The 71,725-nt window shown below is 44.5% G+C and overlaps 2 protein-coding genes across 7 annotated transcripts; one reads left to right on the top strand and one right to left on the bottom strand.

Annotated features, from left to right (window-relative positions):
* Positions 1-26,911: 26,911 nt before the first annotated feature.
* Positions 26,912-45,237, bottom strand: FBXO45 (F-box protein 45). The gene is made up of 3 exons (XM_016940210.3): positions 44,920-45,237; positions 36,432-36,788; positions 26,912-30,071 (listed from the first exon to the last, which is right to left on the bottom strand). The coding sequence occupies exons 1-3, from the start codon at positions 45,235-45,237 to the stop codon at positions 29,886-29,888; spliced, it is 861 nt and encodes a 286-aa protein (XP_016795699.1). The 3' UTR covers positions 26,912-29,885.
* Positions 45,238-45,549: 312 nt separating this feature from the next.
* Positions 45,550-60,078, top strand: WDR53 (WD repeat domain 53). 6 transcript variants are annotated; one of them, XM_009447082.4, is made up of 4 exons: positions 45,635-45,703; positions 46,904-47,318; positions 52,740-53,235; positions 59,458-60,078. In XM_009447082.4, the coding sequence occupies exons 3-4, from the start codon at positions 52,756-52,758 to the stop codon at positions 60,052-60,054; spliced, it is 1,077 nt and encodes a 358-aa protein (XP_009445357.1). In that variant the 5' UTR covers positions 45,635-45,703; positions 46,904-47,318; positions 52,740-52,755; the 3' UTR covers positions 60,055-60,078. The 6 variants fall into 6 exon arrangements, with proteins under 6 accessions (XP_024211017.1, XP_009445354.1, XP_009445357.1 ...); XM_063806486.1 differs by having other exon boundaries at positions 45,693-46,070; XM_063806485.1 differs by having other exon boundaries at positions 45,693-46,142.
* Positions 60,079-71,725: the final 11,647 nt, after the last annotated feature.

Genomic DNA, 71,725 nt, shown 5'->3' with positions numbered 1-71,725 from the left:
AGCCACTGCGCCCGTCCTCTGTGAGATATTTATGAAAGGCATTATTAATACCCATTTATAGATAACAAAACTGAGGGCCGGGCGTGGTGGCTCACGCCTGTAATCCCAGCACTTTGGGAGGCCGAGGCGGGCAGATCACAAGGTCAGGAGATCGAGACCATCCTGGCTAACACGGTGAAACCCCGTCTCTACTAGAAATACAAAAAAATTAGCCGGGCATGTTGGTGGGCACCTGTAGTCCCAGCTACTCGGGAAGCTGAGGCAGGAGAATGGTGGGAACCCAGGAGGCGGAGCTTGCAGTAAGCTGAGATCACGCCACTGCACTCCAGCCTGGGCAACAGAGTGAGACTCTGTCTCAGAAAAAAAAAAGAAAAGAAAACTGAGGCCCAGAGAAGGCAAGTGACTTGCCCAAAATTAACTATGTGACCTCTAACCTAGTTCAACCACGCCCAAGATGATAAACTCCCATGTACATGTTTGTCACCTTGGCCATGGTGGGACTAGGTTAGAGGTCACACAGTTACCACGCTGCCTCTACTGTGGTACACCTGGATACCGAGATAGTATAAGGGCATTGTAACAGTGGATTTCAGGGAGAAGCAGTGAGAAGGTCCTAGGATCACATTTTTGGGGATTTCTGCAAAACTACCCCTCATTACAGTGTTTTGATCCCCAGCCCCCCAGGTCCTACCCCCAGGCATTCCTTCTCCACATGCCATGCGGGTGTGGACAAAGCTATAGACCAGATTGCAGGTGGGTGTCTATGTTCTCATCCAGTCTAGCAAGTGAGTGGGGAACATAGAGATTGTAAGAAATTGTGAGAGGCCTTTGCCTTCCGGGTGATGATAGTCTTGGAGATCAGTGTGATGCCTCTGGGGTAGGTGAGGAACTGGGGGAGCCAACCAGCTTTTCCCTTCCCTTATGCTGTGTTTCTTATTTCCAGAAATATTCTTATTACTAGAAGGTGATTATTTGGCCAGACCTATACTCCTGACCATTGGGGAAAAAATGGGAAAATGTTGGACATGAAGGAAGGGAAAGAGAAGAGTGAGAGAAACTAGAACATTTATGGCCGAAGCAGAGGATAAGAAATTAGGAAAAAGCAAAGAAAAAAAAGCCAGGTCCTCAATAGTATTGAGTGCATCTTCCTCCTTCCAAAATAAACGGCTGCCAGCTTTAGAGAAAACATATTTGTGGCTCAACTCACCACAGGTGTGGGTTTGACTCTGCAGTGGGACTGAGGAACTAGTTTACTTTTTCCATTCGATGTGTTTCCTCATGCAAGCTCCTCCCCACAGGGCACCCCTTAGCACCCCACCCTACCCTGGGCACCTGACATGTGCCGCTGCTGCCCCCTGCTGGGAGAACACTGTTGGATCCCGGGGAGAGGGACTCCTTTCAGAGTGGCCACATCAGGGGCAGGAGAGGAGGGGACTTTGAGGGGTAAGTGATAAAACAGAGCATTTAAATATAGCCAGACACTAAAATCTTTGCACAAAATGTCTGAAATGTCTGGCTTATAATCAGCATACAGGCCTGTGAAAAGGGGTCAAGGAAGTATAAGGTGGTTGGGTACCCACCTGAGATGGAAGCCTTTTAACGAGGCCTAGACTACCCATCTCCTCCCTTTGGTATATCTGAAGCATTTTAGCCTTCTTAAAGCACAATGTTTATTAAGTGGTAAAAAAAATTATTCAAAGACTACATGGCTAAGATAATAAGCTTCATACTCTTCAACAACCGTTTTCTTCCCTTTTATTCCAAAGTCCACAAACTGACCCCAACCTACCTCTTTAGCTCTGTCTCCCACTATTCTTCCTTGCACAGGCTGTGACCTATGTTGTCTTCTACCAACTCCCCCTGCACACACACTTATAGCTCTATAAATAACACACATTATAAACAAAGTTATGAAACAAGAACTAACAAAAATGAAACAAGAACAGGTAAATATTTTTAAAGCCAATAACCTCATCATTGTATTTTTTATTCTTTGAATTCTGTACTGTGTGCCTATGTTTCATATTCAAAAATAATAAATTCATTAGTTTATTTTTAAATGAGAAAAAAATGGGTTAGAAATCTTAGGAACATGACATATGTTTAATGACTTTTAAAATCTAATAGAATAAACTCCAGACTGAGCACAAAGAGAAAATTTGTGAATTAAGACAAGACAGAGGAGTAAACACAATAAAGACATTTTTTCAAGTAAAAAATATGTGACATCAGCTAGGCAATCGAGACAATACATTGGGTCTCTAATATATCCCCTTTTAAAAGCCTCAGAAGAAAATAACAGTAAAGGAGAAATGATTGAACAGATTATAGTTCATGTGAGTATCCACATGTAAGAGAATGAAGTTGAATTCCTACCTCACACCGTAAACAAAAAAATAATTCTAAATTCTCATAGACCTAAATGTGAGAGATCAAACTGTAAAACCCTTTGAAGAAAACAAAGGAGTAAATCTTTGTGACTTTGGATTAGACAATGGTTTCTTAGATATGAAACCAAAAGCCCAAGTGACAAAAGAAGTAAATAAATTGGACTTCAACTCAACAATAAAAAGACAAATTACACATTTTTTATTTTATTTTATTTTATTTTTTATTTTTGAGACAGAGTCTCAATCTGTCACCCAGGCTGGAGTGCAGTGGTGCAATCTCAGTTCACTGCAACCTCTGCCTCCCAGGTTCAAGCAATTCTTGTGCCTCAGCCTCCCAAGTAACTGGGATTACAAGTGTGTACCACCATGCCCAGCTAATTTTTTAAATATTTTTAGTAGAGACGGGGTTTCATCATGTTCCTCAGGCTGGTCTTGAACTCCTGAGCTCAGGCAATCTGCTCACCTCGACTTCCCAAATTGCTAGGATTACAGGCATGAGCCACTCCACGCGGCCAAATTACTCATTTTTTAAATGGGCAAAGGTTCTGTACACAAACAACTTAGATGCCTGTGAGGAAAGCATGCTTAATTCCTACTCCTAAGATTTCCATTCATTTCAAGGACCTCTATTGGTGTGATAGTCTCAGTCTCTCTGCCTCTTTACTCATTCTGCTCCTTGGAGGACAGAGTGATGTTAAATAGTAAATTTAGGAAGAATAATCTGGATATGTTAGTTCTGCTTTTCTTTTTGGGGAGCAAACTGCTGGCGGTGTTTTATATATATATATATATATATATATATATATATATGTTTATCAAATTGTTTGTATATTTGTTGCCTTGATCTACTAAACACTCAGCTAACAGACCTAAAGCTACATCCTCTAACCTGGTCGCTATCAGCAATAAAGATAATATTTTGGCCTCTACAGGGGCCAAACCCAAGCAGAGAACCCTATCTTTTTATTGGATCTTCAAAGACAATATTGAACGACATAAAAGATGATGAAGATATGCTACAGTCATGGATGAGAATGCATTTCATCATAAAGATACCAATTCTTCCCAAGTCTATTGATTCAACATGCATATTGATTTATATTTTCAATTTTCAATAAAAATCCCAACAGAACTTCCAGGTGACTTCACAAGGTACGTTCTAAAATCTATATAGAAGAGTAAAGGGCCAAGAATAACCAAAACAATTTTTTAAAACCAAAAGTTTGAGGGAATTGCTCTTTCAAAATGAAGACTGGGGCTGGGCACCCTGGCTTATGCTTGTAATCCCAGCACTTTGGGAGGCCAAGGCAGGCGGATTGCTTGAGCCCAGGAGTTCAAGACCACCCTGGGCAATGTGGTGAAACCCTGTCTGTACAAAAAAATGCAAAAAAATTAGCCAGCATAGTGGTGTGTGCATGTAGTCCCAGCTACTTGGGAGGCTGAGGTGGGAGGATCACCTGAGCCAAGGAGTTCAAGGTCAGGAGTTGGGCCCAGGAGACAGAGGCTGCGGTGAGCCGTGATCACAGGGCTCATGCCTGTAATCCCAGCCTACGATCCCAGGAAGATCACTTGAGATCTGGAATACGAGCTCAGCCTTGGCAACATAGTGAGACTCCAGCCCTAGAAAAAAGCTTGTTTAAAACATTATAAAAGATCTATAAAAAAGATTGACCAGGTGTCATGGTGCACACCTGAAGTCCCAGCTACTAGGGAGGCTGAGATGGGAGGATTTCTTGAGCCCAAGAGTTCAAGGGTACAGTGAGCTATGACCATGCCACTGTACCACAGCCTGGGTGACAGACCAAGACCGTGACTCTAAAACAAAACAAAAACCCTAAGATTGATTATAAAGTGAGAACAACTAAGAGTGTATAGTACTAGCCTATGTGTAGACAAAGAGGCCAAAAGAATCAGACAGTCCAGGAGCTGGCCCATGTATATATACATATGGAAACTTGATAAGTGACAGAGGAGGCACTGCATGTAAATCAATGGAAGCATAAGCTATTCAATAAATAGGAGCAGGATACAATGTTAACAGTATGTATTTAATAATGAAATTTCTACTTTCTCCATAACAAAAATAAATTCTAGATAGATTAAAAACCTATATTAAAAATGTTTTAAAGACTATTTCTCCTTTCGTTTTACAGATATGGACAGAAGCCTCAAAATACCTTTTATGCCTTTCATGGCCCGTGATGCAAACTTGTCACGATGTTGTCAACTAATACAAGCCCTGGGTCGGAAAGCCTGTTTAATAAATCGCCAGGGCCGGAGGTGTAATGCAGAGGGATAAACAAGTTTGTTAAGTGGATGACCTTTGTGAGTCTTTTTTCAGGTAACCTAGCAATAAGCTGGCTCTTCAGGGAGGGCCACAAACCCCCTCATGTATAAACTGTCTGGATGATTGGGTTGTTTCTAACATTCTTTCTTAGGCCAGAAAGGCTGAAACCTTAATTGCAAAGCCACCTTGGTCAGTTGATCTCTGATTCCTCCATAATTCTTTTTTTTTTTTTTTTTTTTTTTTTTTTTTTTTTTTTTTGGAGACAGAGTCTTGCTCTGTTGCCCAGGCTGGAGTGCATTGGTGTGATCTCGGCTCACTGCGAGCTCTGCCTCCCAGATACAAGCAGTTCTCCTGCCTCAGCCTCCCGAGTGGCTGGGATTACAGGTGCCCACCACCACGCATGAATAATTTTTGTATTTTTAGTAGAGACGGGGTTTCACCATGTTGGCCAGACTGGTCTTGAACTCCTGACTTCAGGTGATCCACCTGCCTCAGCCTCCCAAAGTGTTGGGATTACAGGCGTGAGCCACGGCGCCTGCCCTCCATAATACTTTATAAATGCATGAGACAACAAGGAATTTTATATTCCCTCTCTTGTACAGAACACATGATGTGTCCAGCTATGCCTAGCCTAAGCACTCTTCCCCATGAAATGGTGAGAATCTTGGGCACTATATGCATCCCCTCACACCTGCAGGTTGAAACATACCTGTACCGTGTGTTATTTTGGCTGCTTGCCCTCGTCCCTTGCTTGACAAACAGAAATATTGATGGTGATGAACAATGAGGCAATATCTAACAAAGGCGGAGATGAGCATAAGCCAGAACCTGAGAATGCCGCTTCTCATAATGTATATTCTAGAGACTAGAGCTCATACATACAGAATTCATTCCAGCTTTGTTTGTAATCACAAATTGGAAACAACCTAAATGGTCGTGAACAGAAGAATTGGTAGACGGTAGTATGTTGGTGAAATGGAATACTGTACGGCAGCGGTCCCCAACCTTTCTGGCACCAGGGACCCGTTTCCTGGAAGACCATTTTTTCATGGACTGGGGGTGGGGGGATGGTTTGGGATGATTCAAGTGCATCACATTTATTGTGCACTTTATTTCTATTATTATTACGTTGTAAGATATAATGAAATAATTATACAACTCACCATAATGTAGAATCAGTGGAGCCCTGCACTTGTTTTCCTGCAACTAGACGGTTCCATCTGGGGATGATAGGAAACACTGATGGATCATCAGGCCTTAGATTCTCATAAGGAGCATGCAGCCTAGATCCCTCACATGCTCAGTTCCCAACAGGGTTCACATAGCTATGAGTATCTAGTGCCGCCGCTGATCGGACAGGAGGCGGAGCTCAAGCAGTAATGCGAGTGATGGGGAGCGGCTGTCAATACAGATGAAGCTTCACTTGCTCACCCGCCTGCGGCTCCCCTCCTGCCGTATGACGCAGTTTCCTAACAGGCTGTGCACCTGTGCTGGGGTTTGGGGACCTCTGCTGTACAGCAATTAAAAAAGAAGTAACAGTTCTATGTTTAGGAATGGATAAATCACAAGAACACGAAGTTGCAGGAGGACATAAATGGTTCGTGGCACACGTGCATGTGTATATATCCTGTATATGGTTTAGAAATATGCAAAAAATGCTAAGCCTTCTTTATAGATCAATGGATATGTAGAAACATAACAAAGAAAACCTGGAATTGTATTTAAAAAATACAAACAAACAAAAAACCTTTTCCCAAACTAGGAGGAGGTTGAGAGACCAAAGAATGACTGAGACACGTCCAGCTTGGCAAGTAGATGAGTTTATTTGGACCTACATACAAGGCCTCCTGGGCAGTAGCAGGACAGCTTTAGAGACCTGCATTGCCTCCCATTTTCCCACTCTTTTTTTTTTTTTTTTTTTTTTTTGAGACGGAGTCTTGCTCTGTCTCCAGGCTGGAGTGCAGTGGCGTGATCTTGGCTCACTGCAACCTCCGCCTCCTGGATTCAAGTGATTCTCCTGCCTCAGCCTTCTGAGTTGCTGGGACTACAGGCTCATGCCACCACGCCCAGCTAATTTTTGTATTTTTAGTAGAGATGGGGTTTCACCATGTTGGCCAGGCTGGTCTCGATCTCTTGACCTCGTGATCCACCCAACTTGACCTCCCAGAGTGCTGGGATTACAGGCGTGAGCCGTGCCCGGCCACACTCTTGAGCTGCCTTTAAGCTAATTTTCTGGCTCTTTGCCCACTGTGTGAGTGATGGACTGTCTTTCTTGGTAGTTTCTTAGAAACCCTCCGGGATGCTTGGTTCTGAGGGACACCTGCTCCTCTGCTGGGCACTGTGGCCTTGGCTCATGGCCTGGCCTTCAGGGTTCAGGCAGCAGACACACACTCTTTAGTAACTTGGCTGGGGACCCATCACACTACAGAAAAGCATGAAAACAAACACAGCAATGACACGTGTCAAGTTCTGGAGAGAGAGGGAAAGGAGTCAAATCACAGGCATAGATGTATAAGAGGCTTCAACTGTATCTGTAATATTTCGTTTCTGAGAAAAAAATATCTGAAGCAAATTTGGCAAAAGGTTAAGATTTGCTAAAGCTGAACATTGAGCAGATGGGTGTTTGTTGTTATTCTCTTTACTCTTCTGCATATTTCTTTTTTTTTTTTTTTTTTTTTTTTTTTTGAGACAGAGTCTCGCTCAGTCACCCAGGCTGGAGTTCAGTGGCGCGATCTCGGCTCACTGCAAGCTCCGCCTCCCGGGTTCACACCATTCTCCTGCCTCAGCCTCCCGAGTAGCTGGGACTACAGGCGCCCGCCACCACGCCCGGCTAATTTGTTTGTATTTTTAGTAGAGACGGGGTTTCACAGTGTTGGCCAGGGTGGTCTCCATCTCCTGATCTCGTGACCGCCCGCCTCAGCCTCCCAAAGTGCTGGGATTACAGGCGTGAGCACCGTGCCTGGTCTCTTCTGCATATTTCAAAGATGTCAGAATTGAAAAATAATAGTCACTGACTTAGCATGACAGAGAAACCTTCAAGCATAGATTTGCAAAGGGAGATACCTGTGGGAACCAAGCCACTAGAGTCACAGAATCCCAAGGAGGCAGCAAAACGGATTTAAAATTGGGCAGAATGTTGTGTGACAAAGCACGATCCACTGGGTGTTGTGTCTGTACATACACGGGACCTGGAAGGACACGGCCAACTGCAAACTGCTCGTGATTGTGGACGGCCTTGTTCTCTGCTTCTTGTGTTTTTCAGTTTCTTATAATGCACATATTAACTAAGAGTAATTAAATTATCCTAATTTCTATCACATTAATTTATATTAATTTAATTAATAAATTAATTAAAAATAAAGATTACTTTTAAAACCAGAAAAACATGGTTGGAAGAGAAAAACCAACCTTATAATGTTTTTTGACATTTGGGACATAAACATTGCCTGAAATGAAAACATAAATAAATAAATGGAATATTGGGAAAGCTTGGTAAAAATTAAATTGCTATACATTCTACAAATTGCTAAAAGGAATAAAGTTTTGGCTAGGCGTGGTGGCTCACACCTGTAATCCTAGCACTTTGGGAGGCTGAGGCAGGTGGATCATGAGGTCAGGAGTTCGAGACCAGCCTGACCAACATGGTGAAACCTCGACTCCACTAAAAATAGAAAAATTAGCCAGGAGGCTGAGGCACAAAAATCTTTTGAACCTGGGAGGCGGAGGTTAGAGTGAGCTGAGATCGTGCCACTGCACTCCAGCCTGGGTGACAGAGCGAGACTCTGTCTCAAAAAAAAAGAAAAAAAAAGTAATAAAGTTTTAGCGAGCAACATTGGTAAATTGCTATTAATAAATTTGTGCAGCCAGGCGCAGTGGCTCACACCTGTAATCCCAGCACTTTGGGAGGCCAAGGTGGGTAGATCACCTATGGCTAGATCACCAGCCTGGCTAACATGGTGAAACCAGTCTCTGCTAAAAATACAAAAATTAGCCGGGCGTGATGGTGTGCACCTGTACTCCCAGCTACTTGGGAGGCTGAGGCAAGATAATCGCTTGAAGTTGGGAGGTGGAGGTTCCAGTGAGCCAAGATCACGCCATTGCACTCCAGCCTGGGCGACAGAGCGAGACTCCATCTCCAAATAAATAAATAAATAAATATAAATTTGTGTTAACAATTTTATTTGGCAAATTGATACATGCTTAAATACCATTTATCTTTTAAGGTTCTGCTCAGATGACACCTGCTCCACAAAGTTCCTTGAACCCTCCCTCACCCGCAAATGCCCTCATGTGGCGTTCCTCCAGCACTTCCTTCAGCTGTTCCCATTTTCTATATGTTACAACTATTTAGAAAGGTCTCGGCTTCCTCACTGGGCCTAGATCCTTGAGGGCAGAGTTTTACTTGTCTATGCCTGCCTGTCAGCGTGGTGCTCATGGTGGGTTCTTAGTATCTGAAAAAGGGAAAGGAGGAGGAAGCTGGAACCCTAACTGGGGAAAGGATCAAATAACTAAAAATTCAGCTTCTTCTGGCCTGCAAAGTGTCGGGTATCTATAACTGTGAGTGCTCTGAGATTAGGCCACAGACTTTTGCTGTCTCAACATTTTCTCCTCTTGGGACATTTCCTTTGAGTTGATGTTCTGCCAGTTTCTACATTCAGGCTCAGCCTATGGTGCCAACCTGTCAGTGTGGTGTCAGCGAGGTGCTCTCAGAGGGAGCAAGGCAAGAAGAGGTGACGAGAGCCCCAGACACAGTCTCACACTGAGGCATGGGCAGCAGTAAATGAGGAGAGGCTGGGTGAGGACCAGAGGACCAGAGGACCAGGAGTCCAGGCCAGGATGCGACACAGAAAGGCAAGGGTTAGATGGGCAAGGTGTGACATCAGAGCCCGGCAAGAGGTCTCTGGCTGGGCTTTAGGGTCGCTACATTTGGCAAATACAAATAAAGAATGCCCTCACCTCACACCCTTTAGGATGGCTATTTGGGAAAACGAAAACATCAGATAGACGCGTTGGTGAGGACGTGGAGAAATGGAATCCTCGTGCACGGCTGGTGGGAGTGTAAAATGTGCAGCCAGCCTGGAAAACAGTCTGGCAGTTCCTCGAAAAATAAAACAGAGAATGGCTGTATGATTCAGCATCCCACTGCTGAGAATAGACCCACAAGAACCGAAAGCAGAGCCTCAAAGAGACCTTTGCACACCCGTGTTCACAGCAGCGTTCCTCACAGCAGCTACGGCGTGGAAGCAACCCAGAGTCCATCAACGAATGAATGGATAAGCAAAACGTGGCTCGATGGAACAGTCTTCAGTCTTACAGAGGAAAAAAATTCTGACACATCCTAAAACATATGAATGAACCTTGAGGATATTACACTAAGTGAAATAAGCCAGTCACAAAAGGGCAAATATTGTGTAATTCCACTTATATGCGGTGTTTAGAGGAGTCAAAATCACAGATACACAAAGTAGCATGGTGGTTGCCAGGGACTGGGGAGTTGGGGGAATGTGGAGTTATTGTTTAGTAGACATAAGGTTTCAATTTTACAAGATAAAAGAGCTCGGGAGGCCGGGCATGGTGGCTTGCGCCTGTATTCCCAGCCTTTGGGAGGCCGAGGCGAGAGGATCACTTGAGTCATGGAGCAGGAGACCAGCCTGGGCAACACAGCAAGACCCCATCTCTACTAAACAAGTAAGCAAACAAACAAAGTTCTGGAGATGGATGGTGCTGATGGTTGCACACATCATGAATGTATTTAGTACCACTAACTGTACACTTGAAATTGGTTAAGATGGTAAACATTTTACATTATGTGTATAGTACCACAGTTTGAAAATTGGGAAAAAATGCAGTGCCCACAGTGAAATTTGAATTTTAAACACGAATAATTCTTTAGTATCATTATATTTCATGCAACATTGGGTATGTATGTATACTAAAAAACTATTCATTGATCTGAAATTTCAACAGGCATCCTGTATTATGTCTGGCAACCCGGACACAGGTCAGGGTTCTATAGTGAATGGTGATCATAATTCATAGGCAGGCTGAGGGAAGAGTTCACAGAAGCGAGGAGAGGAGCAGAGAGGAGCTGGCTGTGAAGAGAGAGAATATATGTTCTTCCCATTTTCCTCTCCAGTCCTGGTAAATAAAGCAACAGTCAAAATGTATCTACTGACTCTCCAGGCAAGTCAGCCACCCCAGCACTACTCATGTTTATCTCTTCAAGAGCACTTACTTGTTATTGGATGTTTATCTGCTGACACGTCTGCCTCCCCCTTGAGGGGAAAGTAACCAAGGTTTTGAGTCAGAGATCTAGGCTGAAACAAGACTCTGAAACTTAAGGTGTGTGACTTTAGCAAGTTATTTATCGTCTGTGAGCCTCAGTGTTCCATGAATGTGAATACCATCAAGATATTCTAATAAATAAATCAAGTAATGTAGATAAAACACATAGCAGGTGCCCAGAAATATTAAGCACAACATCTCTGAAGACCTGGAGTGCAGGGACCCAGTCCTAACAGTACCCGCACTGCAGAGTCCTAACAGTACCCGCGCTGCAGAGTCCTAACAGTACCCATGCTGCAGAGTCCTAATGAGAGGTGACAGCGTGCTGGCAGTCCTCAGAGCCCTCGCTTGCTCTCGGCCCGCCTCTGCCTGGGCTCCCACTTTGGCGGCACTTGAGGAGCCCTTCAGCCCACCACTGCACTGTGGGAGCCCCTTTCTGGGCTGGCCAAGACCGGAGCCCACTCCCTCAGCTTGCAGGGAGGTGTGGAGGGAGAGGCACGAGCGGTAGCCGGGGCTGCGTGCGGCGCTTGCGGGCCAGCTGGAATTCCGGGTGGGCGTGGGCTTGGCGGGCCCCGCACTCGGAGCAGCCGGCCAGCCCTGCTGGCCCCGGGCAATGAGGGACTTAGCACCTGGGCCAGCGGCTGCAGAGGGTGTACTGGGTCCCCCAGCAGTGCCAGCCCACCAGCGCTGTGCTCGATTTCTCACCGGGCCTTAGCTGCCTTCCCACGGGGCACGGCTCGGGACCTGCAGCCCGCCATGCCTGAGCTTCCCACCCCCTCCGTGGGCTCCTGTGCGGCCCGGGCCTCCCCGACGAGCGCCACCCCCTGCTCCACCATGCCCAGTCCCATCGACCACCCAAGGGCTGAGGAGTGCGGGCGCACGCGCAGGACTGGCAAGCAGCTCCACCTGCAGCCCCGGTGCGGGATCCACTGGGTGAAGCCAGCTGGGCTCCTGAGTCTGGTGGGGTCTTGGAGAACCTTTATGTCTAGCTCAGGGATTGTAAACACACCAATCCACACTCTGTATCTAGCTCAAGGTTTGTAAACACACCAATCAGCACCCTGTGTTTAGCTCAGGGTTTGTGAGTGCACCAATCGGCACTCTGTATCTAGCTACTCTGGTGGGGCCTTGGAGAACCTTTATGTCTAGCTCAGGGATTGTAAACACACCAATCCACACTCTGTATCTAGCTCAAGGTTTGTAAACACACCAATCAGCACCCTGTGTTTAGCTCAGGGTTTGTGAGTGCACCAATCGGCACTCTGTATCTAGCTGCTCTGGTGGGGCCTTGGAGAACCTTTATGTCTAGCTCAGGGATTGTAAACACACCAATCCACACTCTGTATCTAGCTCAAGGTTTGTAAACACACCAATCAGCACCCTGTGTTTAGCTCAGGGTTTGTGAGTGCACCAATCGGCACTCTGTATCTAGCTGCTCTGGTGGGGCCTTGGAGAACCTTTATGTCTAGCTCAGGGATTGTAAACACACCAATCCACACTCTGTATCTAGCTCAAGGTTTGTAAACACACCAATCAGCACCCTGTGTTTAGCTCAGGGTTTGTGAGTGCACCAATCGACACTCTGTATCTAGCTGCTCTGGTGGGGCCTTGGAGAACCTGTGTGTGGAAACTCCGTATCTAACTAATCTGATGGGGACGTGGAGAACCTTTGTATCTAGCTCAGGGATTGTAAACGCACCAATCAGCACCCTGTCAAAACAGGCCTCTCGGCTCTACCAATCAGCAGGATGTGGGTGGGGCCAGATAAGAGAATAAAAGCAGGCTGCCCGAGCCACCAGCGGCAAGCCATTCCGGTCCCCTTCCATAGTGTGGAAGCTCTGTTCTTTGGCTCTTTGCAATAAATCTTGCTGCTGCTCACTGGGTCCACGCTGCTTTTTATGAGCTGTAACACTCACCGCGAGGGTCCGCGGCTTCATTCTTGAAGTCAGTGAGACCAAGAACCCACCAATTCCAGACACACTAACAGTACCCGCGCTGCATATTCCATGGAGGAGGGGCTGAGTCAAAGGAATGTGAGTGCTATATTGATTGCCTAGACTAGGGCTCTACATGTTCCATTCTTGCTGCTAGTCATGATTATGATGGGAAAAGAGGTAAGAAGACCTCAATCATAAATTGTCCACCAGCCACTTCTGATAAGGCCTTGGAAGACAGATGCACAGAAGACAAGGCTGTACCCCTTTCCTTCACTATAGCATGCGTTTCTTTATGGGCAGGGAAGCTGCAGGCAACGGTGTTTTTTTGTTTTGTTTTGTTTTTGTTTTTGTTTTTTGAGACTGAGTCTCACTGTCGCCCGGGCTGGGGTGCAGTGGTGCGATCTTGGCTCACTGCAACCTCCGCCTCCCAGCTTCAAGCGATTCTCCTTCCTCAGCCTCCCGAGTAGCTGGGATTACAGGTGCCCACCACCATGCCCGGCTAATTTTTGTATTTTTTTTTTTTTCTTTTTTATTGATCATTCTTGGGTGTTTCTCACAGAGAGGGATTTGGCAGGGTCACAGGACAATAGTGGAGGGAAGGTCAGCAGATAAACAAGTGAACAAAGTTCTCTGGTTTTCCTAGGCAGAGGACCCTGCGGCCTTCCGCAGTGTTTGTGTCCCTGGGTACTTGAGATTAAGGAGTGGTGATGACTCTTAACGAACATGCTGCCTTCAAGCATCTGTTTAACAAAGCACATCTTGCACCGCCCTTAATCCATTCAACCCTGAGTGGATACAGCACATGTTTCAGAGAGCACAGGGTTGGGGGTAAGGTCACAGATCAACAGGATCCCAAGGCAGAAGAATTTTTCTTAGTACAGAACAAAATGAAAAGTCTCCCATGTCTACCTCTTTCTACACAGACACAGCAACCATCCGATTTCTCAATCTTTTCCCCACCTTTCCTCCCTTTCTATTCCACAAAACCGCCATTGTCTTCACGGCCCGTTCTCAATGAGCTGTTGAGTACACCTCCCAGATGGGGTGGTGGCCGGGCAGAGGAGCTCCTCACTTCCCAGTAGGGGCGGCCGGGCAGAAGCGCCCCTCACCTCCCGGACGGGGCGGTTGGCCGGGCGGGGGGCTGACCCCCCCCACCTCCCTCCCGGACAGGGCGGCTGGCCGGGCGGGGGGCTGACCCCCCACCTCCCTCCCGGACAGGGCGGCTGGCCGGGCAGAGGGGCTCCTCACTTCCCAGTAGGGGCGGCCGGGCAGAGGCGCCCCTCACTTCCCCGACGGGGCGGCTGGCCCGGCGGGGGGCTGACCCCCCCACCTCCCTCCTGGAGGGGGCGGCTGGCCGGGCAGAGGGGCTCCTCACTTCCCGGTAGGGGCGGCCGGGCAGAGGCGCCCCTCACCTCCCGGACAGGGTGGCTGGCCAGGCGGGGGGCTGATCCCCCCACCTCCCTCCCGGACGGGGCGGCTGGCCGGGCGGGGGGCTGACCCCCCCCACCTCCCTCCCGGACGGGGCGGCTGGCCGGGCAGGGGGCTGACCCCCCCACCTCCCTCCCGGACGGGGCAGCTGGCCGGGCGGGGGGCTGACCCCCCACCTCCCTCCCGGACGGGGCGGCTGACCGGGCGGGGGGCTGACCCCCCCACCTCCCTCCCGGACGGGGCGGCTGGCCGGGCGGGGGGCTGACCCCCCCACCTCCCTCCCGGACGGGGCGGCTGGCCGGGCAGAGGGGCTCCTCACTTCCCAGAAGGGGCGGCCGGGCAGAGGCGCCCCTCACCTCCCGGATGGGGCGGCTGGCCAGGCGGGGGGCTAACCCCCCCACCTCCCTCCCGGACGGGGCGGCTGGCCGGGCTGGGGGCTGACCCCCCCACCTCCCTCCCAGACAGAGCGGCTGGCTGGGCAGAGGGGCTCCTCACTTCCCGGTAGGGGCGGCCGGGCAGAGGCGCCCCTCACCTCCCGGACAGGGTGGCTGGCCGGGCGGGGGGCTGATCCCCCCACCTCCCTCCCGGACGGGGCGGCTGGCCGGGCGGGGGGCTGACCCCCCTACCTCCCTCCCGGACGGGGCGGCTGGCCGGGCGGGGGGCTGACCCCCCACCTCCCTCCCGGACGGGGCGGCTGGCCGGGCCGGGGGCTGACCCCCCCACCTCCCTCCCAGACAGAGCGGCTGGCCGGGCAGAGGGGCTCCTCACTTCCCAGTAGGGGCGGCCGGGCAGAGGCGCCCCCCCCACCTCCTGGACAGGGCGGCTGGCCGGGCAGGGGGCTGATCCCCCCACCTCCCTCCCGGACGGGGCGGCTGGCCAGGCGGGGGGCTGATCCCCCCACCTCCCTCCCGGACGGGGCGGCTGGCCGGGCGGGGGGCTGACCCCCCCACCTCCCTCCCGGATGGGGCGGCTGGCCGGGAGGGGGGCTGACCCCCCCACCTCCCTCCTGGACGGGGCGGCTGGCCGGGCAGAGGGGCTCCTCACTTCCCAGTAGGGGTGGCCGGGCAGAGGCACCCCTCGCCTCCCGGACGGGGTGGCTGGCCAGGTGGGGGGCTGACCCCCCCACCTCCCTCCCGGACAAGGCGGCTGGCCGGGCAGAGGGGCTCCTCACTTCCCGGTAGGGGCGGCCGGGCAGAGGTGCCCCTCACCTCCCGGACGGGGCGGCTGGCCAGGCGGGGGGCTGACCCCCCCACCTCCCTCCCAGACGAGGAGGGAGGACGCTCCTCACTTCTCAGACGGGGTGGCTGCCGGGCGGAGGGGCTCCTCACTTCTCAGACGGGGCGGTTGCCAGGCAGAGGGTCTCCTCACTTCTCAGACAGGGCGGCCGGGCAGAGACACTCCTCACATCCCGGACGGGGCGGCAGGGCAGAGGTGCTCCCCACATCTCAGACGATGGGCGGCCGGGCAGAGACGCTCCTCACTTCCCAGATGTGATGGCGGCCGGGAAGAGGCGCTCCTCACTTCCCAGATGTGATGGCAGCCGGGAAGAGGCGCTCCTCACTTCCTAGATGGGATGGCGGCCGGGCAGAGACGCTCCTCACTTTCCAGACTGGGCAGCCAGGCAGAGGGGCTCCTCACATCCCAGACGATGGGCAGTCAGGCGGAGACGCTCCTCACTTCCCAGACGGGGTGGCTGCCAGGCAGAGGCTGCAATCTCGGCACTTAGGGAGGCCAAGGCAGGCGGCTGGGAGGTGGTTGTAGCGAGCCGAGATCACGCCACTGCACTCCAGCCTGGGCGCCATTGAGCACTGAGTTAACGAGACTCCGTCTGCAATCCCGGCACCTCGGGAGGCCGAGGCTGGCGGATCACTCGCGGTTAGGAGCTGGAGACCAGCCCAGCCGACACATCGAAACCCCGTCTCCACCAAAAAAATACGAAAACCAGTCAGGCATGGCGGCGCACGCCTGCAATCGCAGGCACTCGGCAGGCTGAGGCAGGAGAATCGGGCAGGGAGGTTGCAGTGAGCTGAGATGGCAGCAGTACAGTCCAGCTTTGGCTCGGCATCAGAGGGAGACCGTGGAAAGAGGGGAGAGGGGAGAGAGGGGAGGGGGGAGGGGAGAGGGGAGAGGGGGTAATTTTTGTATTTTTAGTAGAGACGGGGTTTTGCCATCTTGGCCAGGCTGGTTTCGAACTCCTGACCTCAGGTAGTCCACCTGTCTCAGCCTCCCAAAGTGTTGGGATTACAGGCATGAGCCACCATGCCCGGCAAGTGAATAGTTTAACTCCTCATGGGGGTTCCTAAGTGAGGGACTTGGGTGTGATTTCATGACAACTGGTCATGAAATCAGGGGACGCATATGTTTTTGTGCAGGGAGAGGAGGCCTGCGGGTGCGGTAGGTCCTCTTAAGCCCCTCTGGGTTCCATCTTCCTACAAGAGATCCTTTTCAACCAGGCGCAGTGGCTCATGCCTGTAATCCCAGCATTTTGGGAAGCCAAGGCGGGTGGATCACCTGAGGTTGGGAGTTCGAGACCAGCCTGACCAACATGGAGAAAGCCTGTTTCTACTAAAAATACAAAATTAGCTGGGCGTGGTGGCGGGCATCTGTAATCCCAGCTACTTGGGAGGCTGAGGCAGGAGAATCGCTTGAACCTGGGAGGCAGAGGTTGCAGTGAGCCGAGATTGCACCACTGCACTCCAGCCCGGGCAACAACAGCGAAACTCTATCTCAAAAAACAAACAAACAAAAAAACCAAGAGAGATTCTTTTCTATCTGTCTCAAAACCCACAGCTCTAAGTGTCACTCTGTGAGAAGCAGAGCATTTCACTTGGGTGTCACGGCAGAGGATTTGAATTCCGTTGCCATCCTTGCCCTAAAATACTTCTTCATTTCACCTCATCACCAAACTCCCTTCCAGGCTGGGACCCTCAGTTCATTTTAGTATTCCAAAAGTAACCAAAATTAAGCTCTGGGTGTGTAGGAAAGGAGTCCAGTGAAAGATATGAACATAATTCCCACAAGAGAGGGAGAAACTTATTACCCTCATTTTTCATGCTTAAAATAAGCAGGCAGTGAGCTGCTGGGTGTGAATGATTTCGTATCAGCTAAACAAAAAACAGATCACCAAGCTGGTTTTCCTCTGAGTTTCAAACCTCACCATTCTTTAGTCTCTCCTTTAAAACAGAGAAGAGAAGGACGAGGTAAGAAGTACAGTTTCTTCAAGATCCAAAAGACCTGAGCTTTCTCTTCTTGCCCTTGATTTAGCAAACCAGCTCCTGCTCAGACACAGCCCCTGACAGCGCAGGTAGTGTCTGTTGCTTCTCAGGGCAGAGGCTGGGCAAGGCACCATCCTGAGTCTTACACCGAGACGCCGCGCTCCCCCTCTAGGTGGCTGTCTTGCTGTGAGTCTCCAGTACTTGATGGGGTTACCTTGCTCTCCCCTCTGTATCTTTTTTCCTCTTCACTCCTTTCAGCCTCCTTTGTCGTTTTTCTTCTGGGGAGTCCTCAAATGTGCTATTCCTCATATGGCCAAACTTTGGGGGTGGGAGGAAGCACGTTTATTAGTGTCTTCCTGCAGTACCCATTCTCTCTTCTTTATGACTTCCCTCCCCCTCATCCCCCAGCCGCAGAGTCGTAGGGCTGAGACTCTAGTGGCATCCTAGGTACTGTGTGAGCCCGCTCCCCATCCCATGGCCATAGCTGATTGGACCAGTAGTAGGAATTGGAGTCTATCTGAGACCCCGAGGTGATCTCTTGGATGGAGGGGAGAAGTGTGGGTGGCCATTTTTCACAACGTGGACTATGTAGAAGAGGAAGTTTGGGGAAAGAATGAAGAAATGTCTCGGGAATAAGGAAGAGGTGGTATTCCCAGGCTCCTGATGGCTTTCCATTGCTTTGTCCAACTTCCTCATGAAAAACAAGGCATTCCTGCTATTGATCTCTGGGAGCCAGCCCTGTATCTCTAAAATAAACTTATTTTGCTTGTACTACCTCAGGTTCTGTTGCTTTGAATATTTTTAAATGTTTCCTAAATTTTAAAACATTTCCTATTTTAAAATGTTTCCTATTCTTAATTTTAGAACCAGATGAATGGAATGTTTTATATTTCACCACAATTTTTTTTTTTTTTTTTAGTGACTAAAATTGCTTTTCTTCCATGGTTGGCTCCTAATGATACTTACCTATAATAGAACAGTTCAGTAATAATAATGAGAAATACAGTGAATACTTACTACACTCCTGGCACTGTTCTAAGTGGCTCGATGTGCATTTCATGTAATGCTCACATCACCTTTTAAAGTAAGTAGCACGATTCCCCCCGCCCATTTTACAGATAAGGGAACTGAGGCTTGGAGGGATCAAATGTCCCACCCAGGGTCACAGAACTAGTAAGTAGTAGAACGTGGGTTTGAATTCATGACCCCAGAATCCATGCCCCTAACCACTACACTAAGTACTTTACAAACACTGGGTTACGAATGCAACCTGACAAAGACCTTCCAACAAACCTTAACACCTTAAAACTGTTCCTGGCCTTTCCCGTGGTTCCGGCGAACAACCAAACACAAAATCAAAGTTGCCTCCAGAAAGAAATAGAATTGGTAGAGAGAAAAATTAAAAGGTGTGTTTCCTAGGGTTGCCACAGCAAAGTACCACAAAGTTGGTGGCTTCAACAACAAAAATGTATCGTCCCTTGCCGGGCGCAGTGGCTCCCGCCTGTAATCCCAGCACTTTGGGAGGCCGAGGCAGGAGGATCACCTAAGGTCAGGAGTTCAAGACGAGCCTGACCAATATGGTGAAACCGCGTCTCTACTAAAAATACAAAAATTAGCCGGGCGTGGTGGGGGTGCCTGTAATCCCAGCTACTCAGGAGGCTGAGACAGGAGAATTGCTTGAACCTGGGAGGCGGAGCTTGCAGTGAGCCAAGATTGCACCACTGCACTCCAGCCTGGGCGACAGAGCGAGACTCCGTCTCAAAAAAAAAGAAGAAAAAAGTATCGTCCCACAGTCCTGGAGGCTAGAAGTCTGAGATGAAGGTGTCAGCAGGGCTGGTTTCCTCTGAGGGTGGTGCGGAAGAATCTGCTCCGCGCCGCTGCCCGGTTTCTGTTGGTTTGCTGGCAGTTTTTGGCACTTGGCTTCTGCTGGATGGCCCTGATCGCTGCCTTCATCTTCACATGGGATCCTCCCTGTGTGCATGTCTGCGTCTAAATCTCTTTTTCATAAGGATACCAGTTATCTTAAATTAGGGACCCAGTCTTTTCTGGTATGACCTCATCTTAACTAGTTACATCTGTGATGACCCCATTTACAAATAAGGTCACATTCTGCGGTACTGGAGGATTTCAACATATAAATTTTCAAGGGGATGCAACTCAGCCCATGACATTAGGTTTTATTGTTTCTTTCCTGTAGCAATTTTCAATCATTATATCTCCTTTTATGAGAGGTAAGAAGTTTGATTTTAAGATGTGACAAACCACAGGTGCAGCTGCTCAGCTTTGGTTAGGCACCCAAATGTCATTGCCACTCCGATATAGGAAGGACCAAATCACTAATTCCTGAAAGAATCCTGATAAGGACACCTCTTTTTTTTTTTTTTTTTCTGAGATGGAGTCTCGCTGTGTGGCCCAGGCTGGAGTGCAGTGGCACCATCTTGACTCACAGCAACCTCTGCCTCCTGGGTTCAAGCGATTCTCCTGCCTCAGCCTCCCGAGTAGCTGGGATTACAGGCACCCACCACCACACCCGGCTAATTTTTGTATTATTAGTAGAGCTGGGGTTTCACCATGTTCGCCAGGCTGATCTTGAACTCCTGATCTCATAATCTGTCCGCCTTGGCCTCCCAAAGTGCTGGGATGGCAGGCGTGAGCCACCGCACCCAGGCTAGAACCGCTTTTAAATGACAGCCTCACTTCAGCTCACTAAGGGCCATAGAAAGACCCACAGAAGAGACAGTCTTGCCTTAGGTGCTCACTCTGGCACTGCCATCACCTTGCTCTTGGTCTCTAGAGCTAGAGCTCTTTTTTCTCATACAATTTTCCTGGTTATAAACCAGAGATTTTTGCCTGGCACGGTGGCTCACGTCTGTAATCCCTGCACTTTGGGAGGCCCAGGCGGGTGGATCACAAGGTCAGGAGTTCGAGACCAGCCTGACCAACATGGTGAAACCCCGTCTCTACTAAAAATACAAAATTTAGCTGGGCATGGTGGCACTTGCCTGTAATCCCAGCTACTCAAGAGGCTGCGGCAGGAGAGTCGCTTGCAGCCAGGAGGCAAAGGTTCCAGTGAGCCAAGATCGCGCCACTGTATTCCAGCCTAGGCAACAGAGTGAGACTCCGTCTCAAAAAATAAAATAAATAAAATAAAATAAAATGAAATAAAATAATCAAATCATAACATAAAATAAACCAGAGATTTTTGCCTCCACTTGAGGCTGCTCAAATGTCACTCCTGAATGGTGGTCTCCTAGTTCAGGGGAGAAGTACCTGGAGACTTAAAAACAAACAAAAGGCTGGGTGCGTTGGCTCACACCTGTAATCCCAGCACTTTGGGAGGCCGAGGGGGGTGGATCACGAGATCAGGAGATTGAGACCATCCTGGTTAACATGGTGAAACCCCGTCTCTATTAAAAATGCAAAAAATTAGCTGGGCGTGGTGGCGGGCGCCTGTAGTCCCAGCTACTTGGGAGGCTGAGGCAGGAGAATGGCGTGAACTCGGGAGGCAGAGCTTACAGCGAGCCGAGATCGGGCCACTGCACTCCAGCCTGGGAGAGAGTGAGACTCTGTCTCAAAAAAAAACAACAACAAAAACAAACAAACAAAACTCCACTCTACTACTCCATGGAATTTAATTTGCTAGGGCATCTTATTTATTTATTTTGAGAAGGAGTTTTGCTCTTGTTGCCCAGGCTGGAGTGCAATGGCTCGATCTCAGCTCACTGCAACCTTCCCCTCCCGAGTTCAAATGATTCTCCTGCCTCAGTCTCCCGAGTAGCTGGGATAACAGGCACGCGCCACCACACCCGGCTAATTTTTGTATTTTTAGTAGAGACGGGGTTTCTCCATGCTGGTCAGGCTGGTCTCGAACTCCCGACCTCAGGTGATCCGCCTGCCTCGGCCTCCCAAAGTGCTGGGATTACAGGCGTGAGCCACCGCACCCGGCTGCATCTTATCTTTTAAAAGCTTCCCACATATAGGCTATCTTGATTGTGATGGATATATACATACATCAAAGCTTATCAAATTGTGCACTGGTAAATATGTATAGCTTATTTGATGTCAGTTATTATCTCAATAAAGCTAATTTAAAGAAATAAAAAACTCCCCAGGTGATTCTAGTGGGCATCCCAAAATGAGAAGCATTGAGCTAGGTCAGCCTCAGCAACAGCCCCAGGAAGGAAGACATCTGCTCGGGAATTGCGTCGTGACCAGCAGCCCCCCCAGGACTTAGACCGCATGAGTCCTGTGCTGTTGATCCAGTGGTCTTGCCTCAAGACCAAAATGATAGAACATTGCTGAGCTTCTCCAAAAATTAAAAAGAGGCACCTAAAAATTTTGAACTGAGGCTGGGCGCAGTGGCTCACGCCTGCAATCCCAGCACTTTGGGAGGCCGAGGCGGGCAGATTACGAGGTCAAGAGATCAAGACCATCCTGGCTAACACGGTGAAACTCCATCTCTACTAAAAATACAAAAATTAGCTGAGCGTAGTGGCGGGCGCCTGTGGTCCCAGCTACTCGGGAGGCTCAGGCAGGAGAATGGCTGGAACCCGGGAGGCGGAGGTTGCAGTGAGCTGAGATCGCGCCACTCCTATCCAGCCTGGGCAACAGAGCAAGACTCTGTCTCCAAGAAAAAAAAAAAAAAAATTGAACTGCTAGGATTGTTATTCAGAGGTGTGGGGTATGTAAGAAAAAAAAAATCCCGAAACAACAAAACACCCCCGCAGCCTTTAGTTGGCAGAGTCACGGTTGAGAAGGCAGTTGGTTGTCCTTTGAGGGTATTGCAGGCCCGCCTCCCTCGCTCTACCTGCTGGACCGTGGAGCCGGTACAGCCAGTGAGGAACGCGCCACACCAGCAGCTCTCCCATCCAGCTGGCTGCCGATCTCCTTAACTCCAGGCTCACTAGTTCCAGCTGCCTTTTCTGTATTTCCACCTCCGATTTAACATGCTCAAAACCGCACTCGTCACCCTCACCCCCCAATCTTTTTTTTTGAGACAGAGTCTCGCTCTGTCACCCAGGCTGCAATGGCGTGATCTCGGCTCCCTGCAACATCCACCTCCCGGGCTCAAGTGATCCTCCTGCCTCAGCCTCCCAAGTAGCTGGGATTACAGGCACCTGCCACCACAACCGACTAATTTTTGTATTTTTAGTAGAGGCAGGGTTTCACCACGTTGGCCAGGCTGGTCTCGAACTCCTGGCCTCAGGTGATCTGCCCACCTCAGCCTCCCAAAGTGCTGGGATTACAGGTGTGAGCCACTGCGCTCGGCCCCTCACCTCCCAATCTATTCCTCCTTTTCAATACCCTTTCTTAATAAGCAGTACCTTATTCTCTCAAATGTCTGCACCAAAAAGCTTCTCACTCTTGACATACAAATGGTGTGCACATGTGTTCCTGCGTTCTCTTGAATACATCCCTCCTCCATCTTTAGTCACCTTATTTAGGTCCTGATCATTTTATGCCTAGACCTCCTGACTCCCACCTTTCAGATATTACTTTTTGTAGCTAATCATGCCCCTGCTGAAAACCTTTGAATGGCTTCCCCCATGAAGAAATAGACAAAACCCAAACTATTTAGTATGGCAATGATAATCCAGACGCAATTTCCCTGTTCCATGCCCTCCCCCACCACTTGTCCAGCATGGTTCCAGACATGGCGGACCTATCTGTGCCTCCGTATCATAGCACGTCCTATCCCACTTGCCTGGAACAGTGGATTTATCCTCATTAGCTCCCACCTACTATCTTCTAAGCTCAGCTTAAACATCGCCCCAGGTTAACTATCCCCTCTCCTATGCCACCCTGGACCTCACCTGTAATTTCGTTAAAGCAGTTACCTCAGTTTCACAGTAGTCTGTTTCCACATTTGCTTTCACAGAAGCTTGTCAGCAACTTCGCTTTTTCCTTCTCATCTTTCCATCTCTAGTACCTGGTAAAAGCCTGGTATATAACGGATGTTAGAAAATAATTTGATGAATTATCTTTCCTGCCTTTTTCATTCTTTCTACATTACCAAGTGGATGACTAGTAGCTGGGTGGGCAGGGAGATCCTTCAAAATTTCAGAAGCTCAACTATGGCCATGTAAAACCTAGAGTGGTCTACGGAGTCACTGTTAGCTCCGTGACTCCATCGGCACTGAAGTTCCTGTAGGCTGTGCTCAGAAGGGTGGATTGCGCTGGGCTTTGCCACCAGTCTCTGCTCAGAGCAGTGTCTCTGCTACCAACATGTCTTTTAGCAAGTAGCCATCTGTCCGTGCTGTTCTGGGCAATTTGATCATGAACTACATCACTCTTTGGCCTACTGAGGGGTTAGAGATGTCATCAACAACTCTCATTCCAACCTTAAGCCTCCTTTCCTTCCAAGGTGAAGATGACCAACAAGGGGGCACAGATCAATCATATGCTCTTTAAACAAGGGTTGGGAATATGAACAAGTTAGCTGTATTAAAATAAACAAAGATATCTGGTCTGTTCCTACTACAATATGCCTCTAATGAATCTAACTTGAGACGCTAGAATTTTAATACATTATTTCAGGGAGACTTTCTTAAGGGAGCTATGACCTCAAAACCATGACTTGATTTTATCCCCATTTTATTTATACAGGAAAGGGGGCAGAAATATAACATGGTGTACAAGTATCATATCGTATCATAGACAGGACTTGACTTCTCTAATCTTTTCTTAATGTTTTCCTGCCTTAAACAGAAATTAAACACTATCAACAGGGTGACCTAAGGAAACTCCCCAAATGATTCCTACTTCTTGAGCCACTCATCATGAACTCCTACATACAAAAGCTGAATAACAATCTTAAATCTTAAAGGGCTACTTCTTTCAGCAAACTATTATTCTGAGACTAGAGAACACGTTGCTCTCAACAGTATTTTAGTGAACACATTAAATAAGAAGCAAACAGTTCGGGGGAGGATCCAAAAAAGAAATCAGGACAACAGACTGGTAAAGCTGTCTCTGGCGTCTCTTTCCACTAAACAAAGCGGCAAATACAGAACATTTACACCTATTTTTCTTTTACAAAATTTAAATGCTTTGGGCTGGGCACGGTGGCTCATGCCTGTAATCCCAGCACTTTGGGAGGCCGAGGCACACAGATCACCTGAGGCGGGGGTTGCAGTGAGCCGAGAGCACATCAACTGCTCTCCAGCCTGGGTGACAGAGCAAGACTTTGTCTCAAAAAAAAAAAAAAAAATTAAAATGCTTTGAACTTTAACATATCAGGCAACTTCTTTAGCAACATCATCAACTGATTCTCTTTTAAGCTTTTGGATCACAGGAGCCGTGTATTCAGCCAGTTCAGGAATAGCAGGCCCGTCTCTCATAATTCTTGGCAAACAACTGCATTATCAAATGTCAGCAGGAGGGTGGGGTGGGGGGCGGTAGAGGCAATTGGGAAATAAGACCCTAGTGAATTACTGTTCTCTGTCCACTTTCCATTCTAAACATGGGGAATGTGGATTCTATTATTAAAGCCATGGAATTTATAGGTAAATTCCATCACCACCTCTGGCTATTAAGGCACCCCAATTTTTCTAACCAATGTGTAAAAAATGTCTTTAAATGTAAGCAATCACAGGTGGTTAATGTTTAACTTTTTATTAAGAAACTAAGGCAAAACAACAGAATTCCAAAAAATAAAGATACAGAATTCTAATTTAAATTCTAAACAAATATAAAAATCAGTTTACCAGTATTTTTGAGTAGAGGGGAGTGGCTAAATGCATTCACAGTAATTATTTCTTCCTTACCAACCTCAAGTTTGCAACCCTTTCCTTCCTGCTTCACTGGGACTAGAACAGAATTTCTCATTCATCTTTTGCTACTATAATTTTTGCTTCTATAGTCTAAAACTTCAGAGGAGCTTTTGTCTTTCTCCGCAGTTCTTTCTCTGTTCCTTCAGCAAATATGTGAGCACCTGCCTATTGGGCTTACATGTTGTGGCACAAAGATGAGTCCGTTAGAGATCCTGTCCCAGTTTAGGGGCGATATGACACCAATAAATAATCAATAAATAATTTTAAACAAGGTATAAATAAATACAGCATGAGTCAACTATAGATATATAAAACTAGGGAAATTTCAAGGAGAGATTACATTCAGCTAGAGAAACTGAGGAATGTTTTTGAGGACAGCATTTGGGCTGGGTGTGGGCTGTTCCTAATAAAGGCTTCCAAGTGGTCCTGATTATCTACCACAGTCCCAATTGTGGAACTGTGGTGGTCTCGATTTCTGGAAAGTAATCTTTTCAATGCTAACCTTTAAAACTCCTTAAATTTCTGGCCCGGCACGGTGGCTCGCGCCTGTAACCCCAGCACTTTGGGAGGCGAGGTGGGTGGTGGTGGCCAGGAGTTCAAGACCAGCCTGGCCAACATGGCATAAACCCCCTCTACTAAAAATACAAAGATTAGGGCCGGGCACAGTGGCTCACGCCTGTAATCCCAGCACTTTGGGAGGCTGAGGTGGGTGGATCACAAGGTCAGGAGTTCGAGACCAGCCTGGCCAACATGGTGAAACCCCGTCTCTATTAAAAATACAAAAATTAGCCAGGCATGGTGGCAGGTGCCTGTAATCCCAGCTACTCGGGAGACTGAGGCAGGAGAATCACTTGAACCCGGGAGGCAAAGGTTGCAGTGAGCTGAGATCACACCATCGCACTCCAGCCTGGGCAACAGAGCAAGACTCCGTCTAAAAGAAAAAAGAAAAAAATTAGCCAGGTGTGGTGGCACATGCTACTCGGGAGGCTGAGGCACGAGAATCGCTTGAACCTGGGTGGCAAAGGTTGCAGTGAGTCAAGATCGTGCACTCCAGCCTGCGTGACTCTGTCTCCAAAAAAGAAACACACACACCACTCCCTAAGTTTCTATCTCTTCAAATTACTCACGTCTTCAAAATAACAACAAAAAAATTAATATTAATATGACAATCTACATAGTTTGGGGATTTAAAAGTTAAAGCTGGGTATAGTGGCATACACCTGTAATCCCAGCTACTTGGGAGGCTGAGGCAGGAAGACTGCTTGAGCCCAGGAGTTCAAGACCTGCCTAGGCAGTAGAATGAAACCCTGTCTCCAAAAACAAACAAAAGTTCATTATACAGAAGTAGTTTCTTTATGGTTTAGGGCTCTGCTATTTTTGAAACTCTTTCTCCAGTCAAATAATTCTAAAAGGCAGAAAATGCCTAATCACTGAACAATGATTTCAAATATTAACTGGGTAAATCTTACTTTCTTTAGGTGTCTTATTGAATCCATATCTACACTTTATGTGAATGAGGGAGATGAAATAAATGGCTTAACATTCAAGTCAAATAATGAGAAAATAATGGCAACTATGAAATGACATTAACCACAAATTCCTTGTATGAAAAGATTTAATGAATTATGAGCCATTGATCATTACAAACTTTAAGCCTTAATATTTCTTCTTTCCTATGTAAAACCACGTAATTAAAACAGCCTGTCTCAGTATGACAGAAGACCATAGCAGGGATAATAGTAACGTCTGCTTCCACATCTGCATGCTTCGTTAACCAACCAAAGAAAGTGCCCCAGGTTTCCCAAGTCAACAAAGTATAGTCAGTTACACTTTCCCTGATCATACTATGAATTGAAACAGAACACTCCTTTGACTTTTAATAGCACTTTTCATCCACGGCACAAGCACTTTCCCATTATTTTCTCCTTTACCCTCAATATCCTTGTGAGGTAGTGAAGGGAGGGAGCAAGGATTTTTTTTTTTTTTCTATTTTGCAGATGAGAAAACTCAAGGTGAATTTTACAACAGTGGTTCTCAACCTTGGCAGCATATTGAAATGACCAGAAAGTTTTTAAAAATCCTTATGACCAGCTCACATTCCAGACCAACATCAGAATCTTGGCATACGGAACCCAAGCATCGATGTGTCTTCCAACATTCCAAAGTGACTACAAAGTGTATACAGCCAACACTGAGAACCACTGGTTTGAATGATTTACACTCAATCTTCAGGCGCAACTGTCTTCTACCGAAATGCTCTCCTCAGCACCAATGACAAAGATATTCCATCTCCTTGAGCACTGCAGCAGTTTAAGATTTTGTAGAGCTACTACTGGGTTTTAGTGACAAATTTACGTAAATGAAGGCCCTTCATTACCCAGATGCTCATGCTGTTCACTTCAATTGCATATGATTTGCAAATGGGATATTCGGGAATTTAAATCTTTGAGATAAGAATGGCTTGTTGTTAAATATTGAGGCAATTATTTCATTCTAGGTCCAATACGCAATAACCATGTGTTTCGGTTTTCCACTCAGCACCTTCAAAACTGTTGCAAATGAATGTTTACTACCAAGACAAAAGAGACAATTATAAACCAAACTCTCAACAAAATTCGGAATGGCCACATCACAACCTGAAAAAGAAACAAGTACTTAAAGGACTTGATCACTTCCTAACAAGTCCATCTTCAGCCTGAACCACTTCTCTTGTTTAATCAAATTTTAAACTTTGCCGAACTGAGTTGTTCTACACCAAGAAAAATCAATTTCTATACCACCTACATTCTCTAATACATTTAACATATAATTTCACTCAATACAAGGAGGTTTCTTCTTAACCTGGACATCGAAAAGAATCTTTAACAGATTTCATCTTTTCAAGCAATGTATCAAATACACAATAAATACTTGTAAACTTTTCAGGTGGCAACAATAAATCTTTGTTCTATGGCTGAAATCCCTTGCTTCACAGGAGTATTGACAATCTTAACTCCCAAGGAGCAATCCAAGAATCCCGGCCAGCTGCTGGGTGTCCCTAATCAGATTTAAAACAAAACATACATACAGCAAGAACTCAGAAGTACAAAGATTTCGCTCGCCTTTGTCAATTCTTATGTATCTAAAACCATACAATTTATACTTTCATACAGAAAGATGTCTGTTTCTTTTCTAACAAAAGAAAAACTCTCAGCTCATGTGGGTTGGATTATTAATTCAAAAGCATTTTAGTGATGAGAAACAAGATTTGTAAGTCAAAATAGGAGTTAATGTTAAACTCTTCTACAACGAAACCTTCAAATATTGCCAACCTGAAGTTTTCAGCACAAGGTGTTGTATTTCAAGTCCCATGGGGGCAATTATCTATAATGAGATTAAGAATATTCTTAACCTGTTTCAGCTGGGTAAGTAAACGTTTTCTTTATAGCCCCAATAACGAGTTTGAGGCTTAGATTAGTTGCATGATGTAAACAATATGAAATTAAAAATTTTTTGATAATATCTACAGCATTTATAAGGTTACAAAATAAAAGGACCATTAATCAATTCTTTTTTCCTAGGCTCTATGACTAATAGCTTTCATATTTGAGGCCTACAAGAGCAAATGGCAATGTTCTGTGTTATGAGACACTTTCTTAGAAGGCCAAAAATAAAACTGGATACCAAAAGATACACATTACTATTATGTTGAGATCATCCTTACTGATATATGTATAATTAGAAATAGATTTGCCTTCCTTCAATCTTTAGCCAGGAGACTGAGAGATCTTTACTATGATTTTGAGAGTAAAAACAAAAACAAACCAGACTCTAACAGCTATGGGAACTGTAAGCCAAAAATAATACAAAATGAGTCAATACAACACATCTCCTCTTAAAATCCTCTTCTTTGTAGTTAACCCAGTTGTCCCCAAATGTTATTCCAATTTTGTAACCATGTAGTGGTTTTTAAGAAATTAGAACTAGAACAAAGCAACCTGTTTGTCCTTTCTTTTTTACAGTTTTTTTTTACACACATATTATATACAACTTTTAAAATAGCTGCACAATTTTATATCTCACTTTTAGAGAAGTGCAGTCCAGGCAGACCATGCTTCTCAATATATTAAAAATATTAAATAAAACCCAACCAGTTTCATACTTTTCTAATAGTCAAGCTGGCTGGAAAAAAAGGGACTGGAGAAAGAACAGGCAGTTGTAAAATGGGATCAGTCTTCACAAACACACTACTTAAAAAACTTGCTATTTCCTTATCTTATCCCTTTGACAGCATCTCTACAATCTCACCTTTAAAGCTGGAAATAACACATTGCTAACTTAGAGACAACATCGGGTGCAACATGCATATGTCAACTGCCCACTCAACCAACTGCAACCCTGAGGATTTTTCTGGCCCAGTAGAAAGAGGAAACACGAAGATAATCTCTGCTGTAGAGCTGCTTCTCCCGTTTACGACTTCATGTGTTTTCAGGATGTTTCTTAGACATGCACGTGTGACAGTCACTTCATGGTTCTACTTCCCATAAGCAGATCCCTCCTCCATTCTGTCTGTCATCACAAGAAAGCCACTGTCATCCGTCCAAAGGTTTTCCAAGGTAAACCAAAGTCACTTCTGTGTTGCCATATACAGCAGAAACTGCTGGGTATAAGCAGACCTTTGGAAGTCCTCTAAAAGCAACCCCCAGGAACTCATATCCACGTTCAAAAGCTAAAGTCTTATCTTCCATGTCCAAGATGACTCGAATTCTTTCTCCTATCTGCAAACAGATATCAAAAGATTAGAAGAAAATCTGCCAAGCGTGTAGCTAGAAGAAACAAGACACAAATCAAGAAGTTGAAAATATTAAGAATATTATCCTGAAAGCTATCTAGAAAAATCAGAAGGGAAGCTTTCTAGTCAGGAAGAAACATCTATAAAAAAAGGACATACATCTGGCCGGGCATGGTGGCTCATGCCTGTAAATCCCAGCACTTTGGGAGGCTGAGGCGGGCGGATTGCTTGAGCCCAGGAGTTCAAGACCAGCCTGGGCAACATGGTGAAAACCCATCTCTATTAAAAATACAAAAATTAGCTGGGTGTGGTGGCGCAAAGCTGGTATCGCACCACTGCCCACTGCACTCCAGCCTAGGTAACACATCACAAATGCTTACTTTGATAGTTTTGTTTTTAAGACTCACATGGAATCTACACTTAATTACTTACAATTTAAATGTTCCACCTGAACACTACCTAGATTGACTTTATTTACTCTTTGTTTAAAGGTTTTTCTTAAGGTTAACACTAAAATCTATAACTTGGCATATTTTACCAAAAAGAGCAATCTAAATCAGCTTCTCAAATTACTATACATACAATGGAACTTTTTTTTTTTTTTTTTTTTTTTTGAGACGGAGTCTCGCTCTGTCGCCCAGGCTGGAGTGCAGTGGTGCAATCTCAGCTCACTGCAAGCTCCGCCTCCCGGGTTCACGCCATTCTCCTGCCTCAGCCTCCCCAGTAGCTGGGACTACAGGCGCCCGCCACCACGCCCGGCTACTTTTTTGTATTTTTAGTAGAGACGGGTTTCACCGTGTTAGCCAGGATGGTCTCCATCTCCTGACCTCGTGATCCGCCTGCCTCAGACTCCCAAAGTGCTGGGATTACAGGCATGAGCCACCGCGCCCGGCCGTACAATGGAATATTATTCAGCCATAAACAGAAATGAAATTTTGATACATGCTACAACATAGATAGACCCTGAAAATATTATGCTAAGTGAAATGAGCCAGACACAAAAGGCTAAATGGTATGATTCCACCTATATAAAGTATCTAGAATACTCAAATACATATAGTTGTAGAATAGAGTTTACCAGGGGTGGGGAGTGAAGGAAATAGGGAATGAACATAATAGAGATTACGTTGGGGTGAGGAAAAAGTTTTGGGTATAGAGAGAGGTGTGTGAATGTATTTAATGCCACTGAATTGTATACTTACAAATGGTTAAAATAATAAATATGTATGTTTCACCACAATTTTAAAAATCACCATAGTAAGACACACAGCTTTTAAAGTTTACAAAGCAGTTCCACATGTAATGTGGAATCATGAATAATCCAATCTGGCTACAAATTCTAATGTAGAATATAGAATAGGCTTATTAAACAATTTGTGGTTCACAACTCTGAAACACCTGTTTGTTATAAAAAACAGCAGCACTGATTACTAAACGAAACTGGAAGCAGAATATATCCAGTTTTTTCCCATTTGGAAAAGTAAGCAAAAAAAAAAAAAGGATGTTTCATCTTTTTAGTTTGCCTTTATAAAAGGATGTTGCATCTACAAAATTGGAAACAGAAAGTCCTAATGTTTGCAATCAAAATTTAATTCTACCTGATTATAACCCCTACTATTGTCATTTACTTTCCTTCACTGTATTTCCTGTTAACAGGAACTGCCAACATCTGCTTTTTTCCTCCCTTTGCCCACCTCACAGATTAACCCACACCTCATTTTATGGCTCTAAGAACCTCCAAATCATCATCACCACCACTCCTACCAACCAAATATTAACCAAGTAGAAATGAAAAGCTAATTTTGTTGGGTATTTGTGTTGTGTCGTATTTGTATTATCCCATTTAATCCTCACACTAATCCTAGGAACTATCCCTATTTTACAGAAGTTGAAACTAAGTAACGATTACTCCTGGTGAAATCTGCAAATCTGCTTCACCTTTGAGCACACAGCACGCACAAAGCCCAGGGTGGAGAAAGCGAAGTCTTACCATCTTTAGGTGCCAGGGGTAAAACGTGGGGAGATGGCAGAGCAACTGGAAACTCAGAGGAGGAACTCCAGAAGCAACAGAACCACAGGAAGGATGAACCCCAAAATCTGAGAATTAACTGCCCAAATCCCTGAGTGACCACTATATTACAAAGGCACAGGGTAAACCTCCAGGACTAAAAAAGCAGCAAAGCTGAAAAAACTGAGCAGACATTAGCTGCCACACATCACATGAGACAGAGTTTATAGTTTGAGTATAGGCAAGTTAACTGCCTACTAAAACAAGAAAACCTATACTTTTCAGAGAATAAAGCAGTTTCTAGAAACAAAACATTCAGGAGTTACTACTACATATTATCTACACATCTATGTTTCAGTTAAAAAAATTACTAGATATGAAAAGAAACAGGAAAGCGTGATTCATATTTAGGGGAAAAAAGCAATCAATAGAAGCTGAACCCTATTGATTCACTGAACACAAGTGGGCCTAAGTGTTGGATTTGGTAAAGACTTCAAAGCAGCTGTTATAAATATGTCCAAAGATTTTTTTAAAAATATAGTATAAGTAAATAAATAAGGAATCTCGAAAAGGAAATTTACTCTAAAAAAGAACCAGGCCCAGTGTGGTGGCTCACGCCTGTAATCCCAGTACTTTCACTTTGGGAGGCCAAGGCAGGCGGATCATGAGGTCAAGAGATCGAGACCATCCTGGCCAACATGGTGAAACCTCATCTCTACTAAAAATACAAAAATTAGCTGGGCATGGTGGCACACACCTGTAGTCCCAGCTACTCAGGAGGCTGAGGCAGAAGAATCACTTGAACCCGGGAGTCGGTGGCTGCAGTGAGCCCAGATCGTGCCACTGCACTCCAGCCTGGCGACAGAGTAAGACTCTGTTTCAAAAAAAAAAAAAAAAAGGAAAAAGAAAAAAAGAAAATTCTAAAGCTGAAGTGTACAATAAGCAAAATTTACTAGCCCAGTTCAATAGCAGAGGTGAGATGGCAAAAGAAAAAAATTTATAACCTTGAAGACAGAACAGAAATTATCTAATTTAGGTCAAGCCCAGTGGTTCACGCCTATAATCCCAGCACTTTGGGAGACTGAGGCAGGCAGCTGCTTGAGCTCAGGAGTTCGAAACCAGCCTGGGCAAAATGGCAAAACCCTGTCTCTACAAAAAATACAAATATTAGCCAGGCATTGGTGGGGAGCACCTGTAGTCCCAGCTACTCTGGAGGCTGAGGTGGGACGATCACTTTAGCCTGGGAGGCAGAGGTTTCAGTGAGCCAAGATCATCACGCCACTGCACCACTGCACCACTCCAGCCGAGGTGTCAGAGCGAGACCCTATCTCAAAAAAAAAAAAAAAAAAAAAAGGAAAAGAAATTATCTAATGCAAAGATTAGAGAGAAACAAGGTTGGGGGAAAAAACAAGAACATAGTTTTAGAGGCAGAGATAAGGACAACATCAAGCAGTCCAACACTTACATTAAAGGTAAATGAACTAAACACTTAAAAGTCAGAGACCGAAGCTGGGTGCAGTGGCTCACACCTGTAATCCCAGCAATTGGGAGGCCAAGGCAGGTGGATCACTTGAGGTTGGGAGTTCGAGACCAGCCTGACCAACATGGAGAAACCCCGTCTCGCCAGGCATGGTGGCTCATGCCTGTAATCCGAGCACTTTGGGAGGCTGAGGCAGGCGGATCACGAGGTCAGGAGTTCGAGACCAGCCTGGCCAACGTGGTGAAACCCCGTCTCTACTAAAAATACAAAAATTAGCTGGGTGTGGTGGCGCATGCCTGTAATCCCAGCTACCCAAGAGGCTGAGGTAGGAGAACTGCTTGAACCGGGACCCGGGAGGCAGAGGTTGCGGTGAGCTGAGATCATGCCATTGCACTCCAGCATGGGCAACAAGAGTGAAACTCTGTCTCAAAAAGAGAAAAAAAAAAAAAAAGAAACCCCTTCTCTACTAAAAAAATATAAAATTAAATTAGCTGGGCGTGGTTTAGAGGCGCATGCCTCTAATCCCAGCTACTCGGGAGGCTGAGGCAGGAGAATCACTTGAACCTGGGAGGTGGAGGTTGCGGTGAGCCGAGATTGCGCCATTGCACTTCCAGCCTGGGCAACAAGAGTGAAACTCCGTCTCAAAAAAAAAAAAGTCAGAGACAGAGACTGGGTTAGACAAAAATCAAGATCCAACTATGTGCTGTGTAGCAGCTCCACTTTAAACACAAAGACAGATTGACAGAGGATTACTAGAGTCAAAGGAAGTCATTTCATAATAAAAGAATAAATCAGGCAGGGAGATATAACAATTAGAAATGTATATGCACCAGTAGTAACAGAGCTCCAAAATACATGAAGCAAACACTGAGAGAACTAAAAGAAGAAAGACAAATTAGCAAGGATAGATGGAGATTTCAATACTCCTCTCAGTAAATAATAGAAGAGTAGAAAAAAATCAGTAACACTATGTAAGACTTGAACATTATCAATCGACTTCGCCTAATTCTCATTTACAGAATACTCCATTCAGCAAAAGAATATACATTTTTTCAAGCACACATGGGACACTCATCCAGACAGACCACATATTAGAATAAAACAAATCTCAATAAATTTAAAAGGACTAAAACCATAGAGCATGTTCTCTGAAAAACAGACTTAAGGACTTTCACTTACAAAATCATTACAAGGGTGGCGACAGGACTTCGTTTTTAGTGATAAAGTCTACACACCCTTCTCCTTATAGTATCCGCAGAGCCTAAAAGGATAGTGAGGAAACATTCCATGAAAAAAATCCTTCCAGCTTTTATACCTCAGAAAATGGGATGTATTTTTGGTTGTTCTGCTTTAGTATGCCTGACTTGAGGTCATTACTGAGGCTGGAACTTTCACGCCACAGGTGGCTCTGAAATATGCAATCTATAGTTCTTTAAAGACTTCCAATTTCTTATCAGATTATTGTATATTACACCCTGTTAAGTCTGTAGTAATAAATACGGCTTTTACAAATAGGAACTATAATTTTAACTTGAGTCAAATGAGTATGCCTTAAGCCTAAGATGAAAAGAATAAAAAATACAGCAGTTTGCCTGAATTTGCCTGTCTCTGCAGAACTCACTGACGCCTCCAGGGGCTTTGAATCCACAAACATGTGCATGCACAGAGCTGTATTTACTGGGGTAAGGAGCCTAGAAAAAGATTTGGATGTGCCGTGATACAGGAAAGATGACCATCTAGAGCAAGGGTATTCAATCCTTTGGCTTCCCTGGGCCACACTGGAAGAATTGTTTTGGGCCACACATAAAATACACTAACACTAAAGATAGCTAATCAGCTTTAAAAAAAAAAAATTGCAAAAAAATCTCATAATGTTTTAAGAAAGTTTATGAATTTGCATTGGGTCGCAATCAAAGCCATCTTGGGCTGCATGCAGGCTGTGGGTTGGACAAGCTTGATATAGAGCATGAACTGGCAAACTACAGCCCCTGGACCAAATCTGTCCTGCAGCCCATAAATAAGGTCTATGGAATACAGCCATGTTCGTTCATTTACGTATTATCGATGACTGCTTTTGTACTATAAATAGAGTTGAAACTCGTGATAGATCCTTACCTTGAAAATAACATTAAAAAAAAAAAGTTGTGACAGAGACCATATGGACTCCAAAGCCTTAAAGATTTACTATGTGGCCCTTACAAAAAGGTTTGCCAACCCCTGATCTGGAGCAAAAATAGGCTGCTTAAAGTTGTATTAGGAAACAAATATTGAGATAGATCATTTATACATTTATTTAAAAATGGTCAAAAAATCTCCTTGAGGCTGGGCATGGTGGCTCACGCCTGTAATCCCAGCACTTTGGGAGGCCGAGGCAGGTGAATCACGAGGTTAGGAGTCCAAGACCAGCCTGGCCAAGATGGTGAAACCCTGTCTCTACTAAAAATACAAAAATTAGCCAGGCATGGTGGTGGGCGCCTGTAATCCCAACTACTGAGGCTGAGGCAGAGAATTGCTTGAACCTGGGAGGTGCAGGTTGCAGTGAGCCGAGTTGGTGCCACTGCACTCTAGCCTGGGCAACAGAGTGAGATTCTGTCTAAAAAAAAAAAAAAAAAAAAAAGAATATTTTTCTGCATAGCCAAAATCAAAATATAACACCCAACAAAATTAACTATAACCCCCTAACATTAAAAAAAAAAAAACCTCCTTGAAGTCTGGGTATCTGAAAAAATAAAAAAATAATAAAAATAAAAATTACCAAAAAGACAAACAAAACTGCTATATAAAAATTTGTAAATTTAAAACAAATTAAGGCGTGATTTGACAAAGGCCCATACTTGAGAAAAACCCCAGTTTCTCACCTGATATTTTGGTGCGTTGTTGCACTGTGGAAAACTGCCATTGACTTCTCCATTATGTAGTAGATTATTGTCCACCAGATTCCAGCCCCAGCTCTGGTCATCACTGCCCAGCAATGCCACATAACCTTGGCACTGCATGGGGGCCCGTTTCGTGGCAATTCCAATCACTGCCACAGTGCCCAGAGGGCCCTCCCACCACACTTCCCATGCATGGCGGCCCTCACTGAAACCAATCTTGGTCCTTGCACCATCAGTGCTCTGAGCAATGGGGTTTCGATGTAAAGTAAAGCCATTCTTCTTAATGTAGACATTCCTGGAGCAGTCATTAGTGCTGAAGGCATGTTGAAAAGCACGTATCTAAAAAGATGAAAAACAGACCAAATAAATAACAATTTTATTTTTCTTAAATATTAAAAATTACCCAAACTTCACGCTGTATGTTTTTAAATAACGAAGTTATATATTTTAAAATAACACAAGTATTTCCAAATAATGGCTGAAGTTTCAGGATGGAATACTAACAGAATAAATAACATTAAAAATAACTGCCAACCGTTTCATCACTGACCAAAATTTTAAATTGTAGTATTTCCTCAAACAGACTTCTTAAAACATCAAAAGATACAAAAAAAAAAAAAATCCTTATATCTTACAGATAATACTGAAACGTTTATGGATAAAATAATGGTATCTGGGAATTGCTTTGAAATATCCAGAGATGGAGTGGGAGAGTGTGCAATAGAAACATGAAACTAGACTGGCCATAAATTAATCATTGGCAAAGCTTGGTGATGGGTATAAGGAAGTTCACCAAACTATTTTCTCTACTTTTGTTTATATTTGATATTTTTATACCAAAAAGTTGAGATGTACAGTTTTCATATGAGCAATGCTGTCATCAAAAATAATTATATTTTACATAAAACAGAAACTTTAATCCTAGCAGCTCTAAAGTTTATGAAAAATTTTAGTAAACACAAACTACCTTAGATCCTCAGCCTACTTGCTGGATATGACTTATACAATAAAAAAACCACCAATCTCATTTTACCAAATCAAATAATCCCCTAGATAGCATCTAGGTTCAACTACTAGAATTTATGAAGAGAAGCTATCAATAAGTTAGTTGACTCTTCAGTAAATACAAAGGTTTACACTTCCAAAATAAAGAGGGTATGAAAATAGCTCTTCTATACAAACAATAACAATTTCTCATAAACAATTTTAAACTTTTAGTTTGTGTATTTTAAATTTTTTTTAGACAACGTCACACTCTGTCACCCAGACTGGAGTGCAGTGGCACAATCATAGCGCACTGCAGCCTTGAACTCCTTGGCTCAAGTGATACTCCCATCTCAGTCTTCCGAGTAGCTGGGGTTACAGGTTCGAGTCACTACGCCTGCCTGGCTAGTATGTTTTTAAAAAATCCCTTCTCTACTTTAGTCAAACTACCCAAAGCAGTGGAAGGCTGGGACCTATGCTTCAGCTAACCTGAGAAATCAACTCCAGAGGCACAGAATGTCAGCATTTAGGAAGACCCTTAAAGGTCACCTAGTCCTTCTCAGGGATTTCAACCGCGAGTTAGTGCAAGAGGTCCAAAGAGAGATCAAGGATCCAGTCCCCTCACCACCTGTTCGTTTACCATTCGCTGGCACTCTACTGTTTCAGTGAGCTGCAGAACGCAGATTTAAAAACAGAGAACTATTTGTTTCCAGTATCCCATGCATTCACAATAAAACTGAGGCATTCCCAATGTTTTTCCTATCTGCTCGTATTATAAAATACTTTAAGGCACTTATAAGACCAAAACATAAGATTCAATGAAGGGGCCGGGCGCGGTGGCTCACCCCTGCAATCCCAGCACTTTGGGAAGGCAAGGTGGGCAAATCGCCTGAACTCGGAGTTCAAGACTAGCCTGGGCAACATGGCGAAACCCCAACTCTAGTAAAAATACAAAAAATTAGCTGGGCGTGGCAGTGCACGCTTGTAATCCCAGCTACTTGGAAGGCTGAGGCAGAAGGAATGCTTGAGCCCAGGAGGCAGAGGATGCAGTGAGCCAAAATCACACCACTGCACTCCAGCCTGGGTGACAAAGCGAGACCCTGTCTCAAAAAAAAAAAAAAAGAAACAAAGAAAAGAAAGGAAAAGAAGATTAAATGGGGAAGGAACATGTCCCCAAAATAGCAAATACTGTCTGAATAACTCAAGAGAATAATATCAATAATTCACTATAAAATATTTAATTAATATTTCCCTATGCCTACTCCCCAATTCTTATAAATTCCAATTTCACATTGACACTATTGACAACTTCTTCCTTAAACTTCCTTTTCTTTTTTTTTTTTTTTGAGACAGAGTCTCACTCTGTCACCCAAGCTGGAGTGCAGTGGCTCAATCTCAGCTCACTGCAACCTCTGCCTCCTGGGTTCAAGCGATTCTCCTGTCTCAGCCTCCCCCAAGTAGCTGGGATTACAGACGAGCACCACCACACCCGGCTAATTTTTGAATTTTGAATAGAGACAGGGTTTCACCATGTTGGCCAGGCTGGTCTCAAACTCTTGACCTCAGGTGATCCACCTGCCTTGGCCTCCGCAAGTGCTGGGATTACAGGCGTGAGCCACCACGCCCGGCCCTCTCTTCCTCAAACTTCTATGACATCTTCCTATTTCCCTGGACTGATCCTGTATCATTTCCTTTTTTGGTGACCACCCTTCCTCTGCCCCAACCAAATTCTCCAAACTCAGTCCTCAACTCTCTATCTGAATTACTTCCAGACCTGTCTTTCTAAAACAGCACCTTTACTACATCTCATCCCAGTTCTATAACCTCTGGTAGTTCCATACTTAGTACCATTACCAACTGCAAATTCTTCTGCCTGGCTTTCACAGCCCTCCAAATCTGATTCTTCCTATTTCCCTTTCTACCTTGATGATGTTCTTCTTGCTGAAAGTATTATATGTGCTTTCTTCTCCCACACATTCTCTAAGATCACCTCTATTAAGCTATTCTTAACCAGGGCCACCCAATTCCCTTGATGTCTCTCTCTGCCGGGTGCTTGCCCACCACTTTCTGTGCCACGTAACAATTTAGCAGCTCTTATTTTCTAACACACCTTTAACCACTGAGTCTAGTACAAAATAACTTGCAAAAAAAATCTAATCTAATCTAAATTGATCACACCTCAGTAGGAAATAGAGGACAGAAGAACATGTCAAGCAACACGATGATAATGAAATCCGCAAAATCGAGCTGAGAGTAAACAACCTTGTTTCCTCAACAAATAAGATGGGAGGTTGGGGAGATGGTGAGTGAATATGTAGACTAAAATAGCCTTAAGAGACATATCAACCTTTGCCATGGGACCCTTATATAGATCTTGATTATATAAAATATAAGTTTAAAATGCAACATTTAACATTTATGAGACAACTGGCAATTTGAACACTGCATTTTTGATATTAAGGAATTAATGTACATTTATATTTAGATGTGATAACCATATTGTGATTACATTAAGTGTCTTTATTTTTTAGAAACAGATACTGGAAACTTCATATGAAATGGGAAAATAGGCCGGGCATGGTGGCTCACACCTATAATCCCAGCACTTCAGGAGGCCGAGGCAGGCGGATCACGAGGTCAAGAGATCGAGACCGTTCTGGTCAACATGGTGAAAGCCTGTCTCTACTAAAAATACAAAAATTAGCTGGACGTAGTGGCAGGCTCCTGTAATCGAAGCTACTTGGGAGGCTGAGGCAGGAGAATCAATTAAATCCAGGAGGCAGAGGTTGCAGTGAGCTGAAATTGCGCCACTGCGCTCCAGCCTGGGCAACAGAGCAAGACTCTGTCTCAAAAAAAAAAAAAAAAGGAAAATAAAGACCAAATTAATAAATTAAAAACAACCCATAGCCTCACAGTCCCATGCACAACCTGAATTTTGTTATGGCAAAAGCAGCATGAAGACCTAGCTTAAAATCTAAGTCTGAACTTTAGAGAATTCTCATCAGATGCCAAGTATGACTGAAATAATTAATGCTACGGGGTGATATGTAAAACATGAACTTAAAAAAAAAACAACTAAACAGATTAATAAACTCCACTTTCCTGTTCTATGCTATCCCTAAACCTTTTCCTATCATGCTCTGTTGTCCAGGCTCCTGGGAAAATCCATTTGACACCTCCATCTTCCTCATCCCATTCACCCAGTCAGCTGTCTACCTATGTATATTGTTTTCTACGACAGCTCTCCAGCCATCCCCTTCTCTCCTCGACGTACCTGTTCCGGTCTTAAGTATCTCTGGTATAGGCACTAACCGCTGCCCTCTCCAACTCATCTATGGCCTAGTCTTTTTGAAGTAGAGCCTTTGTCACTCTGCTATTCAAACTTCTATGGTTTACAACTGTAGTACAAAACCCAAACTATAGACTGAAGGCTATATTTCAAAGCCCTCCATGATATACCTAGTCCCATAATATAGCTTCATAATATTTCCCACTACTTCCTTTCACTCAATCTAACTATATTATTTTATATGTTTAGCGCAGATCTCTCCTCTAAGCTCCAACCTCCAACAGCTGCCTATTGGAGATCTCTGTCTCAAAAATACTGTAAATGCTGCTCTCCCAAAACTGAACTCACTGCCATTTCTTCGAAACCTAGCCCACCAGCCTGGGCAACATAATGAGACATCTCTACAAAAAAATAATAATAATAAAAATTAGCTGGGCATGGTGGCACATGCCTGTAGTCCCAGCCACACAGAAGGCTGAAGCGGGAGGATCGCTTGAGCCCAGGAGTTCAAGGCTGCAGTGAGCTATGATCATTCCACTGCACTCCAGCCAGGGCAACAGAGCAAGACCTCATCTCAAAAAAAAAATCTAGATCGAATGATCTCTACATTATGTGAGCCAAATACTAGGCGTCATCCTTACCACTTCCCTCTTCCTCATCCCTATTTCAAATCTATTGCCAATTCTATAGATTTTACTTACTAAATCTGCCCATTTCTATCTCCTCCACTACCTATTTCCTAATTGATCTACCATATTTCTAAGGTCCCCTTCCAACCAACAATTTAGTTCTCCACACTAAAGTCAGAAATAATCTCTTAAAATGCAAAATAATCATATCACCAATCCCCACACCTCAAATCCTTCTTGCTTACAACTCAAAATGGCTTCCCTACGCTTTGGGCCCAGTCCACTTCTTCCATCTTATCTCAAACCAGCATCACCTTTGCTCTCTGTGCTCCAGCCACATTGACATATTTTCCATCCCTCACACTCATAAGGTTCCCTCCTGGAAGGCTGTTCTCTCTCCCCTTGGCCTACTTATCATCCTTCAGGTCTCAGTACATGGATCTGAGAAAGCCTTCCCTACCTCTCCACCAGGTTAAATCCTCCACTACTGACAATCAGAGCACTAGGTATTTTTCCTTCATACTACTTACCAGATGCGGTTTTACATCTGTGTGATTATTTGATTAATATCCATTTCCCCTACTAGACTGTAAGCTCCATAAGGCAAGACATCCATTAAGAGTCTGTGTTTGTTTTATTTGCCATTGCATCTGCAAATGAGCATAGTGCCTGGCACTCATTTTTTTAAATAAAAATAGATGTTGTACAAACCCTTTACTCTCCTCTTGTCCTGCTTCTGCTCAGAGTACTTCCTCTTCCTAAAATACTAAACTCCTCCTCATCTTTAAAATTCAGCTCAAATATAAGCTCAACCTCAAATCTCCTCCAATCCTCCACTCAGTTTGTAAATTCCTCCTTTCACTGAACTTCTAGTATACTTTTTGATGTCTGTAAACAGTAAGGAGCAATTTCTACCACACTTAACAGTTCTTTCTATACATTTTTCTCTCCTCTACTAGATTGAAAGACTTTCCTACTAGACTATTTGACTCCTTCTGAATTAATCTTTTATCCTCAAAATATTCAAGGGAAGTCCTACAATGTGTGAATGAACAGTGATTGGTACAAGTCTACAACATCTATAATGCACATAGCAGAAAAGCAAAGTATTAAAAACCTCAGAAACCTAAAATATCTCTGGAAGGATACAAAAGAAAAAGTAAGACAGGTTGCATACATGGAGAGGAACCGGGTAGCTGAGCGACAAGGATGAAAGGAAAACATTTTGCTTGATATCATTTTGCTTCTATTGAAGCTTGACTCACACGAACACATTATCTATTATATATTATAATATGAATCTTGAATCATGTGAACATTTCTATTACAAGTCAATTATCAAAACAACAACTCCTAATTTAGGCTGGGTGCAGTGGCTAATGCCTGTAACCCCAGCACTTTGGGAGGCTGAGGCGGGAAGATCGCTTGAGCCCAGGAGTTTGAGACCAGCTTAGGCAACAAGGTGAGACCCCGTGTCTCTAAAAAATAAAAAATTAGCCAGTGTGGTGGCACATGACTGCAGTTCCAGCTACTCGGGAGGCTAAGCTAAGGAGGATCCCTTGAGCTCAGGAGGTCGAGGATGCAGTGAGCTATGATTGTGCCACTGCACTGCAGCCTGGGCGACAGAGTTTTGTTGTTTTGTTGTCTCAAAAACAACAAAAACTCCTAGTTTAAAATAAGTAAAAACAATAAACTTTACGGAAAAATAAAAACTAAATAAAATTTATGAAACCGACACACTTATCAAAGTAGGACAAAATTCCAATCGTCTGTACTCACCTATATAAATTACAACCAGTATCCACTGAATAGCCACCACGCACAAATAGTCCTAGTAAATTACTGTTATTTCGCTTAATAGAAAAACAACTTGAGGCCGGGCGCATGAGCTCACGCCTGTAATCCCAGCACTTTGGGGGGCCAAGGCGACGGATCACGAGGTCAGGAGATTGAGACCATGCTGGTTAACACGGTGAAACCCTGTCTCTACTGAAAGTACAAAAAATTAGCCGGGCGTGGTGGCGGGCGCCTGTAATCCCAGCTACTCAGGAGGCTGAGGCAGGAGAATGGCGTGAACCCGGGAGGCGGAGGTTGCAGTGAGCTGAGATTGCGCCACTGCACTCCAGCCTGGGTGACAGAGCGAGACTCCGTCTCAAAAAAAAAAAGAAAAAGAAAAAAGAAAAAAGAAACAACTTGATCGTTTACATATTTAATGGCAATGCTCCCTATCTTCTATAACTAAAACCGGTTTTACTACATAAGTATAAATTTTACATGCTTCACATGAAAAAAAAATTTTTACTTCTTACTCCGACCCCTGTTGGCGAGCTAGCATTAAAAAGGGGTGTTATCGCGCGGTGGCTCACGCCTCTAATCCCAGCACTCTGGGAGGCCGAGGAGGGCGGATCACCTGAGGTCGGGAGTTCGAGGCCAGCCTAACCAACATGAAGAAACCCCAACTCTACTAAAAATACAAAATTAGCCGGGCATGGTGGCGCATGCCTGTAATCCCAGCTACTCGGGAGGCTGAGGCAAGACAATCGCTTGAACCTGGAAGGCGGAGGTTGCGGTGAGCCGAGATCACGCCATTGCACTCCGTCTCAAAAAAGAAAAAGGGGATGATGTTATCATTTTAGTTACTAATGCATTTATTATGTTTAATACATTGCAATCAGACTTTATCTTCTCTTCTTATATATGATCTTGGTTGACTGCTATACTGAATAGCTGTTAACCATTCAACTCAAGGCCAAGACCCTTTGTTTATACCGCCTGAGAGTCCTTTCAGCCCTACCACAACGTGTTCCTTGACATTTTTATTTTGTATATGAAGGCGGGCGGAATATGCAGGAAGGATGCAGCGAAACTGTAATCAGCACGTTAGATGACAAATAGAAAAAGAGAGACACCATCAATGTGGAACTATTAAAAAGTTAGCAAGGAAACAGCCAATAACAGTAGGACAAAGCAGTATGTGAGGTGGTGCCCGTGGACGTTCTATAAAAGCCTGTATCTTGTAAGTGAGCAGGATGACTAGAACTACACTCACTTGTAAGCCTCCAATATAGTGGAGGGAACTAAAGAGAACTTGGGGGAAAATAATGAAAAAAAAATGGTTAAAAATCAGAGCTTGGAAAAGATGAGATAAACGTGGAGTGAAAGCAAACTAGAAACTTAGAAACTAAGCCCATGTTAAGGTAGCCGGGATTATTTAATATAATGAAGTCTATTTGGAGGCCAGGGAGAAAATTAGGAAGAGGGCATTAAAAGGTACAAGAGTGGTGGTCTGTCTTTAACGGGGAAAACTGTCAAAAGTTGAATGAGTGATGCAAACTACCTAGTTGTTTGAAAAGTGGATCACGGAAGTGGGACGGGTTAAGGAGCAGAACTTCGATCCAAAGAAAAGAGAATCTTTATCTTGGGGGGAGGTGAGGAAGATATTGACCGGAGCCGTGGAAAGGCGGGCTGGTGAGGCGAAGCTTCTGACTCAGAAGCTCGGATGAGAAACACCGCGAACGACGCCGGGGAGCGGGACTGGGGGCAGCGGTGTGGCCCGGGGCTCTCTCACCTTGGCCTTGTAGCTGGGCAGGTTGCAGAGGATGTCCGTGCGCAGAGCCTCTTCTGCCAGGCTGCGGGCGCACAGGCTCCGCCACACCTCGCTGTTCTCATCGCCGTGCAGGCAGCGGTACCAGTGCTTGCACACCAGGGCGCAGCTCCGCAGCTCCGACAGCTCCAGGTAAGAGAACACCAACTCCAGCACCCGGCTGGGCAGCCGGCCCCCGGCCCCCGCGGCCCCAGAGCCCGAGCCCGCGCCCGCGCCCGCGCCGCCGCCGCTACAGCCAGCGCCGCCCGAGGCTGCCCCAGCCCCCGGGGCCGGCGCCGCCATCGCCTCACCAGCCGGCCCTAGGGCCGCCGCTGCCGCCGCCGCTTCCCGCCGTCTCTGCTCGGAAGGCCAAGCCTCGCCCGGAGACCGGAGCGGCTCGCTCACCGCCCCTTTCGGTGCCAACCGCCGGCGCCTCCACCACTCCCGCCCCTGCCCGGGGGCGTCCGCCGCGCGCCCCGCCTCACTGAGGGCAGACGCGCCGGCTGCAGGGGCGTCCTCCGCCCCTCCCCCGCGGCTCAGCGCGGGCGCCGAAACCGCCCGACTCGCCCGGCCTCTCCGCGGCGCGCCAGCGGCTCCGCCATGCGGGTTGAGGGCACGAAGCAAGGGCGCACGCCCAGCTCGTTCGCGGTTCCTCTCGGCCCCGGATGTGACTGTTTGGCTGCGCCGCCTCACGCCTGACGCTCGGCGGGATTGGGCGCCGGCGGGTGACGTTATCACTAGGCGCCGAGGAGGGGAGCGGGAAGCGCAGGTATGAGGCTGGCGCCGGTGGCTTCGATGCTGCTTTCCGGTGACTTCGATGCCGTTTTCCAGTGCTTTTTCCTTTTGCTGGTCTGGTGGCTCCGCGTCTGCTCTCCTGGGCTCCCTTTCCTGTGACGTTTCCCTGTGTCCGTTGGGTCCTTGCTTCAGACTCCAGCTCAACGCATGAAACTTTTCTTTCCTTGCTTGCCGGGTCCTAGCTCCCCAACCTTTTTGTGTAGCTTGGGCAGCGGAGGCCGTCTTTACCTGGTCAGGCCCTCTCGTTCTCCCTAAATATCGGCACTTAGCGAACGTCTGTCCCTGTGTGCCTTCGCAAAGTAAGGTGGCTGCGACTGAACACCCCTCGCCCAAACCTTCAGGTGCCATTTGAGCGCTAATTAAGTGCTGCCGTCTCTTGGACAAGAGGTGGTCTTTACTGGATCCACCGCTTAGTAAGCAGATGAAGGCAATGTAGTTTTAGTCAATTAAACATTCCAATAGGGAGAATGGCGTGGAGGCTCTAATTATAGATGGATTCTTGGAAGGGGAAGAATTTCAGCATCCCAGCTTGGGCAACATTGCGAGGCAGTGTCGCTACCAAAAAATGGAAAAATTAGCCGAGGGTGGTGGCGTGCGCCTCTGGTCCCAGCTACTTGGGAGGCTGAGCCCGGGAGGTCGAGGCTGCGGTGAACCGTAATCGCACTGCTGTGCTCCAGCCTGGGCGACAGAGTGAGCCCCTACCACACACACACACACACACACAAGAATTTCAGCATTATTTGATTATACTACGATTTCCTAGGTGGCCCCAAAAGTTTTCCGACAGCCTTTAAAGCATGCTTAGTAAGAGAATAATAATAACATCATTTGAGCCACGGTGTGAACCAGGCACTGTATACTACGTCATTTACGCAGATTTTTATATACGTAATCCTCAAAACAACTCCATGAGCTAAGTAATTAAAATAATAGGGTTCACAGACTCCCTGGGTCAGCTCCAATGTCTTGGAACCTTTATGTAGTAAGAAATCTTTTCTGAAGCTTCTTGCTATGTATAATCCATTTCTTAGTCTCTAGTAAAAGCAAAGGAACGGTGGCTACCTTCCCTACCCTCTGATTCATGGTGTTTGATTATTATTTGCCTGTCCCTTCTCCTCATGTCTTTTTCACCAAGTCCAGTAACCCTAATTCTTTTCATTCTTACCAATGCCAGCGCCACAGCCCTTCAATCATTTTGGTTGCTATCCAGCTTCTCCACATCAAGTCCAACTTTAGAACAAGCCTGTAAAGAAAAGTTGACCTGTGCTGACTCTGGTGATGGTGACTGTCTCTCACTAATTTCTTTGAAGTCTTCAAGGATAAGCAGAGTTGATCCATCTGAGAAAGGGATCATGAACTAGACAGAATGAACAGCCTTAAAGGCACAGACACTTGAACGGGACGGTGTTGGTATGACTGGTGCAGAGTGTTTAAAGTAGAGATCACTCAGTTTTTAAAGACCGGCCTTTATCGTGTCACAGTACAGCCGAGGCAGAGCCTTTGAAGGATCCGATGTTGTCATTCTGGTACTAATCTAGTCCAGCCGCTGAGGTGACTTTCAACGGCAGACCGTCTCCTAAGCGCCCCAGGTAGAATTTCAGAGTAAAAGATTACCCTTCTCAACCCCTCCTTTTCTTTTTCACAAATCTTTCACCTGCTCATCACCCACCCCACCAAGCCCCTTCCCCATGTTCAGTACTCTCATTCTGCGCTCTGGCTGATGAGAACTGCCGGCTGTGGCACTTCACCCTTTTAAAAAATGCTCTGGGCCGGGTGCCGTGGCTCATGCCTGTAATCCCAGCACTTTGGGAGGCCGAAGCGGGCGGATCACCTGCGGTCAGGAGTTCGAGACCAGCCTGGCCAACATGGTGAAACCCCATCTCTACCAAACATACAAAAATTAACCGGGCGTGGTGGTGCATGCCTGTAGTTCCAGCTACTCAGGAGGCTGAGGCACAAGAATCGCTTGAACCTGGGAGACGGAGGTTGCAGTGAGCCGAGATTGCACCATTGCACTCCAGCCTGGGCGACGAGAGCGAAACTCTGTCTCAAAAAGAAAAGAAAAGAAAAGAAAAGAAAAAAATGCTCTCAAAATAACTCACCTGGCAGGGCACAGTGGCTCATGCCTGTAATCCCAGCACTTTGGGAGGCCGAGGTGGGTGGATTGCTTGAGCTCAGGAGTTAGACCAGCTTGGGCAACGTGGTGAAATCCTGTCTCTACAAAAAATACGATAATTAGCTGGGCGTGGTGGTGCATGCCTGTAATCCCAGCTACTTGGGAGACTGAGGTGGGAGGATTACTTGAGCCCAGAAGGTGGAAGTTGCAGTGAGCAGAGATTGGGCCACTACACTCCAGTATGGGTAACAGAGGGAGACCCTGTCTCAAAAAAAAAAAACACAAAAAACTCACCTTTCCCTCACCCACTCTGTGTGATTTCTTTAGGTATTAGAAGGAAGTGATCTATTATCTAATTAAAGTAATTTACAGTAGGATATGATTAACTGCTGTGCTTAACGCTTTAGGCAACTCCATAGGAAAAGAGAAGCTTGTTGACTTGATACGTGAATGTGGGGATGGTGACACTTCACCTCTTTCTGCCAGGCTTTCCAGTTGCAGTCATAGAAAAGCAAGAAACAGTGGCTTGCCAACTCATTTCTGAAAAATTGTTTTGATTTAACCCAACTTTCATTGCATTTTTTCCCACTACCCTTCTATCACAGCAATCTGATTAACTTTTTCATAGTGTTCTTTGGTGTGTTTCAAATAATAACAAATCATTTTAGTTTTATAGACTAAGTAAACAAGTTTGGAGGCTCTAGTTGAATCGCTGATCAATAGTTTGCATAATAAATCTTGATTGACTAAAATTAATAGCCTCAGAGTGTATGGATTTCTGTTTCTGGGGCTTTCCAAACTCCCCCCCGCCCCCCCACCCCGACTCTCACCCAGGCTGGAGTGCAGTGGCACAATCTCAGCTCACCACTGCAATCTCCACCTCCCAGGTTCAAGCCCTCAGCCTCCCGAGTAGCTGGGATTACAGGCACGTACCACCACGCCCTGCTAATTTTTGTATTTTTAGTAGAGACAGGGTTTCTCCATCTTGGCCAGGGTGGTCTTGAACTCCTGACCTCAAGTGATCCGCCCTCCTCAGCCTCCCAAAGTGCTAGGATTGCAGGCGTGAGCCACCACGCCCAGCCTCCCCCGGCCCCCGCCTTTTTTTTTTTTTTTTTAACATTCCCAGTAACAGTTATTTATTTTTATTTTTCTGACTAGATAAATGATCAGTAAATATTATCTATGTGATTTAGAGAGTAGGAGTTTAGTGTGTAGAGTTTAATAAGATGAAAGTGTTCTTGGGGTCTTGTGAGACTAATAGAACAAGAGTTACTACTGGTTCCATTGTGGAAAAATTTATAGGAACTGTAGTCTTTATAATAATCCCTTTAAGGACAAAATTCGTTTATTGCCTGTCTTCTCACACTTCGGAGCAAAACTTAACTGAATGAACCTTGAAGATTGAGTTAATCTTTCTAGAAAAGAATTAAATTAGGAAGAAAACCTGCTAAAACTTTTGTCTGTCAGTCAGCATTTATTTGGCTCTCCTGTGGGTAGATTTGTAATGGAGAAACAGCAGCACTAGAAACCTTGCCTCATTCTTGTTTCAGAGAAAACCTAAAATCCTAGCTGGGATCCAAAACCTGTATGCACACAAATATCAGCAAATCTTAATGCTCTAGAGTACAGACTTCCTGACTTCAAAGTTGATTCATCATAGCAAAATTAAAACTATAACTTGGCAAAAAAGTGATCGACATTCTAAAGATTTGAAAGCATTGGCTGGGTGCAGTGGCTCTTGCCTGTGATGCCAGCACTTTGAGAGGCTGAGACGGGAGAATCACTTGAGCCCAGGAGTTCAAGAACAGCCTGGGGAATGTGGGGAAACCTTATCTCTACAAAAAAAAATACAAAAAAATAGGTGGGTTTGGTGGTGAGAGCCTGTAGTCCCAGCTACTCAGGAGGCTAAGGCGGGAGGATCACTTGAGCCTGGGGAGGTCAAGGCCTGCATGACAGAGCAAGACCCTGTCTCAAAAAAAAAAAAAAAAGAAAAAAAAAAATTGAAATCGTTAAACAAAATTATTTGTAACTTAAATTGACTTTTCAATACTCAATTCAAATTTGTAGGATAGCATCTTTATCATGAGGTAAGTCAGTATTACAGTTCCTAAGCCTAAATACTATCAGTGCCTTTCGTTTAAAATCTTGGTTTATCTGGAACTTTTGGCAACAGTCTTCGTTACGGCATATTTACCTGCTGCTGTTTCAGTACTTGTCAGCAAAAATCAAACCACCAGGGCTCCCTGTTTTTACCTCCCTCTGAGTCATTTCCTCTCCAATTCTGTCCTTTAAATATTATTGCTTCAGTCTCCAGTTAGTTTCCTCTGTATATTAGTTGAGTGCTTCTGCTTGAAAACAAAAGTTTAATTTTGTTTTTTATTTTGTTATTTTTATGAACATTTCTATATTTGATTTTGTGATCACGTTTCTGTTACCTTGATTACTAATAGATCAGTGATTTTTTTGCAGTCTAATTAGTGATCGTATGTGTGACTAAAAGTAGGGGGAGGCTGGGTGCGGTGACTCACGCCTATAATCCCAGCACTTTGGGAGGCTGAAGTGGGTGGATCACTTAAGGTCAGAAGTTCAAGACCAACCTGGCCAACATGGTGAAACCCTGTCTCTACTAAAAATGGAAAAGTTAGCCTGGCGTGGTGGCAGGCGTCTATAATCTCAGCTACTTGGGAGGCTGAGGCAGGAGAATCGCTTAAACATAGGAGGCAGAGGTTGCAGAGAGCTGAGATTGTGCCATTGCACTCCAACCTGGGCGACAGAGCAAGACTCCGTCTCAAAAAAAAAAAAAAAAGCTTTGTGTTGGGAATGGAAACTTTGGGCAGATTGCCAAATTATTTTAAATGATTGTATCTCTGTACCACTGGGCTAAATTCAAGTATCTTATCTGAAAATAGCACAATAGCTCTGGAGGCTGGCACTCGGGTAAGCTCTCCTTTCACTTATGAAATGAAAAATTAAATTTGTCCAGGTAGATTTGTTTGCTTCCTTTTGTCTTGACCAAGATTAGAGTTGTATAAATTGCCCTGATTTCCTTTTTGCCTTGACCAGCAGGCGGGCAAGGCAGGCTGGTATTAAGTGGCATTTCCAGTGTGTGTATACCTGGGATTCCTAGAGGATGAGAGATCTAAATTTTACACTGTTGTGCAAGTGCAGGTAGATGATAATATGATTAAACATATGTGAGTACATTTCCAAGCACTGACGACTTACTAGTAACTTTTGGTCATTTTCTGTTTCTTCAAAGAATAATAAGAAAACTGTTGTCAGGTGGAGTTGTTAGAAAAGGACCTTCATTATTTAAATATTTGGAGCCTGGGCAACATAGGGAGACCCCGACTTTGCAAAAAAAAATTTAATAAAATAAAAATTAGCCAGGCATGGTGGTGCACATAAGTGGTCTGAGCTACTCAGGAGACTGAGGTGGGAGGATTGCTTAGGCCTGGAAGGTCAAGGCTGCAGTGAGCCACGATTGTGCCACTGCACTGCAGCCTGGGTGACAGAGCAAAACCCTGTCTCAAAACAAAAACAAAACATTTGGGATCTGTTACAAATCCTAAGAGTCAAGTGACCTTGGGAAAATTATTTAACATTTCTGAGACTCAGTTTTATTATCCCTAAAATGGAATAATACCAATCAAAAGGGTTGTTTTGAGATAAAATTAGATAACCTACTGAATAAGTGTCTGGTGGGGAGACCAAGGGCCTGCCATTTTCACCATTTCCCCAGGTGGTCATTAGTTTAATACAGAGTCTGCAATTCCACTGTACATCAGGATCACCTGCAGGACTTACTACAACACATTGCAGCCGGGCGTGGTGGCTCACGCTTATAATCCCAGCACTTTGGGAGGCCAAGGCGGGTGGATCACCTGAGGTCAGGAGTTCGAGACCAACCTGGCCAACATGGTGAAACCCCCGTCTCTACTAAAAATACAAAAATTAGCCAGGCATGGTGCCGGGTGCCTGTTATCTCAGCTACTCGGGAGGCTGAGGCAGGAAAATTGCTGGAAACCGGGAGGCGGAGGTTGCAGTGAGCCGAGATGATCCATTGCACTCCAGCCCGGACCAAAAGCAGCGAGACTCCATCTCAGAAAACAAAACAAAACAACAACAACAAAAACGCATTGCTTGGTCTCACCCCCAGTTTCAGATTCAGTAGATCTAGGGTTGGGTCTGACAATTTGCATTTCTGACAAGTTCCTAGGTGATGCTGATGCTGCTAGTTTGGGGACCACACTTTGAGAGTACTGGTGCAGTATATGTAATGCCACTTTGCACCGGCCTAATAAAAATCGAAAAAGTAACAGTAGCAATGCTTGTTGAGGATTCATTATGTATCAGGCACTATTATGTGTGATTTACATATATTATGATCCTATGAAATGAGTGTCGTTATTATCCTCATTTTATAGAGAAGAAAAGTGAGTGACAGGTTCAGTAATTTGCCCAGTCCCCTAGCTACTGCAAACCTGGAGAGCCTAGCTGCAGAGCTCACCATCTAAAACATTATTCAGATAAGAGGCATAACCTGATGATTTTGCAGCCCTCTCTTTAAAATAATTTTTCTTAATTTAAAATATGTAGTGTTTATTCTTCTGTGGGTTCCATATGAAAGACTGGAGGACCGGCCTTACCTAGATCCCTGATGGCAAAGGAAGCCCACTGAAGTATTTGCCAGCCAGGATACAACCCTGTGTTCAGCTAGGCTTTTGGAGACGTGATCTTTAAGTGTCTTTTTTTTTTTTTTAATTAATTGAGTTTTTTTTAAGATGTCTTTTTAAAACATTTTAAAAGATGAAATATTGTTTGTTACATCTGTCTCCTCCCATCAAGTCGATGTATAAAACATGAGATTACAGTTGTTTCCCCCACTTCACAGAGTCTCCGGGACCATTATGGCAGTCAAGTGGACGGGTGGGCATTCTTCTCCTGTCCTCTGCCTGAATGCAAGTAAAGAAGGGCTGCTGGCTTCTGGAGCAGAGGGCGGAGATCTCACGGCTTGGGGTGAAGATGGAACTCCATTAGGACACACGCGGTTCCAAGGGGCTGATGATGTTACCAGTGTCTTATTTTCTCCCTCCTGTCCCACCAAGCTCTATGCCTCACATGGAGAAACCATTAGTGTACTGGATGTCAGGTCCCTCAAAGATTCCTTGGACCATTTTCATGTGAATGAAGAAGAAATCAATTGTCTTTCATTGAATCAAACGGAAAACCTGCTGGCTTCTGCTGACGACTCTGGGGCAATCAAAATCCTAGACTTGGAAAACAAGAAAGTTATCAGATCCTTGAAGAGACATTCCAATATCTGCTCCTCAGTGGCTTTTCGGCCTCAGAGGCCTCAGAGCCTGGTGTCATGTGGACTGGATATGCAGGTGATGCTTTTGCACACAGTACTTGGGGAATTTCTGAGTGGGATTTGCTAACAGGATCAAATTATTGATCACACGAAATATCTTTGCTTTTTCTGTTTTCTACTAACATATCCATTTATGAACAATGAGCCTTATTTCTACATTTAATGCTAGTCTGATAAAACCTAATAGAATTTATTCACAAAGTAATCATTAATCCTTTACTTTTCCTTTCTCTATACTGTAAGATACTCCTAAAACCTGAAAATTCAAATATTTGATTGTAAACATCTGTTTAAACAAACAGTGAGTACTAAAGGCAGAGTTGGTCCACCCACTCTCTGTAAACTCTGTTTAAACAAAAAGTTAGAGGGGTCTGTTTTTACTTTAAAGTTCTGGGGTACATTAACTGAAATAGTGTGTATTGGTGATCAGGATCAGAGCACTGTATTCAATGCTGAGTTTTGAAAGGAGCATCACGGCTGGGCACGGTGGCTCACGCCTGTAATCCCAGCACTTTGGAAGGCCAAGGTGGGCAGATCACTTGAGGTCATCAAGACCAGCCTGGCCAACGTGGTGAAACCCTGTCTCTACTAGAAATACAAAAATTAGCCAGGTGTGGTGGCGGGCGCCTGCAATCCCAGCTACTTGGGAGGCTGAGGCAGCAGAATTGCTTGACCCAGGAGGCGGAGGTTGCAGTGAGCCGAGATCATGCCACTGCACTCCTGCCTAGGCAACAGAGTGAGACTCTGTCTAAAAAAAAAAAAAAAAAAAAAGGAGCATCACAAATTGCCCAAATACAGAGGAAGTCCATCAGGAGAGTAGATGTATCTAGAAACCCATTATGTAGAGAACTGGAGGCGTTTAATTCTTAGTTTTCATGAGGGGAAAAAATGGAATATGCTGGTCTTCATAAGAGAAGTCACGGGAAAGCAGATTTGGGCTTAATGTAAACGTTTTCAAATAGCTTGAACGTTCCCATGGCAGGATGTGCTTCCTCTTGAGAGAGTAAATCTCATCACTGGAGTGAGAGTCGTCATGATTTCTGTCTGTTGAGCACTTAGTTCTTGCCAATGCTTTGTGTATATTAGTTTTAATTCTAATCACACCCTCCTAGTTATTTTTTTTAATAAATAAACTGAAATTCACATGAAGTATCTGCATTGCCACCTGACTGAGATTCAAACCTCAATCTCTCTGGCTCCAAAGGCTATGTTTTTTCTCTAGGATGACAGGTATTCAAGCAGAGTATCATCAATAATGTCACAGAAAAGTTTCTTGGTTTGGGGTCAGGTGGCTTCTAGAGAGAGAACCATTGTGAATGACCGATGTGTCCAGCACTGTTTAGGCATTTAATCTCTGTTCTCAGTTACATACAGTATCTTCTAAGATTCCATGTTCTTTTTAATAGCATCAGAAGTTTTGACTTCCACCCTCTTGGCTAGTGGTCTTTACCTCTCCCTCCCCAACCCTGCATACCCCTCATAATTGAAGAATGATGAGACTGTTTTTGTTGTCACCGTGCTGTTCCCCTCTCCTGCAAGCTACCAGTATTCAGTAGGCAGAATCAGTGGGTGTCCTGCAGTGCTGGGATAGTCTCCAAACAATAAAGAATTGTCTCCCCAAAAACATCTGTAGTGCCTGGGTTGAGACTCACTCTACATGTATGGGGCATAGTGACCCTACAACCTCTATCTTCCTTTTCCACTCCTAGGTTTTGACCAAGCCCTTTATAAATCTCCTACATTCTCCACCCTAGTGGTGATAATCTGCCCTTGTGGTTGTAAAGAAAGACCTGTACAACCAGATGGATATGTTTTAAGTAGGCAGATTGTACAGTGTGTCTTTGAGTAGTCATTCTGTCATCCTTCAGCTGTACCACTTTTCCATCAGTGGTTCATTAACCACTAGGCATGGCAATAGACAATTGGGTACGCAAAAGTGATGTGTACTTTTCAGATTAGATGAGGAATGGGCATTCAGAATTTACTGTCTTGCCCCCAGTTCCAGGTAAGACGTTTTAGTGGCAGGCACTTGCTAGTGAACAGCCCTGGAAACAAGTATTTTGAAAAAGGGAGGCTCGGGTAATTTCCTATTTTGATTTGCCTGGTAAAATTGCTAAAGGTTCATGGTAGATTTGTTTCTACACTGGGTTGTGATGTAACAGCCATACAACCATGCTTTTAAGAAATGACTTCCTTAACTGAAGTTGAAACTCTATAATTTTTTCCACAGTTATCTTCCTAAAACCTGTTGATCCAGTATTATCCTAAACTTTAAGGATAGCCAGTCTATGGGGGAGCCCAAGAATGTAGGCACAGTAATAGTGGAAGGGAGTTGTGACTATTTTGAGTTACTTCTCTCTGAGCAAACAAATTTTATCTCAAGGCAGGAATTGAATGATTGCCATGTTCAGCATACCTATCTTTGTTCTTATGTAACAGTAATTATAAAGTTATTTCTTTTGACTTAGGTTTAAATAATTAGGCAGGGCCAGGTGTGGTAGCTTATGTGCCTGAGGGCTCATGCCTGGGATCCCAGCACTTTGGGAGGCCAAGGCAGGCAGATCGCTTGAGCCCAGGAGTTCGAGACCAGCCTGGGCAACATGGCAAAACCCTATCTCTACAAAAAATACGAAAATTAGCCAGGTGTGCTAGCATCCACCTGTGGTCCCAGCTACTTAGGAAGTTGACATGGGAGGATCACCTGAGCCCAGGGAGGTGGAGGTTGTAGTGAGCCATGATCTTGCCACTGCACTCCAGCCTGGATGACAAAGTGAGACCCTGTCTCAAAAAAATAAAATAGGCAAAGCACATTCAAAGAGGCAGGGACCCTAAAAGCAAAGTGTTGTTCTTTAAGACACGTGAGGCTGCTTAATTTTTTATTTAATAGGTACAAAGTAATATATATATGAGGTGTAAAGAATAACATTAGGCCAGGCACAGTGGCTCATGCCTATAATCCCAGAACTTTGGGAGGCCACGGCAGGTGGATCGCTTGAGCTCAGGAGTTTGTGACCAGCCTGGGCAACATAGCGAAACCCCGTCTCAACAAAAGATACAAAAAGTAGCCAGGTGTGTAGTGAGCATCTGTAGTCCCAGCTACTTGGGGGGCTGAGACGGGAGAATTGCTTGATCCCGAGAGGTTGAGGTTGCAGTGAGCCAAGATTGTGCCACTGCACTCCAGCCTGGGTGACAGTGAGACCTTGTCTCAAAAAAAAAAAAAAGAAAAGAAAAAAAATTAAATAAATACCTGTATACCTACCATTCAACTATAGTTTTTTTCTTGAAAGACTTAGAAAATTAAAACTGTCATATTTCTGTAGCATACATGTTGATTTTCTTTCCCTGCCCCTTTCTGCATCTGAAAACAAATGATTGAAAGGTTTGTTGTTCTTTCTGGATTTTTAAGACCAAAATCCCAACACTTACAGACCAGGATGGTGGAGAAGCCTCTTTTGTTTGTTTGTTTTTGAGACAGGGTCTTTGTCATCCAGGCTGGAGTGCAGTGGTACAATTACAGCTCACCGCAGCCTCGCACTCCCTCGGGTGATCTTCCCACCTCATCCTCCTGCGTAGCTGGGACTACAGGCACAAGCCGCCACACCCAGCTATTTTTTTTTATTTTTGCTGCAGAGGAGGGCTGGCTCCCTGTGTTCCCCAGGCTGGTCTCGAACTCCTGGGCTCAAGCAGTCCTGCCATGGCCTCCCAAAGTGCTGGGATTATAGGCATGAGCCACTGCACCTGGCCTGAAGAGGCTCTTTATCTTGAAGATGAGTCTTTTATGTGGAAAGAAATGTTTTTGTAAAAGGGGAATTTTTTTTGAAAGGTCACTTTGTTATGATTACATTCACTTCTGAACATTTGCTGGTTCCCCACTTTTTCTCCCTTCGATGTTTTGCAGAACCATAAGCCCCAAACTCTTTCATTCGTTTCTTTCAGTATCTCTAGCTCTCTTGATTAGGATGAGAACTGCTTGAACAGCTGGTTGAGAAATTAAGTGTGAAACACCTTGGAGTCTTTAGCATTTTAGAAAAGTCAAGAAGCATAAAGGGAATGTCCAGACAGGAACAGTCTGGAATCCTCAATACGTGGAAATGATTCTAGACTTGGTAGAATCTGGGATGGCTGTTAACACATTTAGATGATTTAAGTCAAATACAAAAGGTGTTTCAGCTGCTGAAACACTCTGGGTGCAGTTCATGTTTGAATGTCTTTGGAGGACAGAAAATACAGTCCATTCATAAGGGCTGTATGAAAAAGAACTGGGTCTATCTGCCAATACAGTGAAGCTAGCAGATTCTAGAATGTCCATTTTCCGTGTGTGTGTGTGTGTGTGTGTGTGTGTGTGTGTGTATGTGTGTATTTTCTTTTTTTTTTTTTTAAAGACGGAGTCTTGCTCTGTTGCCCAGGCTGGAGTGCAGTGGTGTGATCTCGGCTCACTGCAAGCTCCGCCTCCCAGGTTCACGCCATTCTCCTGCCTCAGCCTCCCGAGTAGCTGGGACTACAGGCGCCCACCACCATGCCTAGCTAATTTTTTGTATTTTTAGTAGAGATGGGGTTTCACTGTGTTAGCCAGGATGGTCTCGATCTCCTGACATCGTGATCCGCCCACCTCAGCCTCCCAAAGTGCTGGGATTAGAGGTGTGAGCCACCGTGCCCAGCCGTGTTTAGATTTTTTAATAGAAACTGTTTTGGGGCATTGTGGCTGATGCGTGTAATCCCATCACTTTGGGAGGTGGAGATGAGTGGATCGCTTGAGCCCAGCAGTTGGAGACCAGCCTGGGCAACATAGCAAAAACCCCGTCTCTACAAAAAAATACAAAAATTAGCTGGGTGTGGTAGCATGCACCTGTAGTCCCATCTACTTGGGAGGCTGAGGTGGAAGGATCACTTGAACCCAAGAGATCAAGGCTGCAGTGAGCCATGGTCGTGCCACTGCACTCTAGCCTGGGTGACAAAGTGAGACCCTATTTTTTAAAAAAAAACTATTTTCATATCAAGTTTCAGCACTCCTTCGTGTTATATTTTCTAATATTTATTTATTTTACTTTAGCTTATTTCAATTTGTTCGTACTTTAACTTCACCCAAACAGTGATTGTTAGTCACATAGTATAATGTTATAAATCCAAGTCAAAGAGATTTTCATCTAAGAGAAGCAGAATGTAAGTGTTACTAGATGTCACTGCTTTTGAAAATAGGCCACTGAGAATAATCATAAGGGAAGTTACCTTGAATAGGAAACCAAATTCTTAATAGCATTAGCAATAGTAATCTTGCCAATTCAGATCTATGCTTTTCACTGTCTAAACAAGCTCATGCTTCTTCCAGTGTCTGTTAAAATTGTGAGTTATAATTCAGGGATGATGGTAAACTACATGATAAAGCTGTCTGTTTGCTTTGAAAGTATTAAGAGTATTTTTCTTTGCAAAATGGTTGATAGAGGAAAAGAATGAATCACTAGATGATAATGTAAAACCCATTCACAAAGCTTATTTAAAAAAAACAAAAAGCACCAGGTCGGGAACAACGAAAAGCCAAATGAAATTAATACCAGGATGTCATATTAATCAACAGACATGTTTGGAATTTCTCCTCTTTCTCAGCCATTATGCTAGGCATTAGCAAAGACTAAGTAAGTCTCAAGAAACTGATAAGCTAGTAGAATATGTCAATTAATAGAATAGAAACTAGATACAGGAAGGAGAAGCGGGCTGAAATAGGAAAGCCTTCTTGGAGGCACCAGGACTGAGCTTAAGCCCCTTGGATGGGTAATTGGGTAATGTGAAAGGAAAGGAAGGCATTCCAGATGGAAAGCATTTCAGTGATAGTCCAGATCGAGTTTATTTAGTTGATAGGCCTTTTGACCTATAACCAGCATAGACTAAAACTAGCAAATTTGATAATCTTTGGTTTTACTTGAAGAGATGAGAGCAGAAAAACCTTTAGAAACCGGCAGCTGCTTAACAATTACACTTTAATGGAGTTTATTAATCAAAAATTATTCAGGATCTTGTTTAATTCTACCTTAATTCTACCTAACCGCACTCTAGTTTTAGTCCCGGGGTAGCATTCCACTGGCATGTTATGGCAGCATTTGATTATTTTTTAATACTGCTGAGAACATGCACTACTGCTCATTCTCAGACTACTTTAACGATTTTATTAGAAGCTGAATAAGCATGATAGTTGAGCAAATTGGCTAGCATTTTGTATGACTGTGTAATTTCTTCTTATGTAAAGGTGATGCTGTGGAGTCTTCAAAAAGCCCGACCACTCTGGATTACAAATTTACAGGAGGATGAAACAGAAGAAATGGAAGGCCCACAGTCACCTGGTCAGCTCTTAAACCCTGCCCTAGCCCATTCTATCTCTGTGGCTTCGTGTGGTAATATTTTTAGTTGTGGTGCAGAAGATGGTAAGGTTCGAATCTTTCGGGTGATGGGAGTTAAGTGTGAACAGGAACTGGGATTTAAGGGCCACACTTTAGGGGTATCCCAGGTCTGCTTTCTCCCAGAATCCTATTTGCTGCTTACTGGAGGGAATGATGGGAAGATCACGTTGTGGGATGCAAACAGTGAAGTTGAGAAAAAACAGAAGAGTCCCACAAAACGTACCCACAGGAAGAAACCTAAAAGAGGAACTTGCACCAAGCAGGGTGGAAATACTAATGCTTCAGTAACAGATGAGGAAGAACATGGCAACATTTTACCAAAGCTAAATATTGAACATGGAGAAAAAGTGAACTGGCTCTTGGGTACAAAAATAAAGGGACACCAAAATATATTAGTAGCTGATCAAACTAGTTGTATATCTGTATACCCCTTAAATGAATTTTAAATCCAATAAAAACATTTGAAGAATTGTGGCAAAACTGTTTTTCAGATTAAAAAAAAAAGCTCCTGGTTCTTTATTTAAGCTGTTTGTTATATGTAAAATCATACTCTTGTGCTGTACAAATTTTAAGATATTTGAACAAAAGACAATTGGATATTTATATAGTAAGTGATATGTTAAAGTTTGGAGGAAGAGAATGAATATTCATTGTGTACCATGTACCAGCCGTTTTACGTATATTTGATTTCTTGTTCCGAATCATTGAAGTGATTTCCCCCATTTTAGTGCCACAGGAATTAAGACTTACAAATGTTAAGTAACTTAAAGATCCAGGAAAATTGCAGGCACAACAACTTGTCTGGAAAGGACCTTGTTAAGCTGCCTACCGTAGGGAAGCCCACATCCTGGTCCAAATTGGTCACCATATTAGTTATTTCTGTCCAGGCGCAGTGACTCACGCCTGTAATCCCAGCACTTTGGGAGGCCGATGCGGGCAGATCATCTGAGGTCAGGAGTTAGAAACCAGCCTGGCCAACATGGCAAAAACCCATCTCTACTAAAAATACAAAAATTGGCCGGGCCTAGTGGCACGTGCCTGTAATCCAAGCTACTCAGGAGACTGAGACGGGAGAATCGCCTGAACCCAGAAGGTAGAGGTTGCAGTGAGCCAAGATCACACCACTGCACTCTAGCCTAGGCGACAGAGCGACTCTGTCTCTAAATAAATAAATAAATCACATTAGTTATTTCTGATCCCAGGATGTCATGAGGAGCATTACCAAGTTGGAAGAGGAAACCTGTTCTTGCTTGTTCTGTGTAAAGCCCAAATTGCTTTGCTGACAATTACCTTTCGCTGTGTTTCTAAAAAACAAAAAGGGTTCCAGGGTCAAATCAGTTTAGGGTATTATGCAGCAATCCAGGCCATGATGCTGGTGGAGTGAGAATAAATTGCAGTTATTAATAAGCAGAAATTCTGACGAAGCAGAAGATAGAAAAGAGAATAGAGGCCTAGATAGGGTGTCAAGAGTTATGTTCCTTTTCATTGAGGCCTGGATTGCTGTCTTCTCTGCATGTTCTTTCAGCTTTCACTCATACTGCCTACTCTTATATTTAGAGTTTTTTAAATTTTAATTTAATTTTTTTATAGAGAGGAGCCTTGCTATGTTGGCCAAACTGGTCTCAAACTCCTGGCCTCAAGCAATCCTCCTGTCTTAGCCTCCCAAAGTGCTGGGAGTACAGGTGTGAGCCACCGTACCTGGCCTATATTCAAAGCTTTGAAGAGATCATCTGATTGGTTACCATTATTCTTGTTTGTGGAGATCTCTTTTTCATAAATTCAGTTTTAGTCAGGACTCCTGTTGCAGGTGACAGAAACCAAATTCAAATTGGCTTAACAGAATAAAAAGGAATGTATTGGCTCACATAGCTGAGAAGTCCAAGAACAGTCAGGTGCATACTGCTGAGGCGGCTACGCTGGCAGGGTAAGCAAAAGAAGCACCCCAGCCTAAGTTTACAGAGAACCAGGACATCATTTTGAATATAACTTAGTTCTAATAGTCAAATGGCCACTCAAGGTGACAAATAGGAACTTCGGTGGTCACCCCTCGGAAGCAAGCTTTCAATGTCCCCCACCTGTAGAAGGCTGAAAAACATCCTCCAAAGATAACAGGTTCCAATCACTGGAACCTGTATTACTTATTACCATTAAATATAAATTTTAATTATTTAATTTAAAATATTGTGAATATTATGAGATTGCTATGTAACTTAAATAATATTGATAATATTTATTAATATTTATATTTAATGATAAGTAAATTTATAAACATTTGGCAGAAGGATCTTTGCAGATCCGATTAATTTATGAATCTTAAAGAATTATGTTAAAATAATATTTTGCAAATAACCTATGTACGTCCTCCTATAAACGTTAAATCATCTCGATTACTTATAATCCTTAATACAATGGAAATGCTATATAAATAGTATTCTGTTTTTTATTTGTATTATTTTTTATCATTGTATAGTTGTATAGTTGTGTTCTGTTGTTTTTTCTTCCCCGAAGACATTTGAGCCATGGTTGATTGACTCCACAGACTGTGGAACCCATGAGTACCGAGGCATAACTATGTGCTTTTCTATTTTTATTAGAGTGTAAGATGCTTGAAGGCAAAGACTACCCTCTTTCACTTCAGAGCATATCGTGTGGCCTGTCCTAGGCTTCCCAGCCAACACAAACGGTACTCATAAGATATTAAATGAATCAAAGGAGATCCAGAAAGTTAAAATGTGGTTAGAAAAAAAGCCTGAAGGGAACTGGTGGCAGGATTGCCTGACAACTAGACCCAACCCTTTGCTTGTTCTTCAAGTTATTTTTATTTTATTTATTTTTATTTATTTATTTTTATTTTTTGAGAGTAAGTCTTGCTGTGTCACCCAGGCTGGAGTGCAGTAGTATGATCTCAGCTCACTGCAACCTACACCTCCCAGGTTCAAACAGTTCTCCTGCCTCAGCCTTTTGAGTAGCTGGGATTACAGGCACCTGCCACCACACCCAGCTAATTTTTGTATTTTTAGTAGAGACTCAGTTTTGCCATGTTGCCCAGGCTGGTCTCAAACTCCTGACCTCAGGTGATCCCCACCTCGGCCTCTCAAAGGGATGGGATTACAGGCGTGAGCCTCCACACCCAGCCTCTTCAGATTATTTTTAACACCAGCTATCAGGGCTACACATTCTCCTAACCAATGCTGAACTCACAGACACCTAAACATGCTCATTTCACATTTCTTTTTTCTTTTTTTTTTTTTTTTTTTTGAGACAGTCTTACTGTCACCCAGGCTGGAGTGCAATGGCATGATCTTGGCTCACTGCAAACTCTGCCTCCTGGGTTCAAGCGATTCTCGTGCCTCAGCCTCTTGAATAGCTGGGATTACATGGGTTTGCCACTACACCTGGCTAATTTTTGTTGTTGTTGTTTTCAAGATGGAGTTGTACTCTGTCACCCAGGCTGGAATGCAATGGCACCATCTCGGCTCACTGCAACCTCCATCTCCCAGGTTCAAGCAGTTCTCGTGCCTCAGCCTCCCGAGTAGCTGGGATTATAGGTGCCCGCCACCACGCCCAGCTAATTTGTATTTTTAGTAGAGATGGGGTTTCACCATGTTGGCCAGGCTTGTCTTGAACTCCTGACCTCAAGTAATCCACCCACCTTGGACTCCCAAAGTGTTGGGATTGCAGGTATGAGCCACTGCGCCTGGCCAATTTTTGTATTTTTAATAGAGATGGGGTTTCACCATGTTGGCCAGGCTGGTCTTGAACTCCTGACCTCAGGTGATCCGCCCACCCTGGCCTACCAAATTATTTCACATTTCATGTACCCTCTCCAAATTACAATCAGTTTGTGGTCCTGGATACACAAACTTGAGGCTGATACAGTGCCACCCAACCACTCCTTGCCAAGGGCAGAAATACTTTTCAGGATTAATCAGTCACATTCTGGCAGAATCGTGTAGTTCTGGTGCCATCAGCCTATGACCAGCTCTCCCTTGACCACAATTTTCCTATTTACAAGCAAAGAATTAGTGAAAAACAGTAATGCACAGCACATATGTTTTGTATGTATGTATGTGTGTGTGTCTTGTTTGCTGAACTATTTGAAAGTGAGGTACCTTGACACTTTGTATTAGTCTGTTTTCATGCTGCTGATAAAGACATACCTGAGTCTGGATAATTTATACAGGAAAAAAGTTTAATGGACTTACAGATCCACGTGGTTAGGGAGGCCTTACAATCATGGTGCAAGGCAAGAAGGAGCAAGTCATGTCTTACATGGATGGCAGCAGGCAACCCGAGAGAGAGCTTGTGCAGGGAAACTCCCCCTTATAGAACCATCAGATCTTGTGAGACTTAATTCACTATCATGAAAACAGCATGGGAAAGACCTGTCCCCATGATTTAATTACCTCCCACTGGGTCCCTCCTACAACATGTGGGAATTCAAGATGAAATTTGGGTAAAGACACAGCCAAACCATATCATTTCACCCTTAACCCCTCCCAAATCTCATGTCCTCACATTTCAAACCCAATCATGCTTTCCCAACAGTCCCCCAAAGTCTTATTTCAGCATTAACTCAAAAATCCACAGTCCAAAGTCTCACCTGAGACAAGGCAAGTCCCTTCCTCTATAAGCCTGTAAAATCAAAAGCAAGTTAGTTACTTCCTAGATACAATAGGGGTACAGGCATTGGGTAAATACAGCTGTTCAAAATGGGAAAAATTGGCCAAAACAAAGGGGCTACAGTCCCCATACAAGTCCAAAATCCAGCAGGGCAGTCAAATCTTAAAACTCCAGAGTGATCTGTTTTGACTCTCTGTCTCACATCCAGGTCACACTGGTGTAAGAGGTGGGTTCCCATGGTCTTGGGCAGCTCTGCCCCTGTGTGCTTTGCAGGGTGCAGCCTCCCAGCTGCTTTCACAGGCTGGTGTTGAGTATCTGTGGCTTTTCCAGGTGAATGATGCAAGCTGTCAGTGAAGCTACCATTTTGGGGTCTGGAGGATGGTGGCCCTCTTCTCACAGCTCCACCTGAAGGGGCCCCTGTAGGGACTCTGTGTGGAGACTCCTACCCCACATTTCCCTTCCACACTGCCCTAGCAGAGGTTCTCCATGAGGGCCCCACCCCTGCAGCAAACTTCTGCCTGGACATCCAGGTGTGTCCATACATCTTCTGAAATCTAGGCAGAGTTTCCCAAACCCCAGTTCTTGACTTCTGTGCACTCACAGGCTCAACACTATGTGGAAGCTGCCAAGGCTTTGGGCTTGCACTCTCTGAAGCCACAGCCCAAGCTCTATGTTGGCCCCTTTTAGCCATGGCTGGATTGGCTGGGACACGGCACTAAGTCCCTAGGCTGCACACAGCAGGGGGACCCTGGGCCTGACCCACTAAACCATTTTTTCCTCCTAGGCCTTAGGACCTGTGATGGGAAGGGCTGCCATGAAGACTTCTGACATGCCCTGGAGACATTTTCCCCATTGTCTTGTGGATTAACATTTGGCTTCTTCTTAACTTATGCAGTTTTCTGCAGCTGGCTTGAATTTCTCCTCAGAAAATGGGATTTTCTTTTCTATTGCATTGTCAGGCTGCAAATTTTCCAAATTTTTATTCTGTTTCCCTTTTAAAACTGAATGCTGGCTGGGTGTGGTGGCTCACACCTGTAAACCCAGCACTTTGGGAGGCCGGGGCAGGCAGATCACAAGATCAGGAGATGGAGACCATCCTGGCTAACACGGTGAAACCCTGTCTCTACTAAAAATACAAAAACAAAATTAGCTGGGCATGGTGGTGGGCACCTGTAGTCCCAGCTACTCAGGAGGCTGAGGCAGGAGAATGGCATGAACCCTGGAGGTGGAGCTTGCAGTGAGCTGAGATCGCACCACTGCACTCCAGCCTGGGCGACAGAGCAAGACTCCATATCAAAAAAAAAAAAAAAAAAACCTGAATGCTTTTAACAGCACCAAAATTACCTCTTTAATGCTTTGCTGCTTAGAAATTTCTTCTGCCAGATACCCTAAATCATCTCTCTCAAGTTCAAAGTTCCACAGAGCTCTAAGGCAGGGGCAAAATGCCACCAGTCTCTTTGCTAAAACATAGCAAGAGTCACCTTTACTCCAGTTCCCAACGAGTTCCTCATCTTCATCTGCAACCACTTCAGCCTCGATTTCATTGTCCATATCATTATAAGCATGTTGGTCAAAGCCATTCAACAAGACTCTAGGGAATTCCAAACTTTTCCACATTTTCCTGTCTTCTTCTGAGCTCCCCAAACTGTTCCAACCTCTGCCTGTTACCCAGTTCCAAAGTCACTTCCACATTTTCAGGTATCTTTTCAATACCACTCTACTGGTACCAATTTACTGTATTAGTTCGTTTTCACGCTGCTGATAAAGACATACCCAAGACTTGGTAATTTATGCAGGAAAAAGGATTTAATGGATGTACAGTTCCACATGGCTGGGAGGCCTCACAATCATGGTGGAAGGCAAAGAGGAGCAAGTCACATCTTAAATGGATGGCAGCAGGCAAAGAGAGAGCTTGTACAGGGAAACTCCCCCTTATAGTACTAGTGGAAACAAGAATATAACAGCCTCCCCAAGTGCTCTTACAGGCATGAGCAACCATGCCCAGCCGGAACAAACTTAAATTCAACAATTACATATTTTTGGATTTTAAAAACTGCCTTATTGAGGTATAGTTCACATGCCGTACAATTTATCCACTTAAAGTATACAAATCTACTTCTCTACAAAGTTCACAGAAGAAATAAAGTATAAAAGTCAATGTTTTTTTTTTTTTTTTAGACCATGTCTCAGTCTGTCGCCGGGCTGGAGTGCAGTGGCATGATCTCGGCTCTCTGCAACCTCTGCCTCCCAGGTTCAAGCCATTCTCCTGCCTCAGCCTCCCAAGTAGCTGGGATTACACGTGCCCACCACCATGCCCAGCTAATTTTTGTATTTTTAGTAGAGACGCTGGCCAAGTCAATGGTTTTTAATAAATTGAGGAGGTCTTACTGGCATCACCACAAGCTAATTTTAGAATCCCCTTATAGAACCATCAGATCTCATGAGACTTATTCACTATCACAAGAACAGCACGGGAAAGACCTGCCCCCATGATTCAATTACCTCCCACCGGGTCCCTCCCACAACATGGAATTCAAGATGAGATTTGAGTAGGGACACTCAAACCATGTCACACTTGATCTCAAAACTTCAGCATGCGTCTCCTAAAAAAGGACATTTTCCAGTATAACCATAATACTGATATCATGTATGAGAAACTTAGCAATAACTCACATTCTTGGTCTTGACTAGCAATTATGCCTCATGCCATCCTTACTGCACAAAAGCCCAGGTGGCAGGAGAGGGTAGCAGCCAGAACTGGTCAGAAGACAAGCCCCTCAGCAGCCATGAGCAGGGCTTATGGAGGTGAGAGGCTGGGGACAAGAGAAACCTGTAGCTCAGTCTGGGGTTTGAGCAGAGGCAGGCCTTCTTTCTAGTCAACCCTCTTCCTGCGGGATATTCCCAGCTGGGGAAGATTGTCCCTTTCACTGAGCTAGAGTTCACTTAGAGACTAAGTTGCTAGGCCAGAGGGGCATTATGGAATAGTGTAGAGTCTCAGCTGGAGTGAACAAGATATGCTGCCATCACCACTACCACCTGGGTCATATCCAGCCAGAGGAGCAAGATTGAATCTAGGCCCAGGAGAGCATGCAGGAAAAATACAGACCACCTCCCCAGTACTTGAGGAGAGCCCCTGCTATTCCCTTACTCTTGGTGAGGAAAGGGGCTGGGCTGGGGCTGAATCTCTAATCAAGTCCTCTCCATAGCCAAAAAAACCGCTTGAACCCAAAGTTTACTTGGGCACGATTTTCCTGTAATTCTAGTCAGTGAATAAAGAAGCATCCAGAGCGTGGAGTGATCAAGTAAATACAAGTCCTATTGATTTACAAATATTGACACAACCGGTCACAGGTATGTAATGGCCTAAAAATTAAGTGCACTTTTTTTACGTTTAGCTACTAAGTACTTAGAATTTCTATGAATGCACTGTCAAATATGTAACATTATAAATTTAACACAGTGAAAAGTGTTTATAAGAATTGTATGCCTTCTGAGTTCACAGACTCTCTTTTTATTTTTTTGAGACAGAGTCTTGCTCTGTCACTCAGGCTGGAGTGCAGTGGTGCAATCTTGGCTCACTGCAACCTCCGCCTTCTGGGCTCAAGTAATTCTCCTGCCTCAGCCTCCCGAGTAGCTGAGATTACAGGTGCCCACCACCATACCCGGCCAATTTTTGTACTTTTAGTAGAGACGGGGTTTCACCACGTTCGTCAGGCTGTTCTCGAACTCCTGATCTCAGGTGATCCGCGCACCTCAGCCTCCCAAAGTGCTGGGATTACAGGCATGAGCCACCACGCCCAGCCCCGAAACAGAATTTTAAACACACAGATGATGGCACATTCCTTCCTTCTTAACTGTATCTTGGCTCTTTCATATAGATCTTTCAAAGCAGAAATTAAACCTCTGGGGAAATGTTGTTTCTAATATAAAAACACAGGATGATATGCAGGAGAACTGGGAAGGCCACAGGATTGAAGTCTTCCTGTACAGGAGAGGCTTGGGGAGGAGGCAGCAGTTCCATACTCTCACTGGTCAGGTGATACCCATGCGTCAGGGGAGCAACCAGATTGAAACTCAGGTCAGTTGGGATTCCCAGTGGTCTGCAGGTTCTCCAGTGTACTTTATTTTTACTTCACTTGCTGTTTCCTTATGTAATTGACCCATCAATGAAACTTACTAAACTTACTTACTAAACTTTTCTTTCTTTCTTAGTATGCCTGTGTGTGTGTGCTGTGACTTTAGAAAAATTTTTAACAATGTCAGAGAGAAGACACACAGCTGCCGTTTCAAACACTGGAAATAATTGTTTCATAGTAGTAGTGGAAACAAGAATATAACTTTAAGGAACAAAACTTTATTTTATTTTGAGACAAGGTCTTGCTCTGTTGCCCAAGCTGGAGTGTGTGGCACGATCATGGCTCACTGCAGCCTCGACCTTGTAGGTTCAAGTGATCCTCTCACCTCAGCCTCCCCAAGTGCTGTTACAGGCATGAGCCACCATGCCCAGCCGGAACAATCTTTTAAATTCAACAATTATACATTTTTTTATTTTAAAAACTGCCTTATTGAGGCATAATTCACATGCCATATAATTTACCCACTTAAAGTACACAAATCTACTTCTCTACAAAGTTCACAGAAAAAATAAAGTATACAAGTCGATGGCTTTTAATAAATTGAGAGGGTCATGCAGCATCACCACAACCTAGTTTTAGAAAATTCCTCTCCCCTAGCCTGGGAGAACCCTCTCCTACCAAAACACGCACACACACACACACACACAAATTAGCTGAGCGTGGCGGTGCGTGCCGGTGGTCCCAGCTACTTGGGAGGCTGAGGGCAGGAGGATTGCTTTAGCCCAGGAGGCAGAGGATGCAGTGAGCCAAGATTGTGCCACTGCACTCCCAGCCTGGGTGACGGAGACAGACTGTCTAAAAAAAAAAAGAAGAAAAAAATTATCTTCTCCCAAAAAGAAACCTCACTGGAAACAATTGGAACCCATTAGCAATTACTTCCCATTTCACCTTATACCACCACTTCACCCCTACCCTAGGCAACTGTTACTCTACTTTCTGTCTCTGTAGTTTGCCAACTCCAGACATTTCATATACATTGACTCATGTAATATGAGGTTTCTTCAGGCCGGCTTCTTTCACTTAGCATTATGTTTTCACGATAATGTTTTAGCATGCATCAGTACTTCATTCCTTTTTAGGGCTGAATAATATTCCATTGTACTCATATACTATACCACAATTTGTTTATCTTCTCATTAGCTGATGAGTATGTGGACTGTTTCTGTTTTTGAGCTATTCTGAATAATGCTGCTATGAACAAGTATATACCTAGGAGTGAAACTAATGGGTCATATGGTAAATATGTGTTCATATTTTGAGGAACTGCCAGATGGCTTTCTAAAGTGACTACACCATTTTACATTCCCAGCAGCCTGTCTTTTTTTAATTATAGTTTTCTGAGTGGGTATGAAGTAGAATCTTACTGTAGTTTCAATTTGCATTTCCCTAATGACTGATGATGTTCTGCATCCCTTCATATGCTTACAGGCTTACACGTTCATGGCAAACAAATTTTTAGCAAAGGTACCAAGGTTATTCAATGGGGGAAATTTTAGTCTTTCTAACAAGTATTGCTGGAATAATTGGAAGCCATATGCCAAAAAATGAACCTCAACTGTTACATCATAAATAATGGGTCATAAAACTAAAAATAAGAACTAATGCTCTAAAATATAGGAAACATAAAAGAAGATCTTTGCGACCTTGCATTCAGCAAAGATTTCTTAAGACACAAAAAACATGAACCATAAAAGAAAAAATTGGAAAATTGGACCTTATCAAAGTGGAAAAGTTTTGTTCTTCCAAAAAAAACTATTAAGAAAATGAAAAGCTGGCCAAGTGTGGTGGCTCATGCCTGTAATCCTAGCACTTTGGGAGGCCCAGGCCAGTGGGTAGCTTGACCTCAGGAGTTTGAGACCAGCCTAGGCAACATGGTAAAACTCCAGTCTCTACAACAAATACAAAAATTAGCTGAGTGTGGTGGCTCATGCCTGTAGTCCCAGCTGCCCAAGAGGCTGAGGTGGGAGAATTGCTTGAGCCCAGGAGATGCAGGGCGCAGTGAGCCGAGATCGTGCCACTGCACTCCAGCCTGGGTGACAGAGTGAGACCCTGTCTGAAAAAAAAAAAGAAAAACAAAAAGAAAGAAAGAAAAGAAAAGAAAAAAAAAGCAAACCACAGACTGGGAGAAAATATGTGTAGAATGTATACCTACTATAGAGCTTATATCCAGAATCTATACATATGGAACTCTTACAACTTAAAAAGAAGACAAAAAACCTAATTTAAAAATGGGCAAAAGATTTGGACACCTCACCAATATGGATATATAAATGGCCAATAAGTACATGAAAAGGTGCATGACATGAATAGTCATTAGGTAAATGCAAATTAAAACTACAATGTAACACCTGTATACACCCACTAGAATGGCTACACTTATAAAGACTGACAATGTTGACAGGAATGCGGAGCAACGGGAACTCTCACACATCGTTAGTAGGAATGCAAAATGGTACAGCCGCTTTGGAAAGCAGTTGGGCCACTTTTAAAGCTAAACATATGCTTATAATATGACCTAGCAATTCTATTTTTAGGTATTTACCCAAGAAAAATAAAATACTATCACATTTGGGATTTTTAAGAAAAGAAAAAGAAATAATAAAAAAATTTTAAAGGGAAATGAAAAAATACGTTCACACAAAATTCTTGACCCAAATGTTTATAGCTACTTTGTTCATAATAGCCAAATTGGAAATAACACAAATGTCCCTCAACTGTTCAACCACTCACAGTGTGTCCGTGCAATGGAATACTATTGAGCAATAAAAGGAACAGATTGTGGACACAGGCAAGAACATGGACAAATCTCAAAAGCATTGTGGTATGTGAAAGAAGCAAGTATATGCCTAGCAGACTAAATACTAATGATTCCATTTATATCCAAATACTATATGATTCTATTTATATGACATTCTGGAAAAGGCAAAACAGAAAGCAGCTCAGAGGTTTCCAGGGGTCAGAGGCAGGGTATAGGATTGGCTGCAAAGAAGTACAAGGGAAGTTTTCAGGGTGATGGGGGATATTCTGTGGTCTTTATCATGATTGTGGCAGTCGTTATATGACTGTAAACATTTGTCAGAGCTCAGTAAGCCGTACTTTTTAAATTATTGAATTTTATTGTATTTAAGTTATATCTCAAAACTAATTTATTTTTATTTTTTAAAATTAGAGATGGGGTCTTGCTATGTTGCCCAGGCTGGTCTTGAACTCCTGGCCTCAAACAATCCTCTGGGCTCAGCCTCCCAAAGTGCTAGGATTATAAGTGTGAGCCACTGAATCGGGGTTGAAAACTAATTTTTTTAAAGGTTGCTTGCTACAAAGTGCAGTTTCAAGACAAGTGTCTTAGTGCTTTTTCTGG

This window comes from Pan troglodytes, chromosome 2 (genome assembly GCF_028858775.2).
Source record: "Pan troglodytes isolate AG18354 chromosome 2, NHGRI_mPanTro3-v2.0_pri, whole genome shotgun sequence".
NCBI lineage: Eukaryota > Metazoa > Chordata > Mammalia > Primates > Hominidae > Pan > Pan troglodytes.
The sequence above is the reverse complement of the archived record's forward strand: the minus strand, read 5'-3'. Positions and strand labels throughout refer to the sequence as shown.

Bases quoted from the DNA above. Each gene is read 5' to 3' on its own strand.
- WDR53 (XM_009447079.5), top strand. From the start codon at position 52,756: ATGGCAGTCAAGTGGACGGGTGGGCATTCTTCTCCTGTCCTCTGCCTG. The intron at 53,236-59,457 runs GTGATGCTTTTG...TCTTATGTAAAG, and splicing joins CATGTGGACTGGATATGCAG to GTGATGCTGTGGAGTCTTCA.
- FBXO45 (XM_016940210.3), bottom strand. From the start codon at position 45,237: ATGGCGGCGCCGGCCCCGGGGGCTGGGGCAGCCTCGGGCGGCGCTGGC. The intron at 36,789-44,919 runs GTGAGAGAGCCC...TCATCTTTTTAG, and splicing joins TGCCCAGCTACAAGGCCAAG to ATACGTGCTTTTCAACATGC. The intron at 30,072-36,431 runs GTGAGAAACTGG...ATCTGTTTGCAG, and splicing joins ACAACGCACCAAAATATCAG to ATAGGAGAAAGAATTCGAGT.